At 42.8% G+C, this 72,089-nt stretch overlaps 2 protein-coding genes across 4 annotated transcripts; one reads left to right on the top strand and one right to left on the bottom strand.

The window, feature by feature from the left end:
* The first annotated feature begins 28,885 nt into the window (after positions 1-28,885).
* LOC130431854 (trace amine-associated receptor 13c-like) lies at positions 28,886-29,881 on the top strand. Its single transcript, XM_056761067.1, has one exon. It carries the CDS (start codon positions 28,886-28,888, stop codon positions 29,879-29,881), a length of 996 nt encoding a protein of 331 aa, XP_056617045.1.
* A 5,868-nt stretch (positions 29,882-35,749) lies between these two features.
* Positions 35,750-70,115, bottom strand: heatr5b (HEAT repeat containing 5B). 3 transcript variants are annotated; one of them, XM_056760464.1, is made up of 36 exons: positions 70,064-70,115; positions 69,448-69,575; positions 67,202-67,413; positions 64,183-64,291; positions 63,265-63,414; positions 62,457-62,628; positions 62,067-62,221; positions 60,599-60,848; positions 60,231-60,386; positions 59,865-60,118; positions 59,596-59,707; positions 56,644-56,796; positions 56,456-56,555; positions 56,196-56,305; positions 55,568-55,731; positions 55,314-55,489; positions 50,753-50,858; positions 49,389-49,579; positions 48,185-48,344; positions 47,908-48,097; positions 47,613-47,782; positions 47,370-47,517; positions 47,075-47,254; positions 46,588-46,848; positions 44,600-44,781; positions 44,387-44,455; positions 43,488-43,667; positions 43,175-43,418; positions 42,837-43,064; positions 42,622-42,749; positions 42,381-42,516; positions 40,735-40,992; positions 40,163-40,378; positions 39,941-40,092; positions 37,116-37,329; positions 35,750-36,812 (listed from the first exon to the last, which is right to left on the bottom strand). In XM_056760464.1, the coding sequence occupies exons 2-36, from the start codon at positions 69,571-69,573 to the stop codon at positions 36,505-36,507; spliced, it is 6,120 nt and encodes a 2,039-aa protein (XP_056616442.1). In that variant the 5' UTR covers positions 69,574-69,575; positions 70,064-70,115; the 3' UTR covers positions 35,750-36,504. The 3 variants fall into 3 exon arrangements, with proteins under 3 accessions (XP_056616442.1, XP_056616444.1, XP_056616443.1); XM_056760466.1 differs by having other exon boundaries at positions 40,735-40,986; XM_056760465.1 differs by having other exon boundaries at positions 59,865-60,115.
* Between the last annotated feature and the right edge of the window lie 1,974 nt (positions 70,116-72,089).

Genomic DNA, 72,089 nt, shown 5'->3' with positions numbered 1-72,089 from the left:
ACTGAGCATCAACACACAACTGAGATTATTCAATAAATCATTTGTCTGTCTATTTAACATCACTTCGTCTCCTGCCTGCTGTTCTTCCCTTCAGCTCTATATCTCCCTGGTGGTTGGGTTAAAGGATTGATTCACAACGGAGTTGATATCTCCAGGTGTAATTTGTTCCTGACGGAGAGAGATCTAGTGAAACTGGACTCAAAGTTTAGATCTATAAGATCTACAAGCCATATCTCATAGTTGGATCTATCAAGGCCATCAGGGAGGCCCCGAGGCCTCTTAATCAGACCCAGGTACGTGCTTTTTTGGGCCTAGCTGGATATTATCACTGTTTCATCCCCAATTTCTCTTCCATAGCCAGCCCCCTGACCGAGCTGACCAAAAAGGGGCAGCCAGAGAAAGTGAATTGGACCAAGGATACCGAAGCAGCTTTCCAATCCCTCAAGGAAGCCCTGTCCTCGTCTCCGGTACTACACCCCCTGATTTCGCCTGCCCCTTTATCCTCCAGACCGACGCATCCGGTGTTGGCTGTGAGCCGTGCTACCCCAGATGAGGAATGGAGAAGAGCACCCCGTGGTATATATCAGTCGGAAACTCAAGCAGGCTGAGACAAGGTATGCCACGGAGGAGTGAGAGGCCCTGGCCATCAGATGGGCAGTCCTGGAGCTCCGATATTACCTCCTGGGCCGGAGTTTCTCTTTGATCACTGACCACGCGCCATTACAGTGGATGGCCAAGGCCAAGGAGACCAATGCCCGGGTGACCAGGTGGTTTTTGACGCTCCAGAACATTCCCTGCAGGTTATTTTTTGCCTTTATTGTTACCCCAAAAAAATATCCTGAAAGGAACGTTCTGGGAACATTAAATGTTGGTTTGAAAAAACTAACCAGCAGGGAACATTCTGGGAATGTAAGGGGAACGTTCTGTGTTTGCTGGGATCACCCTGTCTTAATTCATGTGCCTTAAATAAAGCATCACATAAGTAATAAGTATAATCTTCTGATTTAGAAATGCGCTCAGCAACAGCTTGTTGCGATGTTCATTTATTTTATTTATTTATTTTCAATATCATTTAAAATGCGCTCAGTAACAGCTCAGAAATGCGCTCAGCAATCTTCATGTGTTCAAGGCAACTGATATTAAAACGATAGTTCGCCCAAAAATTACTCATTATTACTCATTATTTACTAACATTCAATTATATTCGAGATATTTGGAAGAATGCTTACAACCAAACAGCTCTTTGCAACCATTGACTATCATAGTAGTAATTTACTTTATACATTTTCTGTTCTGTTGAACACAAAATAAGATATTTTGAAGAATGTAGGAGAGCAAACAGGTTTGGGGTACCAAACAAAGAAAGGTATACAGGTTTGGAAAAAGTAGAGAGTGAGTAATTCATGACAGAATTTTCAATTTCTCTTTAAACTGAGCTGTACCGTACACAGAAAATGTCAATGTATAAATCATTTTTAAGAGCTTACCGTTGGTTTAAACCCAAATAAGTTATGGTTTGCAGCTTTAAAATAAATACAAATGTTAAAGCAATTTAAAAAATGAAATGGTCAGCACTTAAGAATAAGTGAAGAGCTCTTTTCCAAAACACTATAAATACATTTTAATAGTTTTCATGAAAATGACATTTTTTTTACCTAGACCCATACATTTTGTTAATATTCAATTTATCCTGTTGAAATGGTCTGTTGGCTCAGATGCACATGCTAAACAATGATTGTTAAATGAAACAATATTGTGAAACAATACTGTATAAATTATAATTTGACAACTTGCTTTTATACACTGTAAATAATATTTTGTCATTTAGTTGTTTCAACATATATTTTTAGGTTGACACAACTTGCACTTTCTAAGTTTGTTCACTCAACTTAAAATTTTAAGTTTTGATTGTCTCAATATAAGTTCAGCCAATAGAGTGTTCGTTGTCTCAACATAAAAACATTTGTTGAGACAACGTTGTATCCAAATCACGCACTTGCATCATTATACTGTGCAGAGCACAGAAGACCGAAGACCATGTCAATACCATGTTTAAACTTTACTCTTCTCAAATGTGGTAAGTAGGCCTAACTATGTGTCTATATTGGTTGTAAAACGAATGAAAACTATTTTAATATCATAAAATGGGATATATGATTTAATAGTGAAAATAATCTTTGCAGCCATTGTGAGAGCGGGAAGGATTTAACTGGTTTGAAAACATTTTGGATGTGAAAATAAATTTTCCTAATGTAGATTTATATACATTGTGAATTCATTACGAACGATTTACTCAAAGATGTGTTCAGCTCCTGTTTCATGAATGAGGACGGGACCTGTTTATCACACGCATGAGTGAACGTGCAGTGATGTTCGACTCTTGAGCGAATCGTTCTTTGGAGCCGGTGCTGAGCCGTTCTGAAGTAGAGCCGAGGTACACACGTCCGACACAAAATGAACCGAATGAGCCGGTTCGCGGAAATGAATCGGACTCTACATCACTATCACTGTGGGGAGGGGAGTAGTCGAGCTTATTTGAAGAGAGAAGAGAAGGCGCCATTTTGTCATCAGAAACGGATTCATTAAACATAGTTTTTGGTAAGTAAAACTTAAAATTGTATATCTTTAATTGTGTTTTTTTTCTTAGACTTATATAAGGTTTAGATATACATTTTTTCTTGTTTTGGAACGTAACGTTAAATTGAATAAGAAATACGTTTTTAGCCACGAAAGTTTTCTGAGGGAAGATTCCGAACGGCTTTTTTTAATTAACGTTAGGCCTAACGCCACGCCGTGTTTTGAGTCGGTTTTATTGTGTCATCTTTACCAAAATGGAAACCAAAGCATTATATTTTAAAGCCTCCACACTACTTTTCACATTAAACGTTAGTTTAAGTATGGCTGTGAGCAGTTCAGTGACACGAGCCGAGGCCGCATAGTACTGATCGGGGGAGGGGTCCTATTTTTTGTATGGGTGCAGGGTTGCCAGGTCCAAGAAATATTTCCACCCCAATAACCCCTCAAAACCCGCCGAAAAGGAATAAAAACTAGCCCAATTTTTTCCCTCTGTCAAATCAAAGTTTACAACATCCTAAAGACGTTTCTATTGCCATATTTTTCATCTGAATGGTTTCATATGTATTGTATATATTTTGTTTAGTTCTGTTGCACACAAAATAAGTTTTGGGATATTTAGGATAGCAAACAATTCTGGGTCACGTTTGACTACCATTTTTTTTTGCTATGGTAGTCAATGATGCCAGCAGCTAACGTCCTAGCAAATATTGTTGTGTTCAACCGATCAAATACATTTATACAGATTTAGAAACAACTAGTTTCATAACAGAATTTTCATTTTTGGGTGGAGTGTCCCTTTAAAAATATCCCACGTGCACGTAAATGGAAGAGAAACATGTTTTCTCTTCGTAAGACATTCAGAAACTTGCTTAAGAAATAATCATGGTTACATTTATTGCATAATGTAAAATCTGTTAAAGCACGTCAATGATTTAGTTGTTCTAGACTACGTATAGCGCTGATCAAACGTGATATTTGGCAGCCGGAAGAATCAAGTGTTGTACACTCACAAGTGATTTCTTTCATTGTGCAACGTGACATTCACCTGATGAAATATTGGTTAAAACATAATTCGGATGTACTGTGTCTAATACCACCGCTAATTTTTCCTCTTTGGTTGAGCTGAGCTCCCGCGTCCCTCTCTGTACTGTAGCCTGCATGTCAGACTCGTTCCCCACACATTTAAGACCGGGCCGGTCCTTGAGTTGGCAGGTATTCATTCGGAGTGTGATTATACATTAAGAAACTCATCAATAAACATTTATCCTTGGACTATAAATAAACATTTTGGCGGCCGCGGAACATTATGAAAGTAGCCCAAAAATCCGCAACCCGCGGCTCCATAATTTTTCCCGCAATTGCATTCTCAAAATAGCCCAATTGTGCGGGAAAACCGCGTACCTGGCAACACTGTATGGGTGTAACGTTAGCGAGATATAAAAGCTATATGGGGAGTCTGCAGACCAGGAGCATGCAGTTTTACGCCCCTGCTGTATGATTCATTTCATACAAGTTTATAGAGATTTATTTTTCTAAAACTTTTTGAAATAACAAGACAGTACAACTGCATGATCATTTAATTTTTTTAAATTATTTCCAAGTATTATTACAAATAAGATCACTAATATCACAACATTATAGGCCTAATTAGCCAGCCAACAACTAATATTAAGAAATCAAGATGCAATATTAATTGAGCACTAACAACCACAAACGTGATAAAACCCACATTGGGTGCACATACATTTGAATCCATTTGAACACACACATCTCTTTAACAACTCAAATCAAGATCCATATGGGACTTATGTTTTCAATTTGAGTTTGAACATGTTTGTGGTTGTTGGTGCTCAATTGTTTTATTTTTATAAAAAAAACTTGAATACGTGTGCAGCTAAACTGAAATGGTTTTTATATAATATATAATGCAAGTTAACAGGGTCAGAAGAATATCTTACCAGGAAAGGCCATCTCGCATTGACTACATAGACAAAATGAGAATAAATTATAAAGAAAATAAATATGAAAATGAGTAAGAGATATCAAGTTGGCATACACGTGGTTAGCTAAGGTTGATCCAGACACAACATTGACCTGGTCGCCAATAAGTATTAATTGTAATGTCTTTGAGTTTAAATTTCACTCAAACATATCTATCTATCTATCTATCTATCTATCTATCTATCTATCTATCTATCTATATATATATATATATATATATATATATATATATATATTAGTGGTGGGCCGTTAACGGCGTTAACGCCGTTAACGCAGTGAGACTTTTATCGCGCGATAAAAAAAATGTCGCCGTTAATCTATTCTCAAAGTTGGGTTGGGAGCTGGGTCTATACTACGCAAGCTATGATGACTTTCACCTTGATATTTTAGCGCGGATGTATACCAGCTTAACTGCACTGTAAGGGGCGAGAACGAGATTTTTCAACTCGCGTGATTCGCGGAAGCAGAAGCCGCCTCATCATCTCTTAACCAGGGCTTCATTCGCGCGATTCGCGCAGCAAGTAGGTCTATTGCCTCTTTGCATTAACACATTAATCACTCGCGCTTGACGCGCCATTCGCGTTTGGTCTGAACACAACATAACGTTACTGTGAAATTACCGCATCAAACGTGACGTGCTAACATGGATGCAGCTATGAAGCTGCCGGGTTTGCTTCAGGGAATATTAATTTTTAAGAAGCTTCCCAATAGAAACATCGACAAGACTAAGGTTGTTTGCACCTTGTGCAATGTGGAATCGGTTTAAAAAAAAAAACACTTTCTCTCAACAGGTAGTGGTCTAGCTTTAGTTGAAACCAGTAACTTTGTATTGAGATCTAATGTATTATGGCTCCTGTATGACATATCGCTTGTTGCTCCCTCACTCTTTGTAAGTTGCTTTGGATAAAAGCGTCTGCTAAATGACTAAATGTAAATGTACTGTAGGAGCTCTAAACACCTAAACACAAATCATCCCTTAGCTAATGCGGAAGTAAACACAAATTCATCTTATTGAACATAATTTAATTTTCATCACCAATTATCATAGTAGAACAACTTTCTCAAGCAATTTGAGATGCATTTTGGAAACAGGAGATGAGCCCCTGGTCTAATGCGCCACCTGGCTTGAGAAACCCGTTATTAAAAAAGACTTACATTTAGTCATTATTTGGGTAGCACACATATTCTGAATGCCTTCGGCAGAATTCAAATGAGCCATTTTAATCTAGATTAATCTAGATTAATTCCAAAATTAATCTAGATTAATCTAGATTAAAAAAATTAATCTATGCCCACCACTAATATATATATATATATATATATATATATACAGTCCAGCCCGAAATTATTCATACCCCTGGCAAATTCTGATTTAAAGTTACTTTTATTCAACCAGCAAGTTTTTTTGGACCGGAAATAACACAGGCTTCTCCCAAAAGATAATAAGACAATGTACAAGAAGCATCATTGTGGGAAAAAAAATTCTCAGCTTTTATTTACATTTTAACAAAAAGTGGCATGTCCAAAATTATTCATACCCTTCTCAATAATCAATAGAAAAGCCTTTATTGACTATTACAGCAATCAAACGCTTCCTATAATTGCTGACCAGCTTTTTGCATGTCTCCACTGGTATTTTTGCCTATTCATCTTTAGCGATGAGCTCCAACTCTTTCAGGTTGGAGGGTCTCCTTGCCATCACCCTGATCTTTAGCTCCCTCCATAGATTCTCTATTGGATTTAAGTCAGGACTCTGGCTGGGCCACTGCAAAACGTTGATGTCTTTGTCTACTAACCATTTCTTCACCACTTTTGCCGTATGTTTTGGTTCGTTGTCGTGCTGAAATGTCCACTGGTGCCCAAGGCCAAGTTTCTCTGCAGACTGCCTGATGTTGTTGTTGAGAATTCTGATGTATTGCTCCTTTTTCATGGTGCCGTTTACTGTGATTAGGTTCCCTGGTCCACCGGCTGAAAAACACCCCCAAAACATTAGATTCCCACCACCATGTTTGACAGTGGGGATGGTGTTCTTAGGGTTGTAGGCTTCTCCTTTTTTACGCCAAATAAAGGCTACATCATTGTGGCCAAACAATTCAATCTTTGTTTCATCGGACCATAAAACAGAAGACCAGAAGTCTTCTTCTTTGTCCAGATGAGCATTTGCATAGGCCAAGCGGGCTTTTGTGTGCCTTATCTGGAGAAGTGGTGTCCTCCTTGGTCTGAGTCCATAGAACCCAGTGGTGTGCAGTGTCCGTTGGACTGTCTGCCTTGAGATGTTGCCACCAGCAGAGCCCAGATTCATCAGGATGGCCTTAGTGGTGATCCTTGGATTCTTTTTTACCTCTCTCACTATCCTCCTGGCCAGCACAGGTGTCACTTTTGGCTTCCGACCACGTACTCCGAGATTTTTCACAGTGCGGAACATCTTGTATTTTTTAATAATACTTTGCACTGTAGCCACTGGAACTTGAAAACATTTTGATATGGTCTTATAGCCCTTTCCTGATTTGTGAGCAGCCACAATGCACAGCCGCAGGTCCTCAGTGAGCTCCTTTGTCTTAGCCATGACTGTCCACAAACCAACAGCAGAGAGCTTCTGTTTTTCACCAGTTGAGTTGATTAAAACAGCTGTTCCAGATGAATCAGGGTAATTAGGATGCTTTAGAACAGCTTTGACTATTTGGAATGGTATAGAACTTTGGACTATCCCATATACTGCGACAGTTTGCAAAGGGTATGAATAATTTTGGACATGCCACTTTTTGTTCAAATGTAAATAAAAGCTGAGAAATATTTTTCCCACAATGATGCTTCTTGTACATCGTCTTATCTTTTGGGAGAAGCCTGTGTTATTTCCAGTCCAAAAAAAACTTGCTGGTTGAATAAAAGTAACTTTAAGTCAGAATTTGCCAGGGGTATGAATAATTTCGGGCTGGACTGTATATATATATATATATATATATATATATATGTTAAGATGTTTAAATTAATTCATAACAATATAAAAAATATGCATGTTGGGCCATTTTTTAGAATCAAAAACGATTATTTACCTCTAACTCGTGATAGACAACGAAGTTATCTGTTAGGTCTGTACCGGTGTTTCATAATGAACAAGCGAACACCTAGTGGAGAAATAAGGAACAACAGGGTCCTAAAACTGCATAAGGTGTAAAACTGCAGGGGTGTAAAACTGCAGGGCCGTAAAACTGCATACTTCAGGTCTGCAGACTCCCCCTTCTCTATGAAAGGGTAAAGTTAGCACAAATCGATGTCAGCTGGATGCACGTCACATTTCGTGCAACTTTGCTCTTTCTTGCAATTAAAAGGGTGAATTTGGGTAACGTTAAAAAATTGTTGTGGTGCAGCCAGTTTTCAATTCTGTACAAAACGTTTGATTATTTCTGTGCACACATTGTTCGCCTGCAAAGAGCTGATACTGCAATCGCTAACCCTCTATCCAACGCTACATGATCTCTTCAGATTTGTTAATTTTAGCGGTGAGACACTCCCTGTCACATTTAGAATTTGATCTCTAATAATCCGTCTGTCATTTAGAGGTATTCTCTGCATGTTTATGCATATTCTTACCTGTGCGTTATACATATGTCTGTCTTATAATATATTCCACACATGTTCAATTAAATACATAAGTGCTAATCATTGCTTAGCCAGTTGTTTAAGTTTGAAAACAATATGATTCCTTATTCCAGAACTCAAACCAACGTAGAAGAGACGTAGTCCTTCTCGGTCTTCCCCATTATGTTAGAGCAGCCCTCAAAGTTCTTCAAACATTGTGAGGTATGTGAATTTCTCATTGCCTTAACTTGTTTACACAAACATACTCTAAAGTGATTTGCGCATTACAGAAATGCTGGCAATTTTCTATTTTGAGTTTATTATGTAGTTACTTGTCTTCAAAAAGTGAAATGTGGCTTTTGCCACAGCTGCAGTTCCAGGGACTTAGATAATCACCACCTTTGACCTTAAAGGGATAGTTCATCCCAAAAAATCTAAATTCCTGTTTATTTACTCACCCCCAGGCCATCCAAACTGTAGGTGACATTTTCCTTGAGCAGAACAATTACAGAGAATTTTAGGAAAATCTGTTGCCCTCTCTGCTTCATATAATGGATGTAAATGGCTGCCATGCATTCAAGAGTTCTAAAAGCACACATATCCAACACAAACGTAATCCCTGCACCTCTTGGTGACATATTGAGCTCTTGTGAAGTGAATCGTTTTAATTTGAACATTGATTTAAAAAATATTAGTGTTACTGTACTTTTACGCATTTGGCAGACGCTTTTATCCAGTGCAACTTACATTGCATTGTCCTACATGCTTTGATTTTGACTATGTGCAATCCCCTGGGATCGCACCCATGACCTTGGCCTGGGGGTGAGTAAATAAACAGGAAATGTGATATTTTGGGATGAACTATCCCTTTAACCACTCCTCAAGCCCCAGCTGGCTCGCTTTGGCCCAAGGTACTCGGTGGGGTTATATGAAGATATAAGAACACTACATACACTCCTACTTGAGCAATATTGCATTTATACAACAGTTCGACAGCACAAGAGTGTAGATAAATCAGAAAGAACATCGGAGTATCTTAAAAACCCTCTGGTTTTAAAGGAAATGAGGAACTACTTCCTTCCGCCAGGAATCCAAGAACATTATAAGAGTCAAACAACCTCCGCTACTCATTCCAAACCATCACTTTTACATTTGCTATGTGCTGCTTCAGTTAAGTTATTAGTGAGAAATAACAAGACAGGACAATTGTTTGAATAAAACTCACTCAAGACTTACTTGTCACTAGCAAAGCAATGACTTGGTCCCACTTCTGTGATTAGGTATTTTTACTTTAGCCTGTTTGCTGAGGATTTATTAATAACTGACCAATGCTTGTGCATGTTTGTTCTCTGATTTCTCTTACTAGCCACTTGATGAGGATTTAGTTGTAAAAGGCATGGATATTGGACTCTTGATAGTCTCTGAGGAAAATCCTGGAGACCTTCTGCCAAAGGAAATAATTGATGTGGCGATTGTTCTGGAGGAGCAGATAGTCCTTTATGATTTAAAGGATGTCTTCCAGGGCTCTGATCATCTTATGGATCTTCTCTATGTACTAATTATCAGTTACGCAAAGGAGCTGAAATACACGCTTGAGGTTGTGCAAAAAGTCATCATGAAGATTGGTGGGGACACTTGTTCTTCAAGAGTTCATGTGGTGCGTAAGAAACTGCTACTTAAGAACCAGTAAGAACTGTGCTTTGCTTTTTCTTGTAGTTGTACATTCCCATCTTCATCGAGTTTGTATGTACATTGTATTCTTAATTTCACATACCTATGTTCCATTTTTTTACAATACAACTTTAAATGCTCTTTCATTCTCTCACGCTATCCCATGAGTCGCTTAGGACTCTGACAATCTGTTGAGCTGTGGTTTGTGTTTGTCAACCTGGTTTAATGTGGTTCACTGTACTTCAATGTACATAGTACATTCAGCCTGCAGTTCAGCTTTAATGCAGTATGTTGTAAATAAAACCAACAGTACACAACTATCCTCATCTTAAGAAAACCCAGATGTAAATGGTTTAGATTACAGATTCATAAAGCAAGTTGATAAAGAAATAAACTGTTTAATCTTTTTGCTTGGTTTTAAGTGGAAAGAAAAAATATGGTTTCTACTGGTAAGAAACAACATATATCTGCGTCAGTTCTGATACTTAACTGCTTCCAATGTATGAACTTCTGTAAGATTGAAGATTATTTTTCAATCCTACTCTTACACACACACACACACTTAATTTTTAATATATTATATTCCTTTCTCTATGATAAAATACCTTTGTATAATGTATAGGATTAAGCAATGTAAGTCGCTTTGGATAAAAGCGTCTGCCAAATGCCGTAATGTATAATAGATATGAAATTATGATTTTATGTAAATGTTAAAATAAATGTTGATTTTTTTATACATTGTTATGCCTTTGTTTTGTGTAGGTTTTGTATGGTATACATCAGTTATTTCAGAATAACTATGCTTTTGTTATGTCAGCTTTGAATTATTTGTTGACTTAACTCAAAATTTGAAGTCAACCAGGTCAACTTTGTAGATCATTGTAATAACTAAATATTTTTAGTTATGACAACTACACGCAGTGTTAAGGTAACAAATAATCTTTAGTTATGTGAACAATGTATTAGTTGAATCAACTAAACGCAGTGTTAAAGTAACAAATAATCCTTAGTTGTTTGAACAATATATTAGTTGGATCAACTAAACTCAGTGTTTAGGTAACAAATAATCTTTAGTTGTTTGAACAATGTATTAGTTGGATCAACTAAACGCAATGTTAAGGTAACAAATAATCTTTAGTTGTTTGAAAAAGCTATTAGTTGGATCAATGAGTGTGTCTCATTGTGTTAACTAATATTTTTAACTTGAAGTAACTCAAAATTTTAAGGCAACCAGGTAACTTATTTTTTATGTTGAACCAACAAATCTTTTTTTACAGTGTACTTAAGTTTGGAAGTAGGAGTGGATTCTCAGCACTTAAGACTAAAATGGCACTTTGAGAAGCTTAAGGGGGCCTGGTTGCATCAGTCTGTTTATCTCACACCTCTGATTATGTGGTTTCAACAGCACATTTAATGAGATCATTACCAATGAAAGATGTGCTAATAAACTCTATGGAGAATTGCAGTGGTTTCTCTGTATTAACAACTTTATTTAGTGAAGGTGCAGATTGGTCAACACTCAATAGAGTTTGTTACATAGATCATGGAATAAAAGTACATAGCAAATGACGCCGGAGACCAAGGCCCGTATTTATCAAGCTTCTCAAAGTGTCATTTAAATATATGAAATTTACTCCTACTTCCAAACTTAAGTATAAAAGCAAGTAATCAAATTTCTTAAAGCTAACTAGGGGCTTGTGATTAGGAGACAGACATGTGGTGGACAGAGGGGTTGGCCAATGGAACCGTATCATTCCACATTATATTATCCTTTACATTTTAAATCGATATGTGCAATCCCGTGAGATCGAACCAACAACCTTGCTCTTACCACTTAGCTACAGGAAAGTATCTAGTAGACTTTATGATGATCCACAAGGAATTTGCATTCGCCCCAGATTTGAGTTGGTCCCTGACAAAGTCAGAGAATAATATTTTTGTGCGTAATAAAACAAAAACATCAACTTTATTCAACAATGTCCTCCCTTCCACGTCAGTCTCCAAAGCGCGTCCAGAAGAGCATGCATGCAGTATGGAGTTGTGTTCCTAAAGCAAACGTCGCTTCACCCTTATTATTTTTTAATCGTTTATATGCATATTTTCATGAGCCAGTCTGGGGCCTGTTTCAGAAAGGAGGTTTAGTGAAATCCTTCGCGCATGATCGACTTCGAGACGTCAACTCTACGTGAATTACTGCTGGATTCTCACTACGTGATGCAGGGGACTGTCCCTTGCTGCGGCGACTTCCCCTAGCCGTCTCGGCAGTTCCAGAAGTGTTCGACTTTTTTCTATAAAAGAGCATATTTCTTCAGCGTGGCATGTCCCTCTGTTCTCATGGGTGCAATACACTCATCGAGGAATGAGGGACGGACATGATGGCTGCCTCAAGTGTTGGGTATCCAGCACGCTGGGGAAGCCGTTGTGGATAAGTTCTCCCCACACTGCGGGCTGTTCACGATTCAGACGTTGCGTCACGGGCGGCTGTATTCCCACGGGACTCAGCCACCACCTAGTGTTCTTCCCATTCCGTAACAGCAGTGGCTACGGCCCTGCCATCCGCTACGGCAAGCAGCGAGGGTAATGTGAGGATTATTGTTAGGGTTTAATCCATAAACCACTGGCTCGCGTTCCCCAAGAGACGGTCCCACCGTCTTGTTCCTCAACCACGTATCGGAAACGGTGCGAGATGATGCGATGTCCCTTGCAGCATCTGGGGGTGACTTACTGGCCTGACTCCGAGGATTCCTTGCCGCTCCCGCCTCCAAGAACGAATTTAGGAAGAAGCGGAAGTCGGAATGTCAGCCATATTTTCCCTGGCCACCGCGAGCATTGGGTTACAGTGCACCGGATACATGGTGCCTCGGCCGCCCCCGGTGCCGTGTTTCCCGAAAGTGCATGAGGAACTCATTAAGACCTTGAAACGCCCCATTTTTCGGTGTGTGCACGTCTAACTAGTACAGCCACCCTTTCTTTCCTCGATGGTGGGGTAGCTAGAGGATACGTCGATTTCCCCCAGGTGGAACGTGCCGTCTCGGTGCACCGCAGACGGATGACACCCGGGGGGATTCGATCTAGACTCCCGTCCAAAGCAAGTAGGTTTCGGCATCTCTGGTGTCGAGCTCACAATGCTGAAGGCCAGCTGCCCCCTCTCTCCACGCTATGGTCATCATGCAGGACCTGGCCAAGGCGTTGAGAGAGCTCCACGAGGTTAAGACTTACCTAGCGCTTATGATGGAACGCCGCACCACCACCGACCTCGCTCAAGGGCAACCAAGGTGACCGTGCGGGCCCTGGGTCGGACAATGTCCACCCTTATGGTCTAAGAGAGACACCATCTTGCCGAACCTTGTACAGATGAGTCACTACAAGAAGGTCCACCTCCTCGACGCACCCATCTCGCAAAGGGGGGGTTTGGTGATACTGTCGAATAGCAGTTCTTGACAGTAAAGAATTAGATAGAGGCTATCAAGCATAGCCTCCCCTCCGCGAATCGGTCGCCCTCTGCCCCCAGAGATCCCATGCATCGCATGCTTCCCAGCAGCCCTGGTCCACCACCCAATCAGCAGCCGCGGCGGAAGCAGAAGCGGACCTCATGGGAAGACCCCAGGGAGACCGGGAATACCTTTGGGCCCCGACCCAGCCATTCCGTTACTGGTTGGTTGATCCGGCAACAGCCCACTTCAAGGAGTTTCCTTTCCCTCTGGGTGTTTTTCACAGCCGCTCTCAGCCTCTTCACGATGGTGTTCGACAACCCGACGTTGCTTCATGGCGAGATGCAATGTCGAGTATACGCAACAGCCCTCAGCACTCTCAAATCGACGGTGTGTTGAGCTGCATCGCCAGGCAGGTAAGTCAGCAGAGCCGATCTCCTCCCCGGGGCCTCCCCACGGCGAGGGATCCACATTGCTAGCCATCGAACCACCTCCCGCGTAGGAGATGAAGCAGATCATACCCGTAGTCCCCCTGTCATGGTCACTGGGTACTTGGCTCGAGCTTCCCACACCATCACGGTGGCTACGGCAAACGATCCGTCATGGCAATCGACCTAAAGGACACTTACTTTCATGTCTCGATTCTGCCTCGTTATCACCCGTTCCTATGATTCGCTTTCGAGGGTCAGACATATCAGTCCTCCCTTTCAGTCTGTCCCTGTCCTGATGAGTCTTTACCAAGCGTACATCAATCACCAGGGTGGCATACGCTCACGGCAGCTAACACAACTCACCCAACGCCTCCTCCTGTCGAGTCACAAGGTGTTCCGCTCCCTGAAAGCCACATACATACCAGGCGATGCCTGGGCAGTCCAGCTCATTTGGGTGCAGGTCGGGCAGTCCCAGGTAGACGTGTTCGCCTCCTGGACACCACCCATTGCCCGCTATGGTACTCCCGGTCTGAGGCGCCTCTCGACATGGATGCTCTAGCGCACAGCTGGCCGTGGGACAAGCAGAAGTATGCCTTCCCCCCCCCAGTGAGCCTCATCGCACAGACTCTGTGCAAGGTCAGGGAGGAGGAGCACAGACAAGTCCCACGGAGTTGCTCGATCGGGAACGTGTTGTCCTTTCTACAAGAGGGACTTGAGACCAACCTCTCCCCTTCCACACTGAAATTGTATGTAGCCGCGATTGCCACTCATCACGACGCTGAGATTGCAATACGGCACAGCGTTGTGGCGAGTTTTAATAGGAACTCCATCTGTCGGTTCGACACAACTTCTTTTTCCCTCCATCGGGGAACTGAGGTTCCCTTTCTGTCGGTCTCTCGACGATGTGTCGAACAGACAGATGGGGTTTGACCTTGAGAACCTATCAACTCTGACTACTTTTAGAAAAGGCCAATGAAATTGGCGAATTATATTTCAATGCCGGGCTCCACCTTCGGATGTCCTGTATAAAAAGAAGCTGGCGTGCTTCATTCATTCACCTTTTGTTCTTCACAGCCTTCGATCCTGACTATGAGACTGCTCGTATCTACATCGCCGGATTCTCACTACGTGGTGCAGCGGATCGTCCCTTCCTGTGGCAGCTTTTCCCTGGGTGTCTCAGTGTTGCCAATAGTGTTCGAGATCTCTCTAGAAGAGCATATTTCCTTCTAAGAGAAGCATATTTCTCCAAAGTGGCATATCCAGCTGTTCTCTCGAGTGCAACACACTCATCGAGGAGGGGGACGGACACGATATCTGCCTCGGGTGTTGTGTTCTCCAGCACATTGAGGCAGCCGTTGTAGTTACGTTGTAGATACGAACCCTGACCGGACGGCCTCTCGCCGATAAAGAGAGATAAGACTCCGTCCGTAAACGGGTGGTCAGGGCTTCCCACCTTTCCCCTGAGAAAACTCTGGGATCCCCAACCCATCACACTGGAAGGATACAATTCTCAGAAAGCTCTCGTGCATGACACCCCCAAGCCTGTCACCGTCGCTCCGCTAGAGATTGTGGCGCGATACAGTGTAGTGCCGTTTTCCATGGGAACCAAATCTGTCGGTCCGACACAACGTTGAGAGACCGACAGAAAGGGAACGTCTTGGTTACGTCTGTAACCTCAGTTCCCTGATGGAGGGAACGAGACAATGTGTCGCTTATGCCAAAATGCGTATCGCCCTCTGCAGCATTCGTGAGAGGCTCTCAGGCTCCTCAGAACACAAGGTGAATGAATGAAGCACGCCTGCTTCATTTTATACCGGACATCAGGAGGTGGAGCCCGGCATTCAAATTTCATTCGCCAGTTTCATTGGCCTTTCCTAAAAGTAGTCTGAGTTGATAGGTTCTCAAGGGTGGATCCCATCTGTCGGTTAGACACAACGTCTCGTTCCCTCCATCAGGGAACTGTGGTTACAGACATAACCAAGACGTTTTAACATCTCTGTTAGAACCATTTAACCTTAAATATACACCCCATCTATCCAGAAGCTGCACCGATCCGTCTGTCAATCTCCCGTTCCATCCTTCCCTCACTCGTGAACAAGACCCCCAGATACTTGAACTCCTCCACTTGAGCCAGGGACTCTCCACCCACCTGAAGTGGGCAAGCCACCCATTTCCGACTGAGAACCATGGCCTCAGATTTGGAGGTGCTGTTTCTCATCCGTCCCAGGGCATGCTGAAGGTCCTGGTCTGATGGGGCCAGCACGACGACATCATCCGCAAAGAGCAGAGATGAAATCATGTGGTCCCCAAACCCGACGCCCTCCGGCCCCTGGCTGCACCTAGAAATTCTGTACATAAAAATTATGAACAGAACCGGCGACAAAGGGCAGCCCTGCCGGAGTCCAACATGCACCGGGAACAAGTCTGACTTACTGCCGGCAATGCGAACCAACCTTGCTCCGGTCATACAGGGACCGGATAGCCCTTAGCAAAGGGTCCCGAATCCCATACTCCCAGAGCACCCTCCACAAGATGCCGTGAGGGACACAGTCGAATGCCTTCTCCAAATTCACAAAACACATGTGAATTGGTTGGGTAAACTCCCATGAACCCCCCAGCACCCTGGAGAGGGTATAGAGCTGGGAAAACCACACTGTTCCTCCTGATTTCAAGGTTCTACCATCTGCCGAATTTCCCGGGGAGGCTGAGAAGTGTGATCCCCGATAGTTGGAGCAAACCCTCCGGTCCCCCTTTTTAAAAAGAGGGAACACCACCCCGATCTGCCAGTCCAAAGGCACTGTCCCCGACCGCCACGCAGTGCTTCAGAGGCATGTCAGCCAAGACAGCCCCACAACATCCAGAGACTTGAGGTACTCAGGGCGGATCTCATCCACCCCCGGTGCCCTGCCAATGAGGAGTTTCTTGACTACCTCGATGACTTCAGCATGGGTGATGGACGAGTCCGCCTCCCAGCTCTCAGCTTCTGCTTCCTCAATAGAAGACGTGACGGCGGGATTGAGGAGATCCTCGAAGTATTCCTTCCACTGCCTGATGATATCCCCGGTCGAGGTCAACAGCTGCCCCCCTCCACTGTAAACAGCATTGGTAGAGCACTGCATCCCCCTCCTGAGGCGCCGGATGGTTTGCCAGAATCTCTTTGAGGCCGACCGATAGTCCTTCTCCATGGCCTTCTTCAGCTTGACGCATCCGGGTTCGGGGATTGCTCCTTCCCCGCCAGAGAGGTTACGTTCCATGTCCCTAGAGCTAGATTCCACATCCAGGGATCGGGTTGTCGAGGCCCCTGCCTTCGACTGCCGCCCGATCCACTAAGCACCGGCCCCTTACGGTCCCTCCTGCAGGTGGTGTGTCAACGGGAGGATAGCCCCACGTCGCTCCTTCGGGCCGAGCCAATTAATTGTCATCATAAGGGTTTTTGAACCGCTCTTAGTCTGAACCGTCGCCTAGGACCTGTTTGCCTTGGGAGACCCTACCAGGGGCATATAGCCCCTGACAACATAGGGTCTTTCGTGTACTAAAACCCTTCCACCACGGTAAGGTGGCAGTTTAAGGAGGGGATATACACCCCTTTAAAATGAAATGCTGGACTTGTTTGGTCTCTACTTTCGTATATTGGCAGAACTGCTACAGTTAAAATGAAATCATTACCACAAGTTAACTTTATAATATCTCCTTAAGTGGTTTAAATCACTAGATTCATTCAAGCCAAAATTTTAAGGTGGCCTCAAAGCGCCTAATTTCCGATACTACGCTTAAGCTAGTTAATTCAATTTTAGTCAAATGGATAGAAAAAAATAACTACTCCTGGATGGAATTGGAACAAAAATTATAGCAAAAACACTTGATTTAAAGATCTTGCTTTCCTTCCCAATACAATTAAGAAAATGAATAACTTTAAAAATGTAACTATTAATTCAACTCTGAATGTCTGGTGGAAAGTGAATAAGATCACTTAATCATCACTGACACCGTGTAAATATAGAATAAAAAAAATCATTTTGCATTAATTGCAGGATAAAGGAATTACTCATCCTCCTCATTTGTTTTCGAGTTAACCCGTTTATTTTATTCACTAAGGTTACCTTAGCACAAAAATATGCTATTGAGAAAGAAATTATTTAGTTTCAACAAAATAGAAAACAATAACATGACAGATTAATATCACTAATAATCCCTTACATTAATTTTTAAATGATCCCCAAGATCTTGATTAGCTGGTTCAGGTGTGTTTGGTTATGGTTGAAGCTAAACTCAGCAGGACCGTGGGCTCCAACAGCAGGGTTGAAGACCTGTGTATTATGGGATAGTTCACAACTGCCAAATAATTCCACAAAATCGATGCTATAACAGGATTTTGGAATTTCCCGATGGTGATGCGTTCAATAAGTTGTTTTATTATAAGTTTATTATAAGTTTATTTTATAAAATATATGAATATTTCAAGGTTAAGAGCAGCTCTACAAGCAACCAAAATTCTATTTTGTCAAGAAATGCTAGTTGGGGGTGACTTAGAACTAATATACTTAGGAGACATCCTTAGTAGTGCAACCAGATCCCATTATGTTTTCTGTTACTGAACATTAAACTGATCCCAAGCAAATTGCCCAATGAAAGTAATATGTTCAGAGATTTATAGATATGAATCTGTATTTACTTAAAAACCAAAACATTGGGAAAAGTTGAACCTGTTCTCCATTGTCTTTTCCTTTTTTATTTGTGCTATAACAAGTTGAAAATTAAATTTAATACGTTATGAAAGAATAAAACTTACACATAATATTAATTCTCAAATGAATGCCTGGTTGTGATGAATCACATTATTATTTTCATCACTTTGGATTAAAGCATCTCCTAAATGCCTTATTGTAAATGTAATTAACTGCACCTTCACTTAATTAAGTTGTTTATTCGAGAAATTTGTTTAACTCAGTGGAGAGTTTATTAGCACATTTGTTGTTGGTAATGAGGTCTTGTTAAGAGGTCTCTTGAAGCCATACAATCAAAGGTGTGAGATAAACAGACCGATGCAACCAGAGCTGTTGCAGGGATTCCCCTTGGATTTCTCTTACTCATTACAGCGAACGTAGTAAAGTTACCAAACTTTTAATGTCATTTTCATACAGTTAGTGGTACAAATGTCTTTACCTATGGCTTGTTTAGAAGGTTTGCCAGGAGTCAGCTCTTCTCTCTTAATGAACTGAAACATGAAGAGTGGGCTCAAATCCCTTTCTATTGCACTTTTCACAGCGGCAGAGCAGCTTTACATACAATGACGCAGAAAAGAACAATAAATAATGACATTTTCAATATTTACATTTTCCTGAATATGGTGTACACTGTTGAGACTTTCCTGAAATATTTGGTGACCTAAAGTATTGCACAGTATTAACACAATATCAGTAATCAGTCGTAAATCATGGTGACATTCGCTTAAAGCGGTGGTAAAATGCTATTTCATGCATTCTGACTTCTTTACACTGTTAAACATGCTGGATTCTCAAGCTTAACATGTTCAATTTGTCATAGAACACAAGAAACACACCACCCCCCTCCAATGTCAATGCGTTGTTGGTGCCATGACCGACCCATTATTGGTGTTTTGTGCATCAGACATGCAGTGTTGGGATGATGGACAGGGCCTCACCTCTAATGGCTCTGCAACTGCCTGGAGTTGCTGGCACCCTGGGTTGCCCTGAGATGGTTTCAACATCTTGTACACGACAATCACATGATGGTCCGTTTGGACAACATTTACGAGTAAGCCCTTGCAGATAATCAGGTAATTAGCTAATTTGTAAGGATAAATTGGTAAAGCATGGGTATGAAGGTTATGCGTATTTGACGTGCTGTACAGGGAGTGGGCTCCGAGCTCACCGGATCTATCCGAACCCGTGCGCCGGGCTCGGAACGGGCTCGAGCCCAGAACACACCCCCCTAAGGGTCCTGCGGGACTGAGAGGAAAGTGAGAGGAGCCGGGGTGGAGGAGGGATGCCATAAATCAACCTTCCTATATAGAACCCCATGCCTATGTATATAGAACCCCAGGTTTGACCAAGGGCTCAGGGTGCTCCTAAGAACCCAACTCTGAAGTCAGTGCTGAAGTCTCATGTGCTCGAGAGGAAAATCCCCTGCTGAGAATGCTATATGCCCCAAGAACCTTTGAAAAAGTTTCAGGAGGCTCTGTCTTTACTCCAAAATCTGACTGCAAGGCTAGATGTTCTCTTTCTTAAGGTTGGGATGCAAAACTTTCCCATACTTGTAATTTATAATCCACAAATTCACATTTGCAAATAAACAGATTGAATAATTGGTATGTGTTTTTGGCGTGCTGCCCGAGGAGAGGGCTTGTATTATTTAAGGCTATGGTCAAAACGGGCCCATTAGATTAGTTGGGGTGTCGATTCTGTCCTGTACTTGTTAAAGGTTCTGTGTGTAAGTTTCAGAGGCCACTATTGGCGATGTAGGAAATTGCAACAACAGCTCCGATATCCCCTCTCCCTCCCATTAGAGAAGCTACGTTTGGCGTCACAGGACAAAAGGGTTCTGTAAATGATAGTGGCCATTATCGGTGGTGTTGATAATTGCAATCTACGTCTCACAGGCGAACAACAGACTGAAGTTACGGACACAGGGAAGAGATGTCGTCGTCTGAGACAGCAGAGACTAACCTTTGCAAGTCAAGTGACGAGGTTTATTTACATAGAAAAATAAATTAATTAAATTGACTTAATTCATTATTTACTCTAATCGTTATAGTGAATATTATTGTTACTTGTTAACATTGTGTCAGTGATGTATTCGCTTATTTTGCATAGCCTTTTTTTGGCACGGTTACTTGGTTCGTAACTTACTGCCTATTGAAACCGCTTGCTAATGCTAAAGCCGTGTAATCTAACCGTGAAAGTCTTAGCAGATGTTTGGCATCACCCCAATTGATGCAATGTATCTTCTCAAATCTTATGCAGAGTATGTGTGGTCCGCCATTAGCCCAAACCAACATTCTTACTGCAACAAAGAACCGTTTATATTTCTAATAAAAAAACATGACAAGAAAATTTAGTTATTGTTCTTCCTCTACTTCTGCTAATCCTTCTATGTAGTGGCTTTGCAAGCTGCCTCCAAAACACAGCTGAAGAAGAAGAACTAGTCCCGTGCATCCTTTGTTTTACGAAACGCGCTCAGTTTGTCCGTGTAGTGCTACTATAGAAACATGGCTGTGCAATTTGATAAATTACATGTAAGGGTGTGCCCGCGGTGTATATACATAAAATGGCTCATTGTAAGGTAATATAAACATTTTGGTTCATTTTGTAAGGTATTTCTTCACCACTCACAACATAGTTTTGTATTATATATTACATTTTGGTGAATAAATCCTTCAAAATCCTACACACTGTACCTTTAAAGAGGTCATATGACATGGCTTAAAGGAATATTATGGTTTATTTTAGATGTAATGCAATGTGTATACATGATTTAAGGTTTAAAAGCGCTGTATTTCTACACATACGGTGCATGTTCGTATCTCCTCTTTGCCTGCCTCTCTGAAACGCGCTGATTTTTTATAAAGTTCAGTTAACCAGTGTGTAGTGATTGGTGGAATACTGCAAGTATGTGAGGGAAATGTAACGCTTCTTACCATATTTGTAACATCTGGTTCCTCTTCAATTGTACTGACAGGTACACCACCTTACTTGTGTATACATTTGGGTGAGCATTTGGTCTTAGTCAAGTCATACCACCAACTGATGTAGATTACACGGGGCGTTTCAGGCAGGTCTGGGTGAGCGTTCGATTTTAGATTTGTATATAAGTAGTTCCCACACCTTAATTTCTGCGATTTTACGTATTTAAAACATGCATGGGCAACTTATAACACATTAGAACACAGAAAAACACATATTCGCGCCATTTGACCCCTTTTAAATATGTAAGAGCATATTCACGAGTTCACCTATGCAGATAATAAACGGTTAGCAGAAGTGTAAAAGGTATGCGTGTTTGGCGTGCTGTCCGGGGAGCGGGCTCCGAGCTCGCCGGTTCCTTCTGAACCCGGAACACTCCCCCTGCTAGGGTGAGTGTCCCGAGCTCGGAAACGGCCCGAACCCAGAGCAAACCCCCCGGATTCTGCTAACAGGGGAGTTCGGGGGAAGGAGCTGGGGAGGTGGGGTGGGTGTTAGAAACAGAAGAGATGTCGCAGGTAAGAGGTCTTGCTTATTTATGGGCTGGCTCGCTTAGCAGGTAGGGTGGAAGCCATGATTGCTGATTGCGAACCAGCCGGGTTTGATTATATGCTCCGGCTCCTCCCGAACTTTGTTTATAAAACATCATTTCACGAGTTCACCTATGCAGATAATAAACGGTTAGCAGAAGTGTAAAAGGTATGCGTGTTTGGCGTGCTGTCCGGGGAGCGGGCTCCGAGCTCGCCGGTTCCTTCTGAACCCGGAACACTCCCCCTGCTAGGGTGAGTGTCGCGAGCTCGGAAACGGCCCGAACCCAGAGCAAACCCCCCAAAGGCGTAGAACTAGACAGCAGCCGGACAGCGCATACCCCCCAAAGGCGAGGCTAGAGGCTGCGTGGTGTGCGAGTGGGTAGTTGATGTGAGCTCCGGCGAGAGCGGATGGAACTGCGGTGCAAGGGATGACACTCTTGATAGGGCAAGTTCCTGCTGTGGCGTGGATGATAGCTGGCCTGATGAGTTGAAATAGCTGGGTTGGAAATGGGAACTGATTATTTTGTGTGGGAGGGTGTGTAGACAAGGCGAGCCCCCTGTGGGGGGGAAACTTGGGTGGGAAGGGCTGAGGAAGGTTGTGACTGCTGCGGCAGAGCACTAGGAAGAAGCAAGGGCCCCTGCGGGGGCGGTCGCTGCGGCGATACTGGCTTCGGGAAGGAAGGTGAGTGGGAGGATTTGGATAATGGTGTTGACTGCTGCGGCAGAGCACTGGAGGAAGCAACGGCCCCTGCGGGGGCGGTCGCTGAGGCGATACTGGCTTCGGGAAGGTGACTTGGAGGGACTGGATAGTGGTTGTGACTGCTGCGGCAGAGCACGAGGAAGAAGCAGAGCATGAGGAAGAAGCACGGGCCCCTGCGGGGGCGGTCGCTGCGGCGATACTGGCTTCGGGAAGGTGGCTGGGAGGAATTGGATAGAGGTTGTGACTGCTGCGGCAGAGCATGAGGAAGAAGCACGGGCCCCTGCGGGGGCGGTCGCTGCGGCGATACTGGCTTCGGGAAGGTGGCTGGGAGGAATTGGATAGAGGTTGTGACTGCTGCGGCAGAGCGTGAGGAAGAAGCACGGGCCCCTGCGGGGGCGTTCGCTGCGGCGATACTGGCTTTGGGAAGGTGGCTGGGAGGAATTGGATTAAGGTTGTGTCTGCTGCGGCAGTGGACGAGGAGGAAGCACGGGCCCCTGCGGGGGCGGTCGCTGCGGCGATACTGGCTTCGGGAAGGTGACTGGGAGGGATTGGATAAAGGTTGCGACTGCTGCGCCAGAGCACGGGATGAAGCGCGGGCCCCTGCGGGGGCGGTCGCTGCGGCGATACTGGCTTCGGGATGGAGACTGGGAGGGATTGGACGGTGGTTGTGACTGCTGCGGCAGAGCACGGGAGGAAGCACGGGCCCCTGCGGGGGCGGTCGCTGCGGCGATACTGGCTTCGGGAAGGTGACATGGGGAGGGATTGGATTATGGTTGTGACTGCTGCGGCAGAGCACGGGGCCGAAGCACGGGGCCCTGCGGGGACGGTCGCTGCGGCGATACTGGCTTCTGTAGAATTGGTGTCTGCTGCGGCAGAGCATGAGTTTGCTGCGAGAGAGTATAGAAAGCATTGGCCCCTGAGGCTTCTGATGAAACGCTTTTGCTGCGTTGGATCGTTGGGGGGAAACAGGGCTCTGGCCGAACTGAGGGTGGCTGGGGATTTCTTATTTGATACTTAGATGAGTCTGGTGATGAGTGTCCGATGGGCTTCTCTGATGAGGGCCCGGTCAGACCTGATGTAAGTCTTGAATGCTTCAGATGACCAGCGTCCGAGCGCTTGAATCTGAAGTTGAGAAAGGCCCTTTTGTGATCCTGTAGTTGCTGCGCCAATGCGGAATGAATGACTAGAGAAATGGTCTGCTGGAATGCCGGAGTGGAGCAAAACTGACTTCAGGTGTTTTTGGAACCAGAAGCGTGTGACGGGTAGGTTTGAATCGTCTACGAAGAGCGGTTCGGATGGTGATTTGACTTGAGATCTTCTAAAACGGAGGTAGGCTACGAGGGTTTGGTATGGCTGGAGTGGAGTTTGAAGATTGAAGATGTAAATAAAATGTCCTCTTCTGGCTTGATCTGTCTTGCTTTGCTTGATGAAAAAGGAGATTGTTTCCGAATCGAGCACTGATAGATCTGAAAAGTTGGGATGAATTGCGGGATCGTAATTTGCTGTGGTGGAGATTTCCGAACATCGGAGAAATCCAAAGAAAGCCAGAATGAACATGGCATCTAGCGTGCGAGCTGTATGTTTGGAGTGGTATCCTCTGCGAAGGGTTGTAATACATTTGCTCAAAATTTCTATAGTGATGGGTTGTCTGGCATCTGGGAGGGCGGGTCGGTTTCTCTGGATGCCTTTTATAAGCATGGAAGCTTGGGAGCTGGCTATGACTGGGGAAGGGGCATTGAACATTAATTTATGGAAAAATTGGATTCCGCTCAAGTATCCTTTAATTGAGCTTGCTTGAAGATTTTTAATGGTACTTAGGAAGGAGATAAATGATGTGATGGAGAGGAGAGAGAAATCTGGGAAGGGGAGGTTATAGGTGTGGTGAAATACTTTGAAGTTTCTCCAGGCTGTGAGATAATGCTGTATGGTCCTTGGGGAGACAGCTTGAATGATGGCGTCGAGTGAAACGTCCAGCATGGCTTTTAAAGGGTGATTTATATGAAGATCAATTCTGAATATGGAGGTACAGGTGTTGGATAGAGGTCCGCATCCGGCGCTAGCTGCCTGAATTTCTGAAATGAAAAGCGGGACAGTGCGTCAGCAATCTGATTTCTGGAGCCGGGGATATGCTTGGCTGTTAGAACGAATTGATCGCGTGCCGAAATCCATGTCAGGCTTCTGAGAAGGGGCATTAAGGCGGTTGAGTGGGAACGTCCTTTATTTATGCACTGTACCGTTGCTTCGTTATCGCAATGGACCATTATGCTGGAGGCGGACCATTCTTTCCCCCATAACTGAGCTGCTACTACCAATGGATATAGCTCGAAGAGGGCTGATGACGCGAGATGCTGCGGTAATGTTGCGAGTTGGGGCGGCCAGGTAGATGCGAACCAACGTCCTTGGTAAAATCCCCCAAAACCTACAGATGGGGCTGCATCGGTAAAAAGGCGGATGTCGACGGGAAGAGACAACATGTCGTTGTAGAAAAAGGATATGCCGTTCCATGATTTAAGGAATTTGATCCATAAACTTAGCTCGTCGCTGCATGCGCTGTTTATCTGGATTAAATCCTCTAGAGCGTGGGCGGAAGAAGCGAGTGAGAGGAGATGCGCTACGAACGAGCGACCTTGCGGAATGATGCGCATCGCGAAATTCAGGTGACCGAGTATTGAAAGAAGCTCGCGTTTTGTGCATTGCGGGGTATCTATTAATGATTGGGCGATCAGAATGGTCCTGTCAATTTTTTCCTTGGGTAAGGAAGCTTGGAATTTGAGCGAGTCTAACTTGATGCCTAGAAATTCGATTGAAGTGCTGGGTCCCGCCGATTTTTCTGGTGCTAGAGGGACACCGAGTTTCTCGAAGACGTATAGAACTTTAGAGAGATGCGCGGCTGGGACGGAGTCGGGAGGCGAGATGATTAGAAAATCGTCTAAAAGGTGGATGAGGAAAGGGATGTCGTAATTGTTGGATAGGATCCAGCAAATCGCTTCTGATAACATGTCAAAAATTTTTGGGCTGCTTCTGCATCCGAAGGTGAGGCGGACGGAAAAATAATATTTTTCGCGCCAACAAATGCAGAATAGATGCCAAAAGTCTGGGTGAATCGGCATTACTTTGAACGCGGATTTAATGTCTACTTTAGCCATCCAAGCTCCGCGACCGGCTTTTTTAATCAGGGTGATGGCTTGCTCAATGTCGTGGTAGTGTAGCGAAAATTCTTCGAGCGGGATGAGACTATTAATGCTTGGGAAGGGAGCTCCGTGAGGGGATGAGAGATCAAATATAAGACGCTTTTTTCCCGAGAATTTCCGCGTGGCTATGCCTATGGGGCTGACGCGGAAAACCGTGAACGGTGGTGCGGAAAAGGGGCCGATCAAAAACCTTTCGTCGATCTCTTTTTTGACAAGGAGATCTACGGTCTCGGGCTCGGCTAGCGCGGACTGAAGGTTGGGGCAGACGAGACTGTGGGAAATGGAACTCGCAATGCCGGGATTGAAACCTGATGAGAAACCGGACACAAGGTATTCTGTAAAGGAAGGGTCGGGGTGGTGTAATAGTTCGGCAGACAAATGTGAAACATTGACAGGAGTCGAGAAATAATTTTTTGATTTTTTATTTGCAGCTTTGTAAACGGGGCAAACAAGGCGGGCATGGGCGCCGCCGCAATGGTTGCACACGTGCAAGTACCGACACCTCTGCCTGGTGCACCGTCCTGTATTGAAGCTGATACAAACTTCGTGCGAACGGGTGTTGGAAGCTGCAGAGGTATTTAGATCTAGCAGGCGCGGAATTTGACCGGTTGAAACGGGATGAGGCGAGACTGGGCGTGGGGGTATGGAAGGAGTGACCAAGGGGCAGGCGGTGGTGCTGTGTGCCATGGATCGGCACACCGCGCATGAAATGTTTTTGCAACCCAAAAACACCCTATTGTGAAGCTCATTGTCCAGTGCTCCCCAATAAGGGCACTGGTTCCACTGAGCCACCCTAATTGCGCATTTCGCCGAAAATAACTTGTGGTAGGTGTAGAAATGGGCCCCCCCATAAGAGAGTGCGAGCTCCGCGACTATGGCAAGATAATCGCTAAGCTCGCGTCTCCTGTGAGGGAGCACCGTGCATATGACATCGGAAAATCGTGAAAATGCAACTGTAAATTCTGGGAAGGACAACGTACGGGAGTGACTGTGGGAAGTGTTTTTAAATGTGAATTCTAGATCGCCGTATGTGATCTGGCGATCCGTGGGCGGAGGTGAAAGTGGAGATAAAAGGTGAAATAAATCAACATCCGCACCTGCTAGAATCTGTGCCCTGATGTTGCTGGACACTGGGGGCGGTTCCAGGACCGGGGCGTTGATGGGCACCGGCATAGGAGCTGCTGAGGCCAATGAAAATTGAGGGCGGGCCTGAGGCAGAGCGAGGAGGGAGGGAATTGCGGCCGCTGGAGCAGCTGACGGAGGAGGCCTTTCGATAGCGGCGGCATCCGTGGCGGGGGCTTGAGGGAAGGAGGGATGGCCGAAGCTCTGGGGGAGGTAAGGGAAATTTTGAGCCGGGGCCTGTGTCGCTGACGGAGGCGGTCTCACGTTAGTGGATGACATTGGCGCCGCTGGCCACGAGCTTGCAGATGTGAGGGGAAAAGGTTGGAAGCGATCTGGAACCGCATGCTGAGGCAGGCTCGTTGGATGTTGGTAGTTGAAGATGGTGGGGGCGGGCCGAATTTCCTGTGAAGCCGCGGGGAGAGGAGTATGCAGCGGCTCGTGCTGTTCATCCGGCGCGCGGCCCAGACTGGCCGAAATCCTTCTGCGACGGGCTGGGGTTTCCCTGACATGCCCTGCTGATGCGACGGAAGGCCCTGCCCGGGCTGAAGGAGGCCTGAAAGCCTGAACCGGCTCATTGGCAACTTCCTGTTGCGGGGAAGATCTGGCTGGTGGGTGTTCTGACTGCAGCGCGACGTAGATGTCGTACAGCTCGGCTTTGCTCAGCCGGCTGCTCAGGTTCACATCCCGATTGGACAGTGCGAGTCGCAGTCCTGCGACTGTCCACTTCCCGATGGCTGGGATTACTGAGTGCGCCGAGGCGTATGATGACGCCGGTGAGGAGGACGGGGGCCTAACCTGGCTCTGTACGGAAGAGCGGTTGCGTTTAGAGGCTTGACGAGTCGGTCGGCTTTGCTGGCGGCCTCGTTCTTGTTCTGCCGGTTGGGATGTAGCTTCCGGGCTTAGGATGGAACGCTGCCGAGCGCTCGAAGAGGCCGGAGTATCTTGCATGATTGGGCTGTCGTTAACAGCGGATTCGTGGGTCTCAGACATGTTAGAAACAGAAGAGATGTCGCAGGTAAGAGGTCTTGCTTATTTATGGGCTGGCTCGCTTAGCAGGTAGGGTGGAAGCCATGATTGCTGATTGCGAACCAGCCGGGTTTGATTATATGCTCCGGCTCCTCCCGAACTTTGTTTATAAAACATCATTTTATGCATACTAATTTTATATATTTCAAATGTATTAATTCACTTCCTTATAAAACCTTCTTGCTGGCAAATGGGTAAAACTTAGTGGTATGAAGGACATTGACAAGGTATAAAGATTTAAAATGACTATGAATTAGTATTTAAGGGTCGCAATGTGAGTCTTAAATATGTCCAGAAATGATTGTTGTTTTAAATATGCCTGACACGATTTGTAAATGCAAGTGGTAAACTGAATGACAGCTTTGTGGGCATCCTTTGTAAATTGTGGTTAAAAGGTATGACGGACATTATTTTTGCTTACTTTAAGAGGACACATTCTAATGTCTTCAGTTTTATTTCATTATTTATATAATTGTTTTGTCCTTAACCCTTTATATTTGTCAGATGCTTTTGATTAGCAACCCAGTGTGCAAGTTAAAGGAATGCTTTTTATCATGTGCATTCCCTGGGATGGAGCCCATGATCTGTGTGATGTGCTACTTCAGGGAATTGACAAACAACCCACAATGTCTTCAAATCATTTGAAAATATACAGCCTAGTTTTGATTTTTATTGTGTATAAACATATATTTTTGTATATCAGATTCACTACTGTATCAATCAGACTAATGATTGTTCAACTAGTGGGAGGGTTTACAGCTCAAAAACAAACCTGGTGTTGAATGGGGTTGTCACTGTGCATGACCTAGGTATAAATGTCAGTGTCGAGGACAAGGAAAGCAAACTGACGAGCATCCTCACACCGATCGAGAATTATTCTCTGATGAAGTCCAGAGTTTACCTTTCAACATCTAGCTCTCCTGGAAATGACTGACTGGGGATTGACAAACACGGACAATCAAACGATCCAGTACTGTTTCCCAAACAACAGTCTGTCATGTACCAGAAACCGCCGACTTGAATTTGAGTACATTCTTGTGTATGCTTTGGTTTCTGCAATGTCAGCGCTCACTGTGATTCTGAACCTGCTGGTGATCATCTCCATCTCTCACTTCAAACAGCTTCACACGGCAACCAATGTCCTGGTTCTCTCTCTGGCCGTGGCGGATCTGATGTCAGGACTCATTCTCCTGCCAGTGCAGGGCATAAAACTCATTGAGTCATGTTGGTTCTTTGGAGAAACATTTTGTTCAATTTTTCCTCTGGTTCTCTATGTGGTTGTTGTAGCATCTCTTGGTAATATGATTCTTATTTCTGTGGATCGATTCATTGCTGTGAACGACCCTTTGCAATACCCCATGAGGGTCACTCGTAACAGAGTTGTTTTCTCAATTGTTGGAAACTGGTTATTTTCTGCATGTTATTCTTTTTATCTCTTGTATGACTTTTTGCTGTATCCAGAGAGGAATCACAAATGCCTTGGCGAATGTGTACTCGTCGTCACGTTGGAGAATTTGATTGTAGATGCCATTGTTTGTTTAGTGGCACCGTGTTTTGTTATCATTTCTTTATATGTGAAAATTTGCATCGTGGCAAAACATCAAGCTGAGCATCTGAATTTAGTTACAGCTAAAAAGGTCAATTCGGAAAAAAAGGCTACAAGAACCTTAGGGATTGTAGTAATGGTCTATCTTCTCTGCTGGCTGCCGTATTACTTGATAACTCTGTCTCTTGGGCATGATGAAAACGACGCTCTCATCATTGATGTCATGTACTGGATTATGTGCCTGAATTCCTGCATGAATCCACTCATCTATGCAATGTTTTATCCATGGTTTAGAGCATCGACAAAATACATTTTGACTTTGAAAATATTTGAACCGTCTTCAGAATACTTTAATCTGTTTCCAGAAGAGAAGTGAAAAATGATGTATGTGAAACCCTTGCATTTTCTTGAACTGTTAGATGACAGTCAGATCTTTGTGTAAGAACTGTGATAGTTAAGTATTGTAAAGTGATAGTCAAATGTTAAAAATATAAAGTTCTGTAACAATCAAGCCTCTTACTATTTCTCTTACTATATTTATAAGGGATAAAATCAATATTTAGGTCTCCATTCATGTAGAACATACTTAGTATTTATATTTAGGAAAATTTTGGGAATAGTATTTAGGGAAAAACACTGTACACAACGAAGGATATTGTGTTAACATGTGAAGATTGTAGAGTTTTGAAAAAAAGTTTGTTTTCAGGGATGTTTTTAATCTCTGGTGAGGACTGAATGTTGATGATGATGATGTTGCTGGTTAATAAGACAAAGTGTCATGTTTAGTAATGCTTTAATAAATCATCGTAAGACTTAAATATTCGATTGAATAACAATTACAACAACAACAAAACTAAATCTTGTTAAATAGCTAAATAAAAGACATTTTCATTTCTGCTTCGATATCGCATAATATGTATAGATCCCAAATGTATCTACAATGAATTAGGATGAATGGGTTTATCGTTTTCAAGTCACTTTGAATTGTTACTTGTATCTATACAACGATTGGTGACGTGGAGTGGATGAAGTGATGAGAAAAAAGATCTTTGAATTTTATTAAATGACCCTGCACTGATAAAATATTTAGAACAAATATAAATGTGTTTTATCCAGCTTTATGTTATCCTTCTTGATGCCTTATTAACCTGGTCACTGTTCCAGATCCAGAGTCCACCTCAGAATTAGAGCCCCTGGCCCCCACAAGCCTCCAGATCCCTTGTCTGCTACCTAGGTGTCTCAGTCTCGCCCAATCGCCTCTTCAACTGCCTTGGTTAAACATTTCCTCAGCTTTACCATCCTCTGTCATCCTTCAAGTTTTGCCTTAGTCATCGACGGGGGGCTGTATGGGACTAAAAAGTGGCCCAGGAGCGGCCCACAACACTCAACTTGCCACATAACATACATAACACACCAGCTTATTGATGTACAAACCATTCTATATCACCACAGTTTAGAAATGTAAATGTTTTTCAGGACCTTTCATGACACTCAAGGACACCTTGCAAAGTCAATAAAACAATAAACATAAAATAGTATAGGCCAGTCAGTCTAAGCAACAAAATCCCATAAAAGCCTGCAGAAACATGTCAATGTAAAATAAGGTCATGTTCTCGACATGTTTGTAAATAGCACTTTTCTGACCATGACATTGTGTGACTAGACTTTGCTAACAACTATTGTTTTACAATAGATTACACAAGCCCCAAAAAATGTGACCGTTTAGGATTTTTAAACCGAGAAGGGAGGAGGGAAAACGTTCACCCTTTGACTTAATAACTTAGCAGCTTTGGAAGCTTTTTAAAACTGTACATTAAATACAAATTTGACAATGTAATTTCAGTACCTATAATAAAAGTTATTCAGTCTATCTTCTGCATATTAAATCTACCTTATGTCTTATAACTCGAACAGAAGTTTTCATCTCTGAATCTAACCACGTGACATTTTTATTTTGAAAGCTTAAGCTTTCTTATGTTTCCCTTCTCGCATCTCATTACACAGTCATCATTCGCATATGGTTTCTGTTAAACGCCCGTCTGCCAACATTAAAGTTTTATCTTCTCCAGTTTAATTTAATTGGCATCAGCTTGAGTGTGTCAACGACAAGTGGCTCTTACCATCGGCCGTCAAAGCCGGTGGCCTTCCAACTATAGAGACGAGATAGCCGGGTCTGAGGGGGAACGCTACGAAGACCAGATCCTGCCATTGGTAGGTAATACGACAAGGTATACCTACACGATCTCATCAGTCGGGCGATCTCATGGGAGTAGTAGTGCGGGGCCCCAACCAGGGGTGCAAGAAACGGTGGAGTACACCGAGGGGAGGTATGGTGTAGTTGGCCGGAGCAAGTTATAAATGTAAACACGCTTGTGACACAGCAAATGGTGTTAAGCATATTCTCACATGCGCTCAACACTTGCCAGTATAAACCACAAAGATCGGCGGACATCAATACGTGTACTAGATAACAAACATAACCACGGATTTACTTACAGAAAGGCATGAATGCATAATACAGTGCATAGACCTGATGCATTCATCAAATTGTCTTCCTGTGCAGCACTTTAATCAGTCCGTGTGGACAACAACTTTGGTAAAACTAAAACCAGGAAAACGTCTCGGTTACGTCTGTAACCTCAGTTCCCTTTCTGTCGGTCTCTCGACGTTGTGTCGAGCTGACAGATGGGGTTCGCCCTTGAGAACCAATCAACTCTGACTACTATAGAGGAGGCCAATCAAATTTTGCGAATGAAATTTGCATGCCGGTCTCCGCCCCGGGATATCCGGAATAAAAGGAATACGGCGTGCAGCATTCATTTACCTGTTGTTCTGAAGAGCCTGAAAGCCTCTCATGACTGCAGCAGAATAAGATACGTGGTTGTGGCATAAGGGACACAACGTCTTGTTCCCCCCATCAGGGAACTGAGGCTACAGACGTTACCTAGACATTCCCTTTCTGTCAGTCTCTGGACGTTGTGTCAAGCCGACAGATGGGGTTCCCATGGAAAACGCCACAACGATGGCACGCCAGGACCACATTAAGGTCCCAAGAGGGTTTGGTGTGGGGACGAGGCGGGTTCCGCCTTCTCGCGCCCCTTAGGAACCTGATGATCAGGTCGTGTTGCCCTAGAGACTTTCCATTAACTGACTCGTGACGAGTGGACGATAGCGGCTACATAAACCTTTGGTGTGGAGGGGGAGATGTTAGTCTCCAGTCTCTCTTGTAAGTAGGACAACACGACCCCGATCGAGCACCTCCGTGGGTCTTCTCGTCGAAAGAGACACCAGGACAAGAAGAGGCGCCATTTATAGGCATATAACCCCCTAGTAGATGGGGCCCTAGCCTGGGTGATGGTCTCCATCACAGAAGGGGGTAGCCTACTCAGGATCTCCTCGTCTCATCCAGAGACCAGACATGGAGCTACCAGAGGTCTGGGATGCCAGAACGTGCCCTTCCCCTGATAGAGCAGGTCCTCCGTCAGGGGAATGGGCAAGAGGGGAGTCGTTGTCAAGAGCATCAGCTCCGAGAACCAAGTGCGGTTGGGCCAATATGGCGCAACTAGTAGCACTTGGTGCACCTCTTCCCTGACCTGAGTGTCTGTGCAATGAGGCTCACTGGGGGGAAGGGGTACTTCCGCTTGTCCTGCCGGGGCCAGTTGTGCACAAGGGCATCCGTACTGACTGGGGCATTGCACAGGGAGTACCAAAGCAGGCAATAGATGGTGTTGTGGGAGGCTAACAGGTCTACCTGGGCCTGCCCGAAAAGCATCCACATGAGCTGGACAGCGCGGGGTTGGAGTCCCCTTGTCCTGCACGAGAGGCCATAGCCTCCTCAGTGCAAGTAGCGGACACCCAGGGAGAACAGAAACTCTCTTTGTGACTATGTGGGCGCCAGGCCCTAAGAAGGGCCCGGCTTTTGAGACGAGGCAGGAACCATCCCGTACCGACCGATCAGAGGCGTGGTTGTGATGGTCGGACCCGATGTTGTTCTCCCTGAGGTCTTCCCGTCAGGGGCGCTTCTTACGAGAAGGTTGCTGACGGGGTGGAGGTTTCCCCCTCGACCTCCTCTTCCGGGGTAGAGCCTGGGCTGGGGGCACAGGAACCGGAGCCGATGTCGAAGGGGGCCTGGGCTGCTGGGAAGCAGAGATCGCACAAGATCTCGGAGGCCTCTGTGCGGCCAAGTCGCGGCGAGGTAGAATGTGGCTAAAAGCCTCTGTCTGCTTCTTCACCGTCGAGAACTGCTGAGCGAAGTCCTTGACGGATTCACCAAACAGACCCCCCTGCGAGATGGGTGCATCGAGAAAGCGTACTTTCTCGGTGTCACTCAGCTCACAAGTTTTAGCCAGAGGCACCTGGACCACTAGCGTGGACATCATCCGACCCAGGGGCCGTGCCGTCACCTTGGTCGCCCATAGGGCGAGGTCAGTGGTGGCACGGAGATCTCAACCCCTTGAGGGGGAGCTCGGAGTCTTCAGCGACGGATGCCAACAATTCTCCCTACGATGCTCCCCCCGGGTAGCAGAAGAAGTGCAATTTCATATCATACATATCATTAATGTGCACACAGCACCCCATATTGACAGAAAAACACAGAATTGTTGACATTTTTGCAGATTTATTAAAAAAGAAAAACTGAAATATCACATGGTCCTAAGTATTCAGACCCTTTGCTGTGATACTCATATATTTAATTCAGGTGCTGTCTATTTCTTGAGATGGTTCTACACCTTCATTTGAGTCCATTTGATTATACTGATTGGACTTGATTAGGAAAGCCACGCACCTGTCTATATACGACCTTACAGCTCACAGTGCATGTCAGAGCAAATGAGATTCATGAGGTCAAAGGAAGTGCCTGAAGAGCTCAGAGACAGAATTGTGGCAAGGCACAGATCTTGCAAAGGTTACAAAAAAATATTCTGCTGCACTTAAGGTTCCTAAGAGCACAGTGGCCTCTATAATCCTTAAATGGAAGACGTTTGGGACGACCAGAACCCTTCCTAGAGCAGGCCGCCCAGCCAAACTGAGCTATCGGGGGAGAAGAGCCTTGATGAGAGAGGTAAAGAAGAACCCAAAGATCACTGTGGCTGAGCTCCAGAGATGCATTCGGGAGATGGGAGAAAGTTGTAGAAAGTCAACCATCACTCCAGCCCTCCACCAGTCGGGGCTTTATGGCAGAGTGGCCCGACGGAAGCCTCTCCTCAGTGCAAGACACATGAAATCCTGCATGGAGTTTGCTAAAAAACACCTGAAGGACTCCAAGATGGTGACAAATAAGATTCTCTGGTCTGATGAGACCAAGATAGAACCTTTGGCCTTAATTCTAAGCGGTATGTGTGGAGAAAACCAGGCACTGCTCATCACCTGTCCAATACAGTCCCAACGGTGAAGTATGGTGGTGGCAGCATCATGCCATGGGGGTGTTTTTCAGCTGCAGGGACGGGACGACTGGTTGCATCGAGGGAAAGATGAAAGTGGCCAAGTACAGGGATATCCTGGACGAAAACCTTCTTCAGAGTGCTCAGGACCTCAGACTGGGCCGAAGGTTTACCTTCCAACAAGACAATGACCCTAAACACACAGCTAAAATAATGGAGGATCGGCTTCACAACAACTCTGTGACTGTTCTTGAATGGCCCAGCCAGAGCTCTGACTTGTCTGTCCACCAACGTTTACCATCCAACCTGACAGAACTGGAGAGGATCTGCAAGGAGGAATGGCAGAGGATCCCCAAATCCAGATGTGAAAAACTTGTTGCATCTTTTCCAAAAAGACTCATGGCTGTATTAAATCAAAATGGTGCTTCTACTAAATACTGAGCAAAGGGTCTGAACACTTAAGACCATGTGATATTTCAGTTTTTCTTTTTTTATAAATCTGCAAAAATGACAACAATTTTGTGTTTTTTTGTCAATATGGGGTGCTGTGTGTACATTGAGGGAAAAAATGAATTTAAATGATTTTAGCAAATGGTTGCAATATAACAAAGAGTGAAAAATTTAAGGGGGTCTGAATACTTTCTGTACCCACTGTATATACTGCATTTGGATCCTCAACCCCTCTTGTCTCTGAGCAGTCATTACACTATCAACGTAAATGACAGTATCCTAAATGATATAGCTAATTGCTTGGGCATCATGTTTTTTTAAGCGCTAATGCCTTTGATCAAACTTATAAGTCCAGTATAGCCTTTATTTGACCAACAAGATGCCTTGACTACATGCAGAAAACATTCTCAAAAGACAGCTGGATAAATCATTTTATTCAAGTGATGAAAAGATTTAAAAATTTGAAGATTTGGTCATCAAACCTGTAAAATCTGAATATCATTTATAAATACCAATGCAGTAATTAAGCTCATAAAGAAAAAAGCTTGTGTGAAGTCTTCATACACTTTCGCTTGTTTTATTATTAGTTTATCACACATGATGGAGAGGTTTTTCAATGTCCACACTCTCTGCTCTGAAATCTGCAATAGCGACATTACTTCCAGATGTTTAATGTAACAATAACAGCCAAAAGTAACCGTTACAATCAGATTATTAAAAGCATAGGCAACAATACAAAAAAATGTGCTGTTCCTCACAGTGATTTGCTTTAAAACATCCAAATATAAATACTCAAGAGACCGTAACTACATTTTAATAGGCTAATTTACCACTTAGATTAACAAGACAACGCAGTGCGTTTATGAACAAATATCAATCAATAGTAGAAGAATCATTAATCAAGAAAAATAAAATAGCTTTTTAAAACTAGATGAGAGTAAGACAGTAAAACACAGAAGTACTTATTCAGCTAGATCTTAATAAAAATAACATATAATAACAGTTGAGAACTTGGAGTATTTAGTAACTTCATGTGACAGGTGTCATTCATTGATTTAAACTACCCAAAGGCATACAGCAAACATCATGCCTTATTTTTCACTAGATCATAAAGCACATCACAACTTCACTGTAATCTTGAAATAACATGCAGAGGCATTCAGAGGGTCTAGAAGAAGCTGGTCTTAAGTTTGATGGTGGGTGTGGCCTGCACCATCTGCTGGGGCTGTCTGGCCATAGCATTGGCTTTACTGTTGGCTTGTCTGGATCTGATGGCACTCTCAAGGCGGGTCTTCAGCTCGGGTGCCGCTCCAATAACAGTCTTGAAAGCGACTGGGTACAGGGGTCCAATGTGCATGAGGTTCTGAAGAGCAAACTCGTGCAGGCCCTTTGAGCTTGCGGGGGCTGAGGAGCACGCTGCCTCATCCAAAAGGTACGACACAAGGGTTGGCACCAACAGAGCCAATAACTGAACTCCTGGTTGAGAAAAGTCAAAAAAACTGTTAGAGCAGTTAGCTCGTGGACAATTTAGAAGACCAATCTATTGTGTGCACCACATGAAGAGCTTTACTGGGTTATAACAGAGCTGGGTAATCAGTTACTGGTTACGGATCAAATAACAACATTTGTAGTCAGCAATATAATCTCTTAGATTACACATTTTCGGTAACGTAATCAGACTACTTTTGGATTACATTTAGATGACTTTTGACTCAAATCTTATGTGATGTCTCATATATCGATGCAGAATCAGTATAGAGGAAAAATATACAGACTTACGGTTTTGTTCCTCTCCCATGGCCACAAGGGTCTCCAACACTTTAACCCCTTCCTGCACGGCCTGAAGCTCAGCAGGTGTGGACGGTCGCCTGTGCTCGACGGCCTTGAGCTTCTCCACCAGCACCGGTGCTAACGTGTGGATGTACGGCACGGACAGACTGCGGCAGGAATGCTGGAAGACGGACAGCAGGAGCTGATAACAGCGAGCCTGAATCTGCAGGCATGCACAGAGAAACATATGGCCAGAAGAAAAAACACATTATGAAACTGTTGGTTCTGGTCTTCGATTCGGATTGGTTGTGCCGTGTTTTGAGCCATTGTACAAGTCCTTAAAACATGCAGCTGACCACATTCCATAAGCATCACTGCACCACTGTGGTGCTACGTGCAAGATGGCGTTACGTGGTAATTAGCATGTTCGTGAAGTCATCATGCTGTACTTGCGTTTACTCTCTGAACGCTCTGTATTTTATTACAACTGAATGCCGGATAAAGCTGTTGTTGTTTATATTCATTTATTCCATGGGATTTTGAATACTCGACTATGATTGGCTGGGAGGTGTTCATTAAAACCCCGTTAACACACAGGTAGCTGCAGTAAGTTTGATTACATTAGAAATTTAACTGACAAAATCACTATAATTTTCACCTTTTGATAAGAAAATTCTATGTAAACATCAATAAAAGGTTTAACTTGGCAAATGACCATGGTATAAGCGGGATAATCCTCAACTAGCCGTGCATTAGAGAATTTAATGCACTTTCCAGAGGCAACCACCCTCCCCTTCCTGTCAAAATGGTCATGCATTTAAACCCTTTAATGCACGGTTAGCTGAGGGTTATCCCTTACTTATATATTTAATGTTTCTGTTGTTGTACATAAAATATTAATTACAGACAAATGTTCAAATGTCCAGGCTGTAACATTGACAGGTCACTGTAAAGGTGTCTTGTAGTCACTCACTCACAAGTAAGATGCGGTTTGGTCATGAATGTGCTGCTTCTGCCGCTCAATGAACAGAGAAGACACTAAGAGAGACATTTTTCCACTCACTGAAAGTTCAGGTTTATCCAATAAGATGCTAGTTGCATTTCTGAAGGAAAAACTGCGCATCTGGGGTGTGTGGGGTGTAACAGATGCATCTGCACCATGAGTCTCCTCTGACCGCGCGCGCATTTTCCAAAACAGAGCAGATATTGTGAGAAAGCTAATGAACGGGAAACACACGATCCTACGCGCTCATGTTCAGGGTAGTAGCCTACGATCATGCTCTAATGAAGGGAAATGACAAAAGTTCAGGCCTTCAGATTTTTCCATCACTGGTAAAAAAAATCTGTCAATGACGGAGATCATCTGATCAGGTCATGTAAAGAGATCATTGGAGGGATCCAGTCACAGGTCTGATTTATTTTGATTCATTGTGCTATTTTGTAGTCCTTGACACAAGTGTAGTATTTCCGCAAAAAATAAAGTGTGGAATATTGGAGGTTAAAAGAATACATATCATATTTTAGGTCAATGCATCCACATAGAATGCAATTCATTTCTTTCAAATATATTCAATACATTCCAAAAATCTTGCTTTTCAATATGAACCCCAATGTACTGTGAGTACTGGATGTCTATATAAATCAGTGGTGGGCCGTTAACGGCGTTAACGTTCTGCGTTAACGTATGACTCGCGATAAAAAAAAATTCGCCGTTAATCTATTCTCAAAATTGGGTTGGGAGCTGGGTCTATACTACGCAAGCTATGATGACTTTCACCGTGATATTTTAGCGCGGATGTATATCTAGCTGAATTGTACTGTACCGGGCGATAACGAGATTTTTCAACTCGCGTCATTCGCGCAATTCGCGTCATTCGCGCCACCTCATCATCTCATGACCAGGGCTTCATTCGCGCGATTCGCGCCGCAAGTAGGTCTATCGCATCTTTGCATTGACTTAACATGTAAATCACTCGCGCTTGACGCGCCATTCGCGTTTGTTCTGAACACAACATAACGTTACTGTGAAATTACCGCATCAAACGTGACGTGCTAACATGGATGCAGCTTTGAAGCCGCCGGGTTTGCTTCAGGGAAAATTTATTTTTAAGAAGCTTCCCAATGGAAACATCGACAAGACTAAGGTTGTTTGAACCTTGTGCAATGCGGAATTGGTTTAAAAAAAAACTTTCTCTCAACAGGTAGTGGTCTAGTTTCTCTCAACAGGTAGTGGTCTAGTTTCTCTCAACAGGTAGTGGTCTAGTTTCTCTCAACAGGTAGTGGTCTAGTTTCTCTCAACAGGTAGTGGTCTAGCTTTAGTTGAAACCAGTAAATTTGTATTGGCACCTTATGTATTATGGCTCCTGTATGACATATCGCTTGTTGCTCCCTCACTCTTTGTAAGTCGCTTTGGATAAAAGCGTCTGCTAAATGACTAAATGTAAATGTACTGTAGGAGCTCTTCCAGTCTCAAGTACCACCTAAACGCAAAGCATCCCTTAGCTAATGCGGAAGGAAACACAAGTTCATTTTATCGAACATCATTTATTTTCATCACCAATTATCATAGTAGAACAGCTTTCTCAAGCAGTTTGTGATGCATTTTGGAAACAGGAGATGAGCCACTGGTCTAATGCGCCACCTGGCTTGAGAAACCCGTTCTCAAAGACTTACTTTTAGTCATTATTTGGGTAGCACACATATTCTGAATGCCTTCGGCAGAATTCAAATGAGCCATTTTAATCTAGATTAATTCCAAGATTTATCTAGATTAAAAAAAAATATCTATGCCCACCACTAATATAAAGACACTCGCAGTGTGTGATGTCACTCACCAGGGGTTCAGTTGAATTGAGTCCGTGTCTGAAACGGTCGAAGCACCCTTTCTGAAGAACAGAGACGCCGACCAGCTCGCCGCTGGCTGACAGCAAAAACAGTGTGATGGCTGTCAGCAAACTGACTTCATCCGCACTGGATCCAGACACGTCTAGAGCAGAAGAATCACGTCAAAGAGAGAGCAAAGCCTTTGAGACAAAAGCAGATGCATGACATCTCACCGGGTTGCGAGTACTCCAGTACTGTGGCCAAACTGCTCCGGACCAAATCACTCCACTGCGTCTGAGTCTTCTGAACTCTTGCCGGAGGAGAGCTGAGGAGGGTTTTAATGCCCTGCAGAGCCGCAGACACAAGCGTCGGGACGGATGTTTTTGCCGCCGTCTCTCTCAGAACCCCAGTGATGAGAAACAGAACCGTGGGCAGGATGGTCATACTTCCTACGGCAATAAAAACAAGTACAATTCAAACCATACATTTCACAGGGTGGAAATCTGAATCTTGTTCTGGCTCAAATCCATCACTTTACGAAAGAAATGATTCATCTAAGAAAGTTGTTTGGGGGTTTTGTGATGGATGGATGGACGGTGCTTTCATAAATAATTGACACATTTTGGACAGATTGATGTTTGTTTTTTGTCTCCGCTGTTGCATACCTGTGGGTAGCTTTGGATGATTGAAAGCATCACATCTCTAGCATCATGTGTGCTATCAGTAATTTTGCACGATGTGATGTCAGATTGTGGCTGAAATGTGCTGTGGAGCACACAGATAAGTCTGGTGTGTGTTTGTGTACCTGCAGGCGAGCAGAGAGACGGCAGCTCTGCCAGGGCTGTGACTGTGGCGGCCACCAGACGGCTGCTGTCTTCTGACAGATGTTGAGCTGGATGTCTGACAGTATCGCTATCCTTCTCTTTCAGTTGCGGCAAGTGACGCACCAAGATGAAAACCAGCAGCTCCATCGCTGCAAACACCAGAGAGTTTCCTGGAACGAGCTCCCCGGTGTCGCCACCTTCCCCGAGCAGCTTTCCTGGATCTCCAGCGTCCTCTACAGCTGTCATAACACACGCAGCACAAACTGAATCCATTCTACATGCATGGTGGTTGTAAAGCTTTACATCACACGATCTCTTCAAATGTACTCATTGAGTCCTTTTCTCCAATGTACAAGAACACAAAGAATCCCAAAAAACATAAAACAGTACATCTATACAGTAGGTTTTGTAGATATCTATTAAGAGTATGAAACATTCAGTCAGATAACTGCTTATATGGCAATGGTCCTTACATCAGAACACACACTGACATGAATCATTTGCATGAATGCCAAAAAACAAGAGTGTAACGTGTAAATGTGCAATATAGGAAGAAGTGAAGTAGATAAGATTGAAGTTGGATCATTAGGGACAGTTCACCCAAGATTGAATCTTCTGTCATCATGTCCTCACCTTTGAGTTGTTCCAAATCTGTAAAAATGTCTTTGTTCTGATGAACACAGAGAAAGACATTTGGATGAATGCTTCCAAACAGGTCCTGGCCACCCTTGACTAGCGGAGTAGGAATAAATGGCAACAGAACTGTTTGCTGTCCAACATTCTTCAAAATGTCTTCTTTTGTGTTCATCAGAACAAAGAAAATCATTCACATTTGGAACTATTTAAGGGTGAGTAAATAAATGATGACAGGATTTTCATTTTTGGGGGAATGTACCAAACTCAAATGATGTACAGTATATAAATGGAGAAGAAACCTTGTGAGACACCAGACTCAGCTGGGAGGGCCAAGGCTTTTCTGACATGGTAACAGCAAACAACAACATGACAACACAGATCCTGCAAACACAGCAGGGCCCTCCAGCTCAGTAAAACACACAGATTCAGCCTTCAGTCGAACAAGAACATAATGCCTGAATGAAGTGAAAACTTGGGGATGACTTTTAGGGCCACAGCATGAGAAGGAGAAATAAACTGGAACCAAATCCAACTAAACATCAAGAACAAAATCTAACATACTATTTGAACACATTTTAATGTTAATATTAACTTATATTATTATTTTATTGTATACTAATAGTATTATACAATTGTTAAATGGGTCCTGTACAGTAGTTCGGTCACATTTAAAGAAAGCGTATGGTACACTGACATCTAGCGGTTGAGCTTGGTATCACCGTCTCAATTCTAAATATAGGAGAGACAAGGATGCCAAGTAACTCTTGTACTCGGTTTCATTTGCTTGTTATCAAAAATCATCTAGAAACTCTCTATTGTTTGTGAATGTGTACCGGAAGTTAAGCTGTGATCACAAAAGTGCACATGCGCAGTAACGTCTGTTTATGTTGTCAAGATGAAACTGTCAATAATATTTATCATTTCAGTTTTCTTTCTCTCCCGCTGATGTTGTGGTGAACATGTCGTGATGGGTTCAGGCGAGAGTACTCACCCCTCATGCGCTCCAGGTGCTCTTGGGCGGCACGGATGCTTTTCTGCACAACTGCAATCACCTGCAGCTGTACGCTGGGCGGATCTCGTGTTAATAAGAGTCGATGAAGCACATTCAGCAGCTCCACAGCCAGCAACTGCCATGCAAACCGTCCACAACATGTAGTCTTCTGTAGTGCTTTAACATTCATTTATACACACAGATAATGAACGCATCAAGAAAGCGTGTCAATGGCACTGACCTGGTCCTCAGCGATGTGTGTGCGGGCAGCAGACGAGTCCAGCAGTGTGCAGAGAGCATGCAGACATGACATCACATCCTCGATGGGCTCCTCGGCACGAGGAAAACACAAGAACTCAATGCTGATGCCTGTAGAACAGTTAAAGAGCGCTGGCGATTACACGTCTGAAAAAACAAGGTCAGAAAAACAATCAGCACTGTCCCACAATTACCCACCCAGAAGAAGGTGCAGTCGGTCCTTCACTAGATCCTGTGGGTTTTGGCCGGGAACAGGAGCCACGCTGGGCACTTTGAAGGGGCCAGCCTTGCCCTCCGGAGCGTCCTCACGGGTCCCGAAGCCCGTGCTGCTGAGCCAAAGAGCCTCTGCATTCAGGATAGATGCCCACGAGTTACGATAGTGAAGACGTGCTGTATCTATAGTCTCTGGGGTGTAGAAAGCCCCTCCTGAGATTAAGAAAACAACAACCGTTCGTAACTCTTCCCCAACTAATTCTGACAGAAACTTGTGTGATGCGACATGATTTTAGGTCTGGGTTCGGTTGCTCATGGTTTACCCTCTGGTGGCAGCTGGCTGGAGAATTCAGCAGGCAGAGTTAACAGAGCGTAATCCCTCAACACCGCCAGCCATAGACGACTGAGAGCCGGCAGCTCGGGCTGAACTAACGTCATTAGACTGTCCGGAGGCAGAATGTCTCTTTCATCTCGCTCCTCCTGTTCCTCTTCTTCTTCCTCATCGTTATCATCGTGAGCTTCTCTAGACTGACACTCTTTCTTTATATTCATAGCCACTACAAATACCTGACAGAGGAGAACGCCAAATAAATAAAAGCGCTGAAGAAGAGCATTACACAGTTTCCCGGGTCTTACCTCGGCCCACGCTTTCAGGACGGCCAGCTTCTCCATGGTGGTGGCGCTCTCGCTGTACAGCTGGCTGGATGGACCCTTGCCGGTCTGAACTTTGTCCAGAGAGGAGACCAACAGGTTGTGGACACGACGCAAGTCATTGAGATCGCTGACAACACCACTTCCAATCCACGCACTGCATACCTGCACACAAAGAGTCATTTGTCTAAACTTCCACACGTCTCTGTAGAGCTGTCAAAAGTGCTTCAAGAAGATGAATATTCCAATTCTGAAGACATGCTTTATGATAGACTTAAAATAGTACTGCGTTGAATCCTACACCCACTAGAGGGAAATCGAATCAAGCAACACATTTTTTCATTGAATTTTATAGAAACAACTTCAAAATGAATATTCTGACATCATTTATTCACCCTGTAGTCATTTTAGACCCCTGTGATTTGCCTTCTTCCGCATAACACAAAAGACGACATTTCAAAAAAACTTTTGGGCCCATAAACATTCATTGTATGAACACAAAAGCAATGCAGGTCAATGAGGACCAACGCTTTACTTATTTTGTGTTGTGCAGAGGAAAGAAAGAGTAACCTTCATTTTGAAGGGGAATTATTTCTTTAACGTATAACGTTTCTTGTATTGACACGGAATGAAATTGAGATGGTAAAAGTGCATTTAGATGAGTGGAAGTGCACCAGGAGAAAACAAAGCTTTTGGATTTATTTAGCAAACACATCCTTTTATTGACTTATTTACACTGTTTTTTTTCCAAATGAGAGAGCATTTCATATTTTGTCTACATTTGTCAGAGAAATCATGTTTACATGAACACAAAACAGCAAACTGGACGTTGGTGGCATATATGGGATGATTTGTGAATGAACACATGTTGTGATCGTGTTTACCTGACAGGCTTTGGCTGTGATGTCCGAGGGTGTATCAGGAGAAAATGCTGGCCGAAGTGCCGCACCAACCTGGGAACAAAACCAACATAATTACAAATGCACAGAATCTAAATCTACTGAAGAGACTCTTTATCAACATACCAACATTTCAAGATGATGAAATGAGACGTTTCACGTGAATTCATGTGAATGAGTGAGCATATCAAGACTAACGTTGGCCTGGTACTGCTCCAGTATGACATGACCGGGGAACTCTGGTTCAGGCACAGCTGCAAACTTCTTAATGATGACCTCCAGAGCCTGCAGACCGGCCATCCGCAGCTGGTTACTGTGATCCGTCGCAGCCATGAAGGCCATGCGAATCAAATCACACAGGTGCAGCACCAGATAATCACCTGCAGACCAAACAGCACAAAATCAACACCTTAGAGAGACATCTACATGAGTGTTACGGTCCTCTGGATTTAGGTTCAAAACATCCACTGGGTCACTGTGATCGCTCACAAACATGCTGATCTCTTTTTAGCAGATTTAACAGATCTTTCTTCAAGTCTGATGTCTAATCTGTACTGATAAAGCAAGATACTACTAGATTTGACATAGATGTTACTACCACTAGTATGACTATACGGATGTTTTTGTTCAGAATCAAAACCGAGAAATCAGAAGATGCGTAATGACACGTGTCATATATTACAAGTGTTCTCAAAAACAGTGTTTCATGTGTAAAGACGTCCTGTGTATGTTCAACTACAGAAAACAACCATCTACTTTTTAAAGATATGGCTGGCGCGTTTAAGCCATTACATAATAAAAGATGTGTGGTGTATTTTGAGCTGAAACTTAGACACATTCTGTGAACCCCTAGTTTATGTTACACTGATAAAAATTTCACATTTTCCTTTATGATGAACTACTCCTGGAGGTGATGAGGTGAGAAGAATTTGTTCTTGATATTTTGACATATAAATTTAGATTTCTCCTCCCTATCACTCTACAAAACCTGTGACAACACCACAATGAAAGCGTATATGGGCTGCGCGCTGGAACCTGGATGCGCACAAGTCGTGGTGGTCTTGTGAACACACGTCAGAGACTCAGACAGAATAATATGTTGATTAACCTTGCTGTTTTGGTTTCTTTTGCTCATCAATGACCCTTCTATTGAAACACTATGATCGGATGGACCAATTTAACGATGTCTTAAGTACTGACTTCAGAACAGCACTGGTAAATTATGATATTTCTTAAAGCTAAGTGGACATCACAGAACATTAAAAACAAATTTTCATTTTTTAATATACATCACTTTCTGGTTGTTTCGGTTATGACCATTTATTTGACAAACACCAAAACCAAGATTAGCTATATTACAGGCTCAGAATCTGAAATGTTTCTGTTTGTCAAGAAGACAGAAGTCCTAAACATCATCTGTGGTCTATCCTGTCTGAATAAATACATGTGTAAATGTGTCCTATGGTATGGCAGCAAACATTTGAGGAAGGAAATAAGAATGAAGAAGGCCTGTCCACAACGAGAATATAGTCGCACACGTCAGCGTTTTTTTAGACGTTTTTCGGCTTTTATAACTTAACTGGTGATGAGCCGAGTGAATGTGCAATTACACTCCCTGTAATTAGATGGCGCTTAATGAAAAACAGAAATGCCCAGTACACAAGGTGGCGCTGCACAACTTTATACTTCTGACACCCGTTTGTCACACAGAAGAAGAATTCCTCTTGCTTCCTTTTTGGTCAATGTTTGCTTGAGCGCCACCAAGTTGTGTTTTACTGTAACTTTACTGTAGCTCCAGGCACGTGAACAAAAGTGGCAATCTCGTTGGTCGCCCAGATTTTAACGTGGCACATCAAATAAAAAAAAAACAAGCCAGAGACGTTTTTAAAAATGTATGCTTTTACGCCTGCAGTATTTGCACGTCGGTATTCACCCTCACATTGGCACCCTTTGTTTAGTCACAACGCGTCAAACGTTGCCGATAAATGCACGCAATTATCGTCCTGGTGTGGACAAGACATTACACCGTTTTATTTTATAGGCTAAACATAAATATTAATCACAAAAAACAACATATTATTATCAGATAATTTCATTTTTTTTTACCCATGTCTTGTACAGTACATTTGTCACCAACCCATATGCAGCACACAAAGAAAGCATTTTCAAGATTTACTGATTTTTACCTGCAGGGTTCTTATCCTTGGCAACGCGGGCGGCCAACAGGTCGAAGTGAGCTTTGTCTGCATTTTCACACAGATGAATGATTCGACACAAACAGTCGGCAGCAAATACACGCGTCACCCAGCGAGGGGCTACGGAGGGTTTGGATTTGTCATCTTGACCCAGTGTTGAGAACATGATGTCATCATCCATCTCGTCCTTCTTCTCGGAGTCTTCATCCTCCTCCTTACGTCTGCCGTCAGACACAACAGTTCCACCAACCTCTGTGACACAAAAACAACTTCAGAACGTGACCAACTCTCACTGCTGACTCAGACACTTTTATTGGCAGTACATCGCCTTGGATGTACAAATTTTTAAGACTGGGTCAACTGAAGCGCTGAAAGTGACAGTTTTGTGTGTGATCCTTGAGATCTTGCGGATGCATGGCCTTCCTCTAGAAACAAAGTATAAATATCATTTCTTCAGTCATAAACATAAGGTGGTCACCTGTGGTAGCCGCTAGCACATCTTTGCAGAGTTTTAGCCAGTGAGGAAGTTTCTCCACAGCCAGAGAGGAGAGCATGTGACCCAGCGTGTCATGAATGTCTGAACACAACTTCCTATCCGTCTCACGGTCCAGCATTCCAAACAGAACCCCTTCTAAGCCCGTCTCCGTGATGTTCAGATCTGAAGAAAAAGCACAAACAACTCAGCACTCCAGTGTTGCTAAGTAACACACTGCTAGGTGGTAACTATGAGAGTTGCTGGGAGGATTATCGGTACACAAGCCGCAATTACGTACTGATGTTTGCATGGTCTTTGCCGTCACCAGCTCTTCTGGCCAGACTCATGGCGTATTCGCAGACCTCTGCCGCCTCTCTCTGCGCTAACTGCCTGAGACATGCCACAGCGGCGCGCCGTAGCAGCAGGTGAGAGCTGCACAGGTGCACCTGCGCAAACAAATGTCCAGCAATCAAGACAAGCGTATTCTTTGACTAAAACAGACCAGAAAGAGATACGCAGCGATACGAATGTAACGTCTTACACAGAGGCAGGGCACTAGGCTGGTTAGGTTGACGTGACGCGGGGCGAACATATGAAGCTGCTGCAGACAGGAGATGGCAGCTGCCTGAACCAGCGAATCAGAGTGATCCTGCATGATGGCGCAGCCCACCAGACATGAGGAACGGATGGTAGAGATAGTGCCGCTGTTACCTGAGGACGAACAAATCAGACTGAGCACAGCTCTTGCTGATGAACTAAATCAAGAACCAATGAGCATTACAGTAATGACACAATGATGCTGGTCTTTCTCTGAGAGGTTGGTGAATATCGGTTACCCTGCAGTTCTGGGCCCACAGTGGTGATGAGCGCCCCGAGACAGCGGCCCAGACACTGATGCACCTCTGTGTGTGACGGAGGGACGGTCAGCAGCAGAGTCAGCACCAGAGACAGGGTGGGCTCCACATAACCCCTATACATGGGCCCGCTGGAGTCCACAATGAGAGCCAGAGAGTGCAGGGCCCACGTCTGAAAGAAGAAGAAGGCATGAACACATCAGATGTAAAGACGCAGACCGGTGTGCTGAGCCCCGCCATCCTCCTCCCGGCCTCTCACCTGCACCTCGTGACACGTGGCATCTTGAGCCAGGGCCAGCAGGATGCTTACACTGGTCTTCAGGTGCTGACCCGAGCCGATGCCTCCCACGTACCGATGGAGACAGCCTAAAGCCAGAGAGTGGCCCGTCCTGGACACCACGTCACGCGCCGACTTCAACCTGTACACATCAACATTATTAGATGAAATAAGATTGGAATAGTATCACGCAGACATGCAAGCGTTTGCGCTGTCGCTGTGTTACACTGCATCCTAACCAAACGAGATGCAATCAGATTCCTGCGATAAGCAATTTGCCTGTCCATACCGAAACGCGAAAAAGGGGCAGGACGCGACAATCAATCAGAAGATACCGTATTTCTCTCAAGACTTCAGTAATGCCTCAATGGACGCTATGCTATAATTTCCGAATCTAAAAGTATGTAATCAAATGTAGATAGCCTGTCTTCATCCATGTTTGGCGATTAATATTCATGAGGTGCAGAACTTACATCGAATGAGATCGTTGTGTGGGCGGAGCTGTCAGCTGCGACGTCGCAGAAATAGAAACCGTTTCTAAAAATTGAAATGACCGTTGCTCGTCGTGCAGCCCTGTCGCGGCTGGTTTGGACAATACCTCTGATTAACATGGAAAAGATACCTTTTATCACGCATCGCGTTTGGTTAGGACACAGTGTTAGGCATTAGTTATCATCCTCCAATGATAAAAAACTGCTGCTGTAGTGTTTAGGAGCTGTTTTTTTTCAAGAATTTCACATGTTATAATGGAGAAAACGTTTGTGGAGCCATTCCTGAACTGCTATAGAGGGGGTATGACTGCAACATTATTTTCCCACGAGAACACGACGAAACACGCCACCTTGAGTGGAAAAACATACTGCAAAATGGCTGCTTACTATAGCAGCAAACCCAATTCTGCCCAAAATTCCAAAGACACCTGGCTGCTTTGTAAGTCGTAAGGATCACAGAATCCAACTGCTTTTTAATTGCACGTTTTAGTCCCGGTTTCTTTTTTTCTCCGATTGCAAGCAGCCATTTTGCTGTGTGTTTTGCCACTCAAAGGAGCGTGTTCTGTTTCACTGTGTGTTCATCAGTGTGATGAATTATATTTAACCAGTGGGATAACTACGAACAACACACATGGAAGAGATGTGATGTCACACTTGGTTAGTAGGCAGTGTTCAGAAATGACAACTGAGGTTACTTGTCAAAGCTGTGCTGTGCCATCCTGGCGATGAAAGAAGCTTCTCCTACGACCTGAGCCATTCTCCCCAGAGCTTCTCCAGCAGCACACCGCAGGATCGGGTTAGGGTTGTCCAACGCTCCCATCACCAGCGCCAGAGCAGACTTCCGTACCTCCTCTGGGCCGAGGCTGCTCTTGTTTTCAGCCAGTCCCTGTACACACAGAGCAAACAAAAGAGATCAAGATGTTTTTGCCCCACCCAAGCTATATTTGATGGGCTGGGATTTATGAGACTGCCGTGCTTGTGATGAGTCTGTGCACTCTCTCCGTCTCCAAACTAAGGTGTATGTCCACTTAATTCGGTGTCGCAAGGATTGATCGGGATATGACCTAAAAGTACCGACTGCTTTGTATGCTTTGAAAACACTCTCACTAATGTTATGTGCCGACCGGTCTGCTCAGCGCCGAATGAAGTCAAACATGCCAGTCTCTTTCCCTGACACATATTTTTCCCAAGCAACAGACACCATGACAAAAGATCGGGACCAAATCCCTGTTTCAAGAGTGCATTAAAAGAATATTTCAACTGATTTTCTCCTGGGTTGTGCTCAAAACACAAGGTAAAGGGTTCTGCACATGCACATGACCTAAACCACACTTTCATTAAAGGGTTTTCTGGGTTAACTTCTTTCTGATTAGCAAACAACAATTCATTTTAATGAACGGTTAAAAACATGTCAAACACTGAAGTCAAGAGACATACTGTCTGAATGTAACAAATCAGTCACTCGTAACCCCTCACAACATAAGTGTGTTTAGGCCATTTAGCAAGAGCGCTTAGTAAGATTAAGTCTAAAAAATCCACAGTATTTACAGTTTATTTATTTGACTGTGTGCAGTAAATGACCTATAAAATCCTTTAGTTTTGACAGAAGAGCGGTGAAACCAGAACAAATCACAAGTTGCCGTTAGCTACCTGCTGATTTTATTTTATTTTGTGAAAATAAGAACCGTTATTTTAAGTATGGGATGGGAAATAACAGCATACCTTTGATGCTCTGTGATAATGAAATGATTATAAAAAAATTGTTAAAAAAAAGGCAATAAAGGAGGAAAGAGGATAGAGTGACAGGTAATATCTGGTAGGTAAACATGTTATAGCCAATATATAACTTGGAAAATGTGAAAAACTAAAAGATAAAAGGTTTCTTTTTATTTATTTCTTTTGGATTTATTGTCAGTATTGGGCTCGCAGTTCAAGAGTAGAGTATACTTTTAACCGTGGATGACCATGTTCGTCGGTCAACACCAAAACCATATTTAACCCAGAAAAAACCCTGCGAACATGCAGTGACACATGTGTGATCTGTAGGTGAGAATGAAACCTTGAGGGCGCTCAGCACCGCGGTGAAAATGTTCAGCTGGACAGCCTGTTGACGGACACCTTTAGCTTGTTTAATGCACTCAGCAAAGTGATCCAGCATTTGCAATCTAGAACACATAACAGAGAATGAAGAAATGTCCAGGTTAGTGCAAAATAAACACAATGTTGTGACACCTCATATTATCTGTAATAACAACAGTAATACTTTTCAATTCTGCTTTCATAAGTCATACTGCCATCCATGGGCAACTGAAGCAAAAAAAATGGTGGTGGGTCATTCCCCAGACAATTCCCACTGGACAAAAAATCCTTCCTTCGCCAAGCAACTTATCCAAAGTGATAACTGTATCGTTATCCTTGGTGTTGGACCAAAACCGTTTTAACCGTAAATCATATCTTTACATTATTTTCTTACCGTAATTGCAGTCACGGAAAAACAACTTATCAAAGTGAAATCTGAATAGTTTCTCTTTTGATCTTTCAGGGTATAAACAGAAAAAAGCTCAATTTAATACTTTTTAAGATCTTTTTTTAAGACTCTCTTTCCATGAATTTTAGGGCCTCATCTCTACTTCTAATTTGAATCGTACTAATGCAACACTTACTTTTATACAGATTGTAAGATTGCAACATAATTCAGAAGGGTGGGAGCAAAGAGTAACTGAGAGACTAACCCAATGCTTGGTTTATTAGAAAGAGAAAAGAGGCTACAGTAATCGCTGAATGAGCAGTACGCCTCACAGTTTTTCCCAGAGACAGCCTTCAGCCATGGTTCCAACTCTTTATCCTCCAATCATTTGCACAGAAACTTGCATTTCCACATCATTCAACCATGTTGTTTATCAACCGGGTGTAAATGAACTTCCCAGTATTTGCCTACGCAATGATTCGATTCAGGCAAACTTTAGCTTATGACACAATTTTTTTAAATGTTATACCTTGGAAAATGGCATTTAAAGGCAGGATATCATGCTAGGTCATGCACATCTGACTTCTTTACAGTGTTAAACGTGCTGGCTTCTCATGCTTAACATGGTCAACTTGTTAATAATTGTTTTTTCTGTGCATTATACACTCCCCCAGCACTTCAACTTGTTTTGTAACAGGGATTCTATTCAAGTTCAAGTTTAAGTTCAAGTTCATTTTATATGTATAGCACATTTACAACAGCCGCCAGGCTGACCAAAGTGCTTTACAGGAGAAAAGATTGATACTACATATATTGAAACAGACCATACACAAATTTAATACAACCCTGTTAAAATTGGCTATATAATTGTAGTCAACAATTTATTACAACCCGATTAAAAATGTACAATGGCCAAATCACAGTAGTCAATACACAGGTTTTTAGCAGCGACTTAAGTCGAGGCCCTGCCACTGCAAATGCACGTTCACCTCTACGCTTAAGCCTAACGTGAGGGACTACCAACAATGCCTGGTCTCATGATCATAGGCTTCTGGATGGGGTGTAGAGATGAAGAAGTTAGACAGGGGCTTTGATGTGTAGGGATTTATATACAAAGAGGAGAATTTTAAAGTCTATTCTCTGACAAACCGGCAACCAGTGTAGGGATTTAAGGACTGGAGTGATGTGTTCATGTTTACGACACCTTAAAAGAAGTCTGGTCGCAGCCTTTGATCAAGCTGAAGTTGCGCAATTTGACGCTTAGATATACCGAAATATAACGAATGACGTAACCAAAGCGTAGACAGCCATTTCTAAAGTTTTAGGTGTGAGATAATATTTGATTTTGGAAAATAAGCGGAGCTGATAGAAACTGGATCCAATAACAGAAGAGATATGTTTATCAAATTTGAAATGCTGGTCTACAAGAACTCCTTGGTCACGTACCCGTGAGGACCTAAAAACAGATAAGCTTTCTAAATCAGGGCTTATGCACTTAGAGTTCTCATTGGGACAGATAATTACCTCTGTCTTTTCATTTAAGAAGAGGAAATTGTGGGCTAGCAATGATTTAACTCTAAACATTTCGCAAGAGAAGTAGTCGAAGTGGAATTGTTTCTTTCAATTGGTAGATAGATTGGAGTATCATTTGCGAAAAAATGAAATGACACTCCATGATTACGTAGAATAAAGCCCAGAGGGAGCATGTAAAGAGAAAATAGAGAGGGAGCTAAAAATCAAGCCTTCTGGAAGGCCACAGGTCAGGGGTGCAGGAGAAGAGGTTAGGTTTCCCAACTTCACTACAAGCTTTCTGTCAGGCTATGACTGAAACCATCTCAGAACGTTAGCTTTTAGACATATCCAATCTTGATATTAGTGAGGAGTGGTCCACAGTATCGAAGGCGGACGATAAATTTAAAAGAATAAGAACCACTGAGTCTCCGGAATCAGTAGAGAGGTAAATATCATTTAACACTCTCAAAAGAGCGGCCTTACTGCTGTGAGCAGACTTAAAACCAGATTGAAAAACCTCATAAATACAGTTACTTGACAGAAAACATTGTTGTTGATTCAGCACAATTTTCCGCAAAACCTTTTAAATGAAAGGCAAGACCGATATTGGCCGAATTTTTTTTAGGTCAGAGGAATACAGTGATGGCTTCTTGAGAAGGGGAGTGACCGTAGCGACTTTAAGATAAGCAGGAACAGAGCCTGTTTGGAGACACTTATTAATAAGAGACACCAGACCTGGCCCACGAATTTATAATTCATTTTCAATATCTTGTGTGAATGATATCATTAAAACAGAAAGAAGGTTTGAGCTTGTCAATCAACTCCTTCAATTCCTGGAGACTGATAGGTTCAAAAGCATTTAAAACGGCGGAAGCAGATGACACAGTTGTGGACACAGTTAAAGTGTGGGAGATGCTTAGTCTTAAATTAAAACTAAAATATCTCAAGAAGCTTTCACAGACAGCAACAGAGGCAACAGGCAAAGTGTAAACAGAAGGATTTGTAACAGATTGAATAATTGAAAACAAAACTTTAGGTTTAGAGTGATTCATTTCAAATAGATTAGAAAAATATGCAGCTTTCGCAGACTTGGCTGCAGACTGGTAAGCTGTAGAGAGTCTCTGAACATTTGACGAGAGATATGCAGCCTGAACTTTTCTTTTTTCTTTCTGACTTTCTACAATTTTGTTTTGAGTTTTGCCACAGTTCAGATTTTGGTTTGTGCTTATGAGGCCTAAGAGGAGCAGTTACATTTGCTACCTTAAACCAGGCAGACTTCATAAGGATAAGATGTTTATCAGCATCCAATTCAGATAATGGTTGATCCAATTGCAACAAGCACAAGTTGAAATTTATGCTAAACTGAGGAGAGTAGAACAGAGACAAAATTACAGGTGTAGTCGAAGAATGAGAGACATCTGGAAGAGGTCGTGAGAATAGTATGGTAAGAGATCATAAAATCTGAGAGCACAATATCCGTCACATCAAGCCAATATGACAGTACAAGATCTAACATATGGACCTGAATATAGCTAGAGTCACTGATCCACTGAGATTGATTAAAAGCGTCAATAAGATTAAGAAAGTCATGTGATATGGGGTTAGACGGACAGCAGACATGGATATTAAAATCGCTAACCAATAAAAAGCGATCGTAATTAGTGGCAACAATGCTGATCAGTACAGTGAATACCTGTATAAAATCCTTAGAAGAGTGAGGAGGAGGGTAAAATCCCCTAAACATACAAGAACATTACAGTCTAACTGAAGAAACTGAGCTTCAAAACTGGAAAAAGCTGTTACAGGGACCAGTCGACAGCGTGCAGAGAGAGAGTGTTTTAAAATTGTTACTATCCCACCCCAGCGTCCACATGGACGAGGAGAGTAAAAAAATGTACAGTCAGTAGGGATCAAATCAGCAAAGGGAGTTAGATCGGCAACCTTTATTCAGGATTCAAGGATGAACATAAAATCCAAGTTATGAGATGAGTAGAAATCGTTTAATACAAAGGTCTTGTTCAGTATGAATCTGCTGCATAAATAATGTTTTCACAGGTGGTAGTTTCAAAGAAGAATCCTATTTGCAAATTCAAGTAGTATTTTTAATAATGTTGCTGCAAAATTAAGCATTTTTGCAAACTCCCACTTTCAATTGTTTATTTTAATGAAGCTTTGGATTTTTCAACATTTAAAGAAAAAAATATCAAAAGGAGAACAGGATTCTTGCTCATATTTACCAAGGGAGCTAATATTTTTGTTCCGAACTGTACAGTATAAACATTAATAATGCACACAAAACTGATATAAAACATAATGGAATTTAATTTATTAGGGCATTCCTAAAGTGGAATGGATTTGACTGACGATGCAAAAGTAAACAGACATGCGCTGAATTAGAGACAGTACAAGTGTGTGGTTTTAAAATCAAGTGTGAGGGTCTTGCCCCACCCACATACAATGGTTCCAATGCCTATGCTGCCATCATGTGAAATAAAACAAATTGGCATTTTTTGAATGAAATGTTAAAACAATCGTTGAGCAGACTCAAAAATCACCTTATTTTTTTTATATTTTCCCAACTATTAGTTTTTTTCTGACGTTTGAAAGTAGGACAGAATGTAAATAATCTCTGCTCACTGACCTGTGTTTGAACGAGACATGTGGAAAGACCACTCCAAACAGAGCGACGGATGCATCGATGACCGACACACCCAGCGGCAGCGGTCCGGGGACAGCCTCGCCTACAGGTACTCGCAGGTAAATGGAGGACGGGTCGTGCTCCAGAGCTCCACTGCCCGATGCGCTGTTGGGCTGCAGCTGATCGAGACAAACAGATCATTTAAAATGGAAGCCAACAATCAGTTGCTGGCTCTAAATGGTGCCCATCACGAGTACCTGATCTTCAATGGATTTGTGATCTGTTTCCTGGAGCCATGACCCCATCAGTACACTGTCGTCATAATGACAGAGCGAGCGCAGAAGAGAGGCTGTGGTGTTGGCCGAGTTGTCTGTCAGCGTGAACTCGGCCACCAACTCCCTCAGCAAAGCGTTAAAACTGCCTGTCAATCATCATCAAACCATCATTAGCTTTGGTTTAGTATTTCGGTAACGTACAGTGTGTGTAAACCACTGGTGTCAAACACGGCACAGTTTTGCTCCAACCCTAATTAAACACACCTGATTCAGCTAATCAAAATCTTCAAGATACTTCAAGGCAGATGTGGCTTGGGGCGAAACTCTGCAGAGCTTTGAGGATCCCCCACTGTGTCACCTGGACGTCGCATTTTCGGGGAGTTTGGCGTGTCATGTGAGTGCCGCGTCGTGTCAAATTAATTTTTTTTTGCATCATGTCCAGACGCATCTGCAGCAGGCACGTATTTTGACATGATGCGTGATGCACATAGGATCACATGACGCGCAAAACACATATTTTGCATTCCTGCTTACCCGAAAATGCAAAATCCTGGCCAGGGGTGTCCCCAGGAAGTGGCAGATCTCGCCACCCTAGTCTAAACTGACTTACCTTCATATGTTTTGGGCGGCAGTAGAGCCAGTATGTCATAGAGTCGCAGACGGACCATTGCAGCACTAGCCTTCAGATGAGCACCGTGAACCTTTATCACTGCGGGAACACTAACAAACAACAGCAACACATTAACAACTCTCAATCCCACGGATGTTTGTGTGAAAGGGCAATTGCATCCGTGTCCCGCATATTTGCGGCCTGAGATATGCAAACACACTCCAGAACACAAACATGATGGTGAAAGACGTGACACTCACTGAGACATCATGGTCATTGCGCACTCGATGGGTGTCATCAGCCTACGGATCACGTCCTCAGTCAACAGCTCTGGACAATGAGCCACAAAGCTGCGCATGGCTGTAAAAAAACAACAAATCACCTTTATTTACACACTCACACGCACGTTTAAAATTGAAGCTTAAGAAAGTCGCTGAGAGGTGTTTACCGCACAGAGCGCCGGCACGTCCCTCCAGCATCACCTGCCAGCTAAAGGAGTCTCCTCGCGCTTTCTCGGCCTCCAGCTCTTTCTGAGAGCGAGGAAACACGTTACGCCACAGCAGCAACATCTTGGGCAGGTGGTAGCGCACCAGAGATGGTCCTGATGAGAATGTCATGAGGGTTTATTAGTTGCATGAGACCGTGAGCTTCAAATGCATCCATGTCTGTGTATCGCACACAACAACAGAACAGCCTTCTGAGTCAACAGTGGGCCTTAAACATGAAGCCAGTGTTTGTCAGAATTGCACCACGCATTCCCGGGCCCTCACTAACCTCACGCCATCCTCTTTTCTCACAGAGACTGATGTCTCCAAAATTCTCTTTTCCATCAGGCCTAGCCTTGACCCAGTCCCTTCTCATCTCCTACAGACTGCCTCTCTGTCACTTCTGAACCTTCCAAACCTCATTGGCAGTTGTGGCCTAATGGTTAGAGAGTTAGACTCCTGATCAGAAGGTCAACGGTTCGATTCTCAGTGCCGGGCGGTAGGGACTACCCTTGTGCCCTTGAGCAAGGCACCTTATACCTTACAGTAGTTTGCCCCCTGGGCGCTGCAGTGATAACTGCCCACTGCTCCGGGTATGTTTTTTCATATAATATAATATAATTTTCAATAAAAAATTGTCTACAAATATTCTTGTTGTCGAGTAGTCGTTTGATTATGTGACTTAATTTAAGGGCCTGCAATATCACAATTTGACCGCTACGGCTCTGTAGCGCTAGAGTGTAATGCAGTCTTCCTGAATGCTATCGCAGTAGAAGGACACACAGCGAGAATTATGGCGGAGTACAAACGAATGTGAACAAGTAAAGTTTGGGAAAGATTTACCAAATTGAAATAAAAAATGCGGTTGTGTGCAATGCAAGCAAGGCAGAACTTGCCTTTCACATCAGCACAACCTGCATGCTGGAGAATTTAAAAGGAAACATCCCGGAGAATGAGCAGAAGAGAGGCGAGTGTTCTCAATCTAGACCTAACTAACTAATTTAGCGGTAAATCTTTTTATGAGAGAATGCAATAATAACAGTAATGATAATAACAACAATAATCATATAATTAAAGTTATGTTATTATTTGTTTTGCAAAGTAAAAAGCTTTGATCGAGCTTAGGTGTCAAGTCTGTTTTGATTATTATAACACTATTAGGTATTACATGAGCGGAAAATGATTATAAGAGAGGCAAGTTAAGTGATAGGAGTCTTATATCTTGACTTTATTTTAAAATATTTTCTTCTGTTTCTTACTCTTTTTCATTAACTCTTTCACCGACATGATTGATGATTTATCTCGTCATTTAAAAAAAGACGGTTCCCCGCCAAAGACGTTATTATCAGTGTTTATACTGTTGTACAGCAGGTGGCGCTGTTACACACCTTTGGGAAAAAGTACAGAATCGCAGAACCTAGAACGTATATTTCTTATCGGTTTTTAATGATTTTTCCATGGGGAAACTGGGAGGAATCTTTGATAAAATTAATAGTTAATTAATTATCTCAAAATTATCTTTTAATCAAATTGATGCATTTTGAAGAAACCTACCCACGTCTAAGGAGTGATAAAAAAAGAACAAATCAAGATTGAAGAATACGGTTTCCTTTGTTTAAAAGCAGAGACTGTGTTCTTTCATTGGACATATTGTTTGTCCATATATTCTTTACAGAAAATGTACTGTGAGCCATCAAAGTTTGGTTAAAATGTTAAAAACGCTGGTGTAGGCTGGCAATTTTTAAAAAAAAGTCTGGCGGGGAAAGAGTTAAACTGAACTGTTTTCATATAAATGCTACTTAATGCTTCTGTCAAGAGATTTGTTTACATTTAAAAAAAATTGGTCCGTAATGTACCTGATTTATTTATTTTTATTTGTATTTAAAAGTTTGTAGAGAGTATTTGTGTGATTCGAGTTGGACAGAATCAGCAAACTTAAAGAGAGTAACCAGTTGGTTCAAGTTCATTAAAACAAATTTCAAAAGCTGAATTGATTTTATTCATTATGTAAATTTTGTACAACTCAATGTTTCAACTAGTTGCAAAAAACTGAATAATATAAAAAATAATCAAAATAATCGTTTGTTGCCTTTTTCTCTGCATGCCTTCTATTCTCTTCATCTCTTCCTGGATGAAGGAACATCATCTCGAACTCAAACTTGCCAAGACAGAAGTCCAACCCTTACCAAATTTACCACCCACATCGCAACAACTACTCAGACATGCAGGTAAAATGTCAGGACAAGTCTGCCGTTCATGTCTGAGCATGATACTTAGCTCCTAGGCGCTCTTGTCATATTCAAGACTGGTCTACTGCAGTGCTCTACTGCCTGACCTTCAAACTGATCCAGAATGCAGCTAAGCAGCACGTCTGGTCTTTAATAAGTCAAAATTGTCACACCCCACCTGATGTCACCACATTGGTTCTGTAAATGAGTTGTTCCATCACAACGAGGCACCGGAGATTTACCCATTAACTTCTCTGGTGGAATAGACTGCCAGCCTCCACCAGACCAGAGTCCATCAAAACATTCAAGAAACAACTGAAAACATACATGTTCCACAGTTACCTGACTTACCCCGCCCTAGCAGTCAAATTTCTAGCTCCTTTGAAATATCCATTTAAAATATCCAGAATTGTTACAGCTTTAATCCAACCTGAAAACATGGCACTTATTGCTTAGCCATTGGACAACGTCTCTCATTTGTATGTTGATTTGGATAAAAAGGAAACCATAAACAAACATAATTTATGTAATGTAATGTTTTGTGTCCGGTAGGATAAGTTCTAGTTTAAACCTGTGTGCAAGTTCTCTGCTGGAGTGAGTAGAAGACTCAGCTAGTTGTTTTGAAGGTCGCTTTTAATACATATTTTTGTACAATTATGTTACCTGGTTCTTGTTTTCTAGACTCACCTAAAGTCATGAGAGCAGCTAGGAGCAGCCAGCCTGCTTGAGTCCTCTGCAGAGACAGACGGCTGTTCTGAGATGCAGAACGCAGAAGATCTTCAGCTATACTCACCACCATCTGAAAGAAATCACACAACTCATCATGCTCAGTCAAAATACATTGTGAAAAGCCAATTTCCTAGATAACAGCCTTATTTTATATATAAAAGAATCTCTGGAGTAAAGCCAGTGATGCAACGTGAATGCATCACTGAACTGTAACCTGTCAAACAGACCTTGCCCTTGGAGTGTGGGATGCCCAGTGGACACTGATAGACTCCACCCAGAAGAGCAGCCATGGCAAAGCTATAGCCGCTGACGGCCTCCGGTGAGTTCTTCAGGTTATTGATGCATTCAGCGCAGCGCTCCAGCAGAGGCGTCAGCTGGTGCGGCACGGCTACGGCAACACAGCGCAGGCACCAGGCCGCTGCCAGACGGGCCGCCATGCTCGGGTGCAACAGCACCGACGTTACCGTCTCCAAAAAACCTGCTTTCGACATAAACCGACAAACCAGCTGTTGCTTTGTTCTTTGTTTCTAGTGTGGTTTTGAATGTTGTATGTCTATAATCACAATCTGTCATGTCATGTTCATGCATCATACCGACAGATGGGTCCTGGATGAGAGGGGACGCAGTAGCGCTCAGACTCTGCACCAGACTGCCCAGTTCTTTAAGAGCGCACACCATCACATGCTGACTAGCTGACACGTCCGCAGCTCCGGTCCGGTTCTCACCGCTGGGGTCGTTCACTACAGCCTCTGTGAGAGAGAGAAAGTCATTACTGTCCGACAGGCCCAGGTATCTGCAGCATACGTCTGAGCTAATAAAGTGACCACATGGTTACCACATTGAGTGTAAAGGCTATCGATCAGGAGTGGGCCACTGAAAACTGGTTGTCAATCGCCTGCTGATAAGTGGGAAGTGAACCCACTCCTGTCAGGACGGATGGTCAGACTGATTTTCATCTTACCCACAGCTTTCATCTGTTTGCTGATGGCCAGACAGATTTCCTTAGCAGCGGCGATTTGAGCCTTCTCGCCCAGAAGACCGCCCAGAGTCGCGCGCAAGGCGAAGGAGACACAGCGGCGTGAATATACAGCCTCGACGTGAGTCTGTGTGGCCCGTGGGTGAGCCACCAGCTCCAGTAAATGAGATAAAAATGCAGCGAAGTTACGTTCCAACCACTGACCTCCCAGTGTGGTAACGAACACAACGTATGCCTGTGTGAAAAGATAAACGTGTGTTACCGTCTGAAAGATCTTTACAATTCATATTCCTTGAAGAATGAAAAAACAGCTAAAAACATTGACTAAAGCCCTAGATTAGTCATATCTGGGGACCTCGTGTGATTTAGAAATGACCTCCCCACACCTATATTTCATGTGGCGCATTCGCACGGGATAAGTGAAGCCTGTGATTTTACTTAAAATTGTAGACTTATTTCCTGGATGTGATGGCAAGGCTTTGCGTATAGTTTGTATAGCCCATAGTTATATGGTGTTTAATGATATATGTCTGTACCTATCAGCATTTGAGACCCCCAAACCGGACAGAAGATCACCGTGATCGCGGGTCTCAAATGTTGTGATGAGTGTTTTCATGATAAATAAACAAACAGGAGTCTCCCGGCAAAAACAACATTGTTGGCAGATATGGATATGATCCAGCACGCAAAATTATATCAAAACAGTCTCCATTATTGCAAATGGTCGATAAAACCTTGAAAAATTATATATGAGCCCGTACAATCACAGAGATGCCAATTCGCAAGGGGACTAACATTATCAGAGGAGCTCTGTGTTCATCAAAATATGGTAGGTCATTTGTGGGGGAATTTTTACCTTACAAATTTCAGACATTGCCGTTTCGCACGGGATTAAGATCACAGACAATCTCTGAAATTATTAGAATGACTAGAGGTCCCCAGTTAACACTAATCCTGTACGAATAGTGCTTAATTTTGCTAAGATTAACAATTGAACCCTAATAAAGCACTTACGAGAAAGTAAAGTATCATACACTCACAGAACCTGGCAACTTCTAGACAAAAATAGGGCCATTTTACATGGAATTTGCTAATGAATCACTCTGCTGTGACCGTTTTCTTAGATGGGTCAGAGGGAATTAATGAATCTGATTCATTTACTTGATGAATATTTCTGTACAATCAACTGATGAAGGTCATGAAGTCCTACATGTGTGAACAAATGGAAAGACATACTTCAACCAAAGTGACTATAAAAGAAAAGACGTAATACCCAACAACATGACATGAACATGTACCGTAGTAATATCATGGTACTATTTACAGTAGAATGTTACAGGCCATTCAGAAGGCTATCAAGTAGAGCCGTAACATGTCCATGTAATCAATTACGTAAATCCTTTGACTTTCGTGTTGACGTTTAAAAGATGCTTCTGTGTGTTTGCAGTCTTACCTGCGTGACACCAACCCGCACCTCCCGACTGACGGACGCTCCCTTCAGCATCTCTCCTCCGCTCTTCAGAAAGCCAGAACCTCCACGGAGGAAACCTGTGGCCATCAACTCCAGAACCTCCTCCAGTGTCGCTCGCTTCACATTCTGACGCATTACTAAACAACATGCAACAGAGACCCTCAGAAATCACTTTAGGTCCACACTAGATGCTAGTCCTAGAAGTATTGTGTGGATGCCCAAAAAACACTTTCTGGTTTTAAAATGCTAATATACAACACTGGAAAAGTATGATAGCATGCTGTTCAAAACATACCTATGATATAAGAGACATGAAGGAAGAAGAAAGTGTTCAACTGTACTCATAAAACCGTGAGAGCTCATGAACGTCACCTGTGGCCTGTTTGGGCATCAGTGCTGTGGCCATGGCGGTTCCCAGGAGTGTGGAGACAGCAACACGTACACCATACGTTGAGCCTTCAAGAGCTTTAAAACACAGCGTGGCCACATTCTCCAGCTCAGTGGTCCAGATGAACACCGCCTCGTTCTGAAGCTCTAACAAACACTGTCAAAGACAAAGACCCAATGACCATCACACCATTATAAACTCACCGGACACTTTATTAGGTACACATTGCTAGTTCAGGGTTGAACCCCTTTTGCCTTCAGAACTGCCTTTATTCTTCATTCCAAGTGTTAGAAACATTCCTCTGAGATCCTCTTGGTCCATATTGACAGCTGCACATCCATGATGCAAATCTCCAGTTCCACCACATCCCAAAGGTGCTCAATTGTAGAGGCCAGGGTGAGAGAGTTTCCCAAAGACCCCTCATAATTTTAACAGTTTTTTTGAGGGGGAAAGCTTGATTTCGAACTAAATTCTTCAGATGCACTTCATAGTGATAAATAAAAATGTTTCTTATTTCATCTCAAATCCATTAATATCACTTATGCCCTTTCAAAACGATTTCTTTCTAAAAGGTATCTTTAGGTGATTTAAGTGTTCATGATCACATTATCGTTAATGACACTTTCAGCTATAATAATGAAACACTGCTTCACCACACCTCAGTACATATTCAAGTTTGTTTCTGAGCGGAGTGATAAGCCACTGGAGAGTGTGCTTTATCATGCCTGTGAACATCTCAAGCAACTTGAGCCGTGAGAAACTGAATGTAATGCTGCCACGTGTGAAGCTCACCTTTGCGACAGCGCAGCGGACGGCCATGGATCTGTCAGTCAGCAGGGATCGTGCGTTCTTGTAAATATCTCTGTGACAGGAGGAGGCCGCCCCACCCAGACCGTGAAGGACCTTCTGCAAACTGAGCAGGATCTCACCTCGACCCTGAGACTGTATTCAAACACACACACACACACACATACATACATACAGGGGTTAAAATTTCCATTTTTAGTACATAGCCTTTCCACAATTTTGCATTGATTGCAAATCAGCTTTATATAAAATTAGAAAAACAAATCCTAAATAACTAAATGAAACAATATATGGTATTATGATACATGTTAATATTGCAATTTTCCTTAAGGGAAATAAATTGTGAAACCATATGCAGAAACCCAAAGCTGTTTACAAGCAGTATAAGAGTATGAAGCCTATTGTATTGACACAATATAAGATCGTTTGGATGTATAATACGTTTGGATGTATAATACACTAGATTATCACTCAAAAGAGATTTGTGCAGCCATTTTGAGAAAGGCCAGTGAAAGTCCTGAAAGCATACAAACAAGCTCAAAATATTACTCATTTTGGCTCATAAATGTATTGTTTCACAACGTAAGACATGTTTTAACCAGTACACAGTACAACTGGAAAATAACAACATAACGTGCAAATACAATGTACATGTTAATTAAGGTCAAATGCATAATTGAAGTTAAATGTCAATTATCTAGTACGAAACCCAGGAAGCAATGCCAATAAGGTCAACGTGGCAAGGAACCAAAACTATGTGGAGAAAAAACTTTGGAAGAAACACAACTCAACTGGAAGGGCCTATTCTCTTCTGGCATATTAACATAACACTACAGAGAGGATGAATACTGCCTGTAAGCTTTGAGATACAGAAAGAATGGGATGATCAAATGATGTGTGCACCTCTGCGCTCTTCAGAGCCTTGAGGAGGTTATTGATGGTTTCAGGAAAAGAGCTGCCCAACATTCGGCCCATTCGCTCGTAGAACGCCCCGACACAGGCCACTGCAGCACTGAGGTCACAAAAACACAATTCATTATCAGCATCTCAAACAGGCCGTTTAGCATCTATTAATATTAGAAATGTTTAAGGACATCATGAAATTTGCTTATTGACTTAATGAGGCATGTTGTTGGACCAGAGTTGCTCAACATTTGAGTTCTTCCAGTATAGAGAATTTGGAGGTGGTTGCCTTTGTCAAATTACACCCTTCTCAAAAAATGATGTCAGTCAATTTACATTATTAATCTGTTGGTTATGTTGTGAGGATGTATGGACTGGACCATATTCCTTCCAGCGTCAAACCAAACAATGTTCTTGCGACGTAGCTTTGTTTGTCCCATATTGGTCATGACTATGTAACATTGGATGTGGTTGGAACGTGGTGATTACCTTCTAGACGTCCCTGGAACAGACCATATTCTTTGCAACGAAGTACCAAATAATGTTTCTGGTGTGTGACAAGTATGTCCCAATCACCAAACAGAGATGTTGTTAATATATTTCATCTCATCTAATTTAAATAACGTCCCTTACAATATGGAGAACTCAATTAATTTGTCTGTTGTGGATTATGTTTTCCATAACTGTAGTAAATGTTTATCAAAAATGTATGAAACGCAGTGTAACGATGGATAAAACTGCACTGTACATCAGCATCGCTAAAATATGTCAGGCAGTGAAGTCAAACAGAATGATGTTCAAATGATGTGAGTGCGGTTACACGCAAAATATACAAAATTTACATTTTGCAGCTGTGAATTATCGGATTTATAGAATTAATCTTGACTTTATAACAGATTTTACTCTAATAATAATTTTCCTAAACAATAACAAAATAAATAGAAATGACCAGATACATTAATAAAATGACATGATCTGGACCAGTGTCCAGGTTATCTGAAGACCAGTATACCACATCACTACAACACCTGTGAGATTTATTCACAAAGTTATTTGAGGATGTGACCACAACATTTCTGGCATCCAAAAAATGGAACTTTACTCACAAAAGTTTGCAGGGAACTGTTGGTTTTATGGATTAAGATATACACATACACTGCATATGTCCAGACTTGTGCGCACATGCACGCATATACAAGCACACACGCATCCATACAAATCCAAGCATGTGCATGAAGGCATACCAACATAACACAAGATATATAAGTCTAAGCCTATTTTATGGACATTTCTCATGAGACAACATTTACTTGTCCATCCACGTTTGCATCGACACCGCAGCATATTCAGAATATGCAGACTCCGGGTCAGAAGTGTCACACACACAGTCAGTTTTATGATCAAAAAGCATATCAATCACTTCTGATGTTGTATATTTCCTCTTTGCCAAGTTTCGATTGCCTATTTATTAATTTTTTTACTTGCTCGAAAACTCTCTAATCTGTCGCACTCAGTCACTCCCTGTTCATATCTGGTCTCTGCCTTATGAAATGCAAGTATTTACCACAATACATACATGTTCAAAATGTCAATTTGTCTACTTTCGGGAACAATTACATTGCTTTTGATGGCATAAATGGTTGAAGAGTTATGGTTAAATTTATAGCGCTTGGTTAAATGCGTCAGCGACGACACATCTGGTTTTACAGAGTTCAAACAGAGAAGATTATGTGATGACTACTTTACTTTATTAGCGGCTCTAATAAGAACACAGAAAGATTCTGTTTTTCCATGGAAGGGTGGTGCCGGATCCGGGGCCCAACTGGGAACCGGGCTGTGCTTTTCCACTGAAAAATATCCTGAGCCAGTGCCATGATTTTGGCTGCAAACCGGCCCCGAAACCTTGCTGGTCTCGAATTAGGGAACCTCCTACATCAGTAACTGCATACTATTTCATATTACTCAGTTTGAATATAAATCTACATGGAAATAAATATGAACTTGAACTGGGATTGTTCGGGCCTGGAGGGTCGGTTTTCCTGCAGAGTTTAGCCTTAATCCTAATCAAACACACTTGAAGCAGTAATCAAGATCTCACTAGGCGCAGCAGAAACTTGCAGGCAGGTGTGTTAAGGCAGGTTGGAGCTAAACTCTGCAGGACACCCGCCCTCCAGGAACAAGTTTGGGGACCCCTGACGTTGAGGGTTCTGCTCCTTGCGCGTGGAAATGCGAGCCGGTTCTGAAAAGTGCTATCCTCAGTTGAGAACCGGCTCCAGTACCAGACCCGGTGGAAAAGCTGTTAGAGTGAAGCGCTCTGAAGATCCGATTGATCAGCATCACGTTTTATGACTGGCTATATACTCACTAACCTTGGCCGATCTCATGTACCGATCATGAGAACTGGCATTTGATGAGGGTATGAGGCGCCACAGTCGTTTCAAGAAACAATAAAACATTTGTTATTTGCCGTGTATGTTCCAAGGAAATCTCACACGGAGGAACATTGTCCAAATATTTAACACCACAAACCAGATTCGGCGAATGCTAAAAACTGCTTTTTTTACCTCGTTTTTGGTAAAAGACTACTCGGTTTTGTTCTCTTTGGTGTTTTTTCAGTTTATTTGTTCCTCCTAAGATTTACATTGGCCAATGTTAAATAAAGTCCTTTGAGTTACAAAAAGGAGTTTGTTGAGACTGCTCCATTTTGTTTCGATTTATTTTTCTCTTATATTATGTATCCTGATATGCATATTGTTATGTTAAGCCCCATTTTAATGGCATATTACAATGTTCACTGTATAATGAATATTTTTGTGTATTCTGTTAGTACTCTGTTCAAATAATAGTTTCATAACATAATTACATAGTTTATACTTACTGTCATTTATACGTACTGTAAAAATATAAAAAAAATAACAAAAGCAACATCTATGGCATTTCTTTATCTGAAAAAAGGTTAACGGTGATCAAAGAGCTTACATGTCAGTTATTTAAAGCTTGAAGGATCGAAATCACTCACAGTTTGGTGGGTAGATACGCCGGCGTGTCGTCTTTACTCTTGATGATGTCATTACACTTGTCGAGCGTCTGGAAGACGGTGAAGGTGTCTCCGATGCTGTAGAGAACAGCCAAGTTCTTGGCCAGGAGTTTTCTGGTGGGCGGGCCAGGAGAGCTGCTGATCAAACCCGTCAGCTGTTCCACCAACTTCTTCTGTTTCTCCTTCACATCAACCTTAACACCACACACCATATGAGAACACAAATAATGAATAATAAAGGCCTTTTAATAAACACATCTTTCATTAGATCAAGTCAAATTATTGTTGTTGTGTGTCCTCCTCTGCCTGGTATCTGAAGGTAAATATTCATGACATGGTGACATATGAAAAAGTAGAAATTTCTCAACACTAGCTCTAGTATTAAAGTCAGCTCTGATATGGTCTTGCATAGCCAGACCTTCATATTGGCCCTCCCAAGAGGCCTTCTGACTGACAGGTGAAGCGACCAATCACGTTTGGTTTTGTGCCGCATCACGAGTAGAGGTGTGGAAATGTCCCTGCAGTAACAAACCAGATTACATCCATGAACGTGTTAAAAGCTAACAGTAGGGGCGGGCGGAATGAACAAAAATCTATTTAACGGAATGAGTCATTTTATTTTACTGTAACGATATATTTCACGGTAATAATCTCCCATTATAATGCTACATCATATTCCTCATTTTTATTAGATTGATTTACTTCATTTATTTCTTAGAGTTCATTTAAATGCTCACCATAGTTGTAGGCAAGCTATGAAAATGTTATAAAGATATCAGATTAAGTTCTGATAATCAGATATTATTATTTATTTTATTGGTCTTCTGGCTATATCATATGTACACATTAGAAAGATAGACAACATGTAAAACACAATGAAGTGTGAATATATGGACAAACACTGAGAATACATGTATATGACTGGTGTTAGAAACTGATGTTCAAGGCGTCTTTAGTGCGGTTCTTCATCGCTCTGCACTGTCTATTAGATTTTTAGTGTGTTGTGACTCTCTGTCTTTAGGTTTGTTTATTCTCGCGCTTGTCTTTGCACTGTGAATTTCCCGGATGAGTCTATACGGATGAGCAGCAAGTCACGTCAAACTATTAACGTGTTGAAGGCGGCATCGTGTTCGTTCCAGGCGGACTGAAGTGTTTCCAGAAAAGTGTGCCTTATGCATCAGACATGAGCCAATGAGTGGGGTGACGTCTGAAGCCTGTGGCATAATTCTTTTTTTTCCAGCCGAACGAACAGCCTTGCAAAGGATAAGGATTTCGACTTATACGCGTACACATGGGTTTTGATGCATGGGCATTACAACATATTGCAATACCTCTGCGGGCCAACGGGGGTCCGGTTTTCTTCTACTACCTTGAATAGATGCTCCCAGGACACTGTTGCTACCCTGTGGCTAAACTAATTACTGCAAGAAATGAAGGTAACAAAATTCCGGCGGTGCGGTACATTACCCACGTACTATTCTGATGAGGAAATTTGCGTCACGCGCACTATACCCTGTCCCTCGAGTATGCGTTAACAGGATACTATACTTCAGGCTTGACGCTGAGACTAGCTCTAATACAGAAACTGAGACGCTCCTCACTGCAGAACACGACATAGTGGATGGATCCAGATCCGACTCCTCCCACTTTATACACTTACCAACGTTTGCTTTTATCAATGTAATCATAATTTAGTGTTCACCTGTAAGTAAATATGTTAACCCAAGCCCTTACCTTAAACCTAAATCTTATAAATTATGTTATTAAAACAGGTAAATAAATAAAGTTTGTCTTCAGCAACTTTGTTTTTCTGTCGAATTAATAACTTTAGTTACGACTTAATGCAGAAATGGTAGAGCAACAAGACGGGTGTGAGGTGTCCACCAATCAATTAATAAAGACGAAGTGGGAGGAGGCTGGTTCCAGTGTCGACCAATCACAATCCAATGGGAAGAGACTGGATCTGGATTCAACCTTGCCCCCTGGATCTAGTGCAGTGAGGAGCTACTGCAGAAACCGGCTATTTTGATCAGCAGCATCTTTTCTAAAAAATGACAAACTATTCTATGTAACAATCCAATGTACTGCATCAAAATGTCATCATCATCAACGTCATGATTCTCACACTACACATCATACAGTAACATACAAACATAACAACACACATAACAGTATGGAGCATATGAACACACTCAGCAGCATTTGAATGGTCATGTGTGGTGTTTTACCTTATTAGCTGCAATAATAACTTTATCCAGAAACCTGAGCCACTCGAATATGAAGACGGCTCTCTTGGCTTCAGTGATGTGAGCCAGGGCTTCTTCATTCAGCAGTAAACTGTGTGCCAACTCCATTCCTGAACACACACACACACACGTCTGAGCTGAGAGAGCGGCAGGTTTTATTCACATATCCCTAGGCAGGCTGCTTGACTTGGACGGTCCAAAAGTCTTGTCTAGGTACACAGCACACTGTGTTTGATGATTGAGATGGCGGTCAGTGATGTGTTGCCTAGTAGTTAGTAAACATCTTGGTGGATATTGAGACACAGACCTGATCTGCCGTTCATTTGAAGCCGTCAGCTGTTAACAGTAGCAGTACTATGCAGGAGATCTCCGCAAAATATCTTAATATGAGGTAAATACTAAAGGAAGGACGGAAACATCCATCCTGCTAGTCATATCCGAACGACAGAGCAGCTAATGCTCTGTTTAATGACGTAACGTAACTGAAAAAAACATGTTCAGTCATGAACCTTTTAAAGTACATTCACAATTAAATCACGCTGTGGTCTGTCTCAGTAAACTAGATTTTGTCGATTTAATAAAAAAAATGTTATCTTACCTGCTGTCGTAACGTCAGCTCAGCTGTTTTGGGGAGGGTTACGTCACTTCCGCTATCACAGCCAATGAGCGAAGCATCCACTTCCTTAATTCTTATTAGAAGTATTTGTACCAAAGATATATATATATATATATATGATTGCACGACTACGTGTTATCATAATAAATATATTCAGTGGACGGATTTGCTAGCAGAATCCGCCCAGCAGTCTTCATAAATGCGACAAAATAAAATGTGTAAATCAGTAACCACAAAGCATTGTGATTTGTCGATGTTGTCAAGCGCGGTGAAAAGTAACAGGCATTACGTGTCGGCAAGTAAAGTGAATGTAAATACAGGGCTCGACATAACTAAGCAAGTGAGAGAGAATGTTACTTGCCCGACCAGACAAGTAACTTGAAAAATAATAATAATAACAGTGCTACGAAATAAATCTGTCTGTGCTAGGAATAATAAGAATATGTCCATTATACATTATTTTTATTTTTATTGTCTTCGCCCCTTTTAGAATTTAATTTTTTGGATGTAAACTGTATATCATAATGTTATTTGGATATGAAGACAATATATTAAACATAGCTGTGTTTTTACCACATATAAATCACAAAAAACTACACTTTGTCTTGTGATCATAAAAATGAAGAGGCGAACGTTTGTAACTTTAGTTTATTAGACTTGTAGAACATATGCATCTCATCACCACTACCTCGGTTCTTCCCTAGTATGTACAGCTCATGCCGTGCTTTACACTCTGAGGCCCTCTAGCGGGTGGATGACATAACTAAAATGCAATACCCTGACATCTCCCCCTTTTCAGTCAATAACACAACATTTTATTTTACTTTAAATACCTTTCCCAGTCTTACAACACAGAAATTACATTGTAAAGTAGAATTTTAGAACCGCCATACAAACAAAATTTGCTTGTAACCATCTAACATAACATTACTTCAATAGTCAAGTTACTTTGTTTTGTGATTGCTGTGTTCTTTTCTCACAAGTCCAAACGAACAACAGGTTTGCTGACCCTGCCTGATTTAGTGAGCGTATATTTTCCAGAAACAGTCTCAACTAGTGAGTCTTTGCAAGGATTAACTTCCTGCACATGCTGCTGTGACATTGTTTCAAAAGTATTTTCTTCCTCAGGCAATAGCTTGATATTGCAATAGCTTGAAGACGTTGTAAGACCTCTGAGTAGTGCTCTCTGATAACATGTGATTCATTATCCAGTTTCAACATGACTGTATCTCCCGGTATAATAACAGGTAAGTTCTGCACACCCTTTCGTCTGTTAAACTATTATGCCTGTTTTTCCCCATCTGCTTCATCCTTTACCTTTATACTTGTTTTGTTTGGCCACTTTGGTCTGAAGTTTTTCTGTAAGGTTGCATTTTTCTTCCCATTAACAATTCTGCCGGGCTGACTCCTGTCGAGGTGATATGAGTTGCTCGAAAACTCATCAGTGCTAACAACGGATCCTCCTGTTTCAGTATTCGTTTTGCGGTCTGAACCGCTCGTTCTGCTTGACTATTACCTTGAGGGTTGTACGGACTTGTGGTAATGTGGTAAGAAATTGTCCCCAAGCTTCACTTGTGAACTGCGGGCCATTGTCACTCACGGCCTGCTCTTGGCATGCCATACCTTGCGAAGGTTGCTTTCAGCTTCTGTTTCACATGGTCTGATGTTATGACATTTAACAGAAGAATCTCCCAAGTATCAAGAGTGATAGTCAGATACCACCAAATAATGTTTCCCTTGATGCATACACAAGTCCATGCCGATTCGCTGCAAGGGCCTGTCCGTCAGTGTTGTTGACTGTAACGGCATTGTGTTGTGTGCGTCTGTTCTCTATGCAAAATGTGCATGTTGAGGTCCTCAGAAATTCATGGCCACCACACCAATTCTATAGCTCTAGCCCTGCATTTCGATACTCCATGGTGTACATCATGGATTCTACAGAGAATTTAAAAATCCCACTTGCAAATTGTTAACTCAGTTTAAAATTGTAAGTCAAGTGGACAAATTT

This window comes from Triplophysa dalaica, chromosome 11 (genome assembly GCF_015846415.1).
Source record: "Triplophysa dalaica isolate WHDGS20190420 chromosome 11, ASM1584641v1, whole genome shotgun sequence".
NCBI classification, from domain to species: domain Eukaryota; kingdom Metazoa; phylum Chordata; class Actinopteri; order Cypriniformes; family Nemacheilidae; genus Triplophysa; species Triplophysa dalaica.
Note: the sequence above shows the minus strand (reverse complement) of the source record. Positions and strands in the feature narration are given on the sequence as shown.

Coding starts and splice junctions, on each gene's coding strand:
- LOC130431854 (XM_056761067.1), top strand. CDS start 28,886: ATGACTGACTGGGGATTGACAAACACGGACAATCAAACGATCCAGTAC.
- heatr5b (XM_056760464.1), bottom strand. CDS start 69,573: ATGGAGTTGGCACACAGTTTACTGCTGAATGAAGAAGCCCTGGCTCAC. Junction 60,849..62,066: donor TGCGGGTTGGTGTCACGCAG/GTAAGACTGCAA, acceptor CTTTTCACACAG/GCATACGTTGTGTTCGTTAC. Junction 60,387..60,598: donor CAAACAGATGAAAGCTGTGG/GTAAGATGAAAA, acceptor TCTCTCTCACAG/AGGCTGTAGTGAACGACCCC.